Consider the following 64,407-nt stretch of genomic DNA (forward strand, 5'->3'; position numbering starts at 1 on the left):
ACGAGTGGCTTCATCAATGGTCGGTCCGTCGTCATCGGTGTCCTGTTCATCAGCCTCATCAACGCAAAGTAAATATTTGCATAATGTGCAGCTGTGTGTGCCACCGCCCCCTCCGTATCCAACAGTATGTGTGTAATTTGTGGGTGGCAATCGGGCGACAGCAGCACTTGGCATGTTTAATGTTTACTTTACAAAATGCAATAACAGAGGCAGCAGCAGCAGGAGCAGGAACGGTAACAACCCAAGCCGAACCCCACCACGAGGGGCAGGGCAGGGTCCAAGCCGGGCCAAGACCATGATAAACAAAACAGCATTTGGTTAGCCTCGAAAAACAAAACACCACAAAAAAGTGGTTGAGCTGAGGCGAGACACATTAATTGAAAAGTCTTTTCGGGCTCATTTGAGTGGATAACAATATGATCAATAATTACTCAGAACTGATCTTGAAAGCCCAGCCCAGCTCAGCCCAAAATTGAAACTCATCATCGAGAACACAACATGATGTCATGGAGGAGGTTAATCCTGTGGAGTGCCTTTCAGAATCTTCAGAGTGCGTCCAGCGGCGAGCGATGAATCATTCAGTGGATCAATAGAGCCGATGATTGAAAGACGAAATGATGGAATGCATCTGGAGGAGGGGATATTTTGTAACCACTTTTAAAAACATATTTACTTACAATGTACGATGTACACAGTGTAATGGGATATAAAATATGCTGGGTAGCAACCCATTTCGGTTGGAAAGTCCTTCAGATTATTACCATTTCCCACAGCTCTCTAATCGTCTATAACCAAAGACTATAGCCCAGTGAGTGGATATTATTTCCCAGTGGTACTCCCCTACTTTGGTCCGAGACCCATCTGTACTACTTTTCACATTTATCAATTGCAGACCGACCACACACTTGAGCAGCTGTCGCAGGATCTTCTCGGGTGATTGGAAAGCGAAAAGGACTCCGTCCGTCAATGGCAGTGACAAAACCATATCGAAGTGAGCTCTCAGCCGGGACACGCCCCCTTTTGGAGGACGTCGTTGGACTGGAAAAGTCACTCCAGAATTCGTCACGTCTGATTCGAACTTATGTAAATAGACGAAGACGATGAAGGGTGAGTGAAATTGATAGTTTGTGAATGCCATCGACACTCTGTTGCTAATTAAAATAGATGATCGATCGAGAGGGAAAAGGGGAGGATTCCATTAGGTAAAAAACCGCCCTTGAGAACCAGTTCCACCAAAGAGTGCCAAAAGTAAAGTCCGGCGGTTTCCCTAAGCCGGCTTACCAACACCTCACCTAGCTCCGAGTCTTATAGAGAAATTCATTAGATATTTTATTGAATATTTGGAGAGAGAGAGGAAGCGAATCACGCAAATATCCTGCGACAACATAAATAGAAACATGATTTAAGAGTTGCGGGATCAGCGTCAAAATTACAGCTGGGATTACAACTCGGCATCGGGCCGGGAAGCTGGGCATTTTCAAAGCGCCCCGGGTGGTTCTTCAGTTTTTTAGCATTCGGTTTTTTCCGAGGGTTGTTCCATGTTGATTAGCCTTCTGCGCACTGCGGAAATGGGTTGGCACAGTGTCCCATTTCTCTCTATATTCTTTTTTTTTTTAGAGCATACATCCCATAAATTATGGCCCAGAATTGGGTCTGTTCTTTTGTTGCGATCCATGTAATTTGGTTTGGCACGGACTCTGTCGGGGGTTCATAATCGGGGAATAACAAACTGCGCAGGATAATTGCAATCGAGAGTTTTATAAATTGTGTTTGCGTGGCAACAATGGCCAGAGGTTGATTTTTCCAGTGGGTGATCCCCCCGGCCTAAAATCTAAAGTATTCCATTTCCATGGCATATTGAAACTTTGGCGTTTATAATTTCATAAAATAAATGCACATTATCTCTTTGTGTTTCATATAAAAACAGCATGATTTTTGATCCTAGGAGATGAGTCTCAGGAACAGCTGCAAGTTTTAAAATAAAAGTTAAGATCTCCTTTGAAACTCTGGTAAAGTTTGTCGTCGGGGGAGGAGATCTATAAAATTAGCACGCATCGGGCGCCCAAAAACTAATTGCATTTATGTGTCAACATATAGCCGCGACTGACTGTTTGAATGTCTCTGGCTCACAAAGTGCTCGGGCGAGTGTTTGAATGAATCTGTGTGAGTGCTTATGAGTGTGCACGCCGCACTACTTAAGATTACACAACAACAAATTTCAAAAAGTACTTAAAGTTTTTATTTATTTTGCGTCGCTCTGCTCGACACGCAAACATAAAATCCCGAAAACGAAGAAAAATAATAAAATTGATGAAAGCAGCTCAAAGTGGGGGAGGGGCGCAGTCTGAAATTAATTCAGTTGCCACCCACTTGGTGCTTGGCACTGCACAGCGCATGTTTTCTTTTACATTTTTGAGGAAAACTTCTTTCGGTGGCTGTCTCGTTTCTATTTGCATTTGCCCAAAAAGTGAAAATTGTTTATACTTCTTTCCCTCGCATTTTATTTTATGATTTATGCCACATATCTGGGCAGGCCGATCGCCCTTTAGCGGCCATTAGCGGAGTTCCACGAGCCCCTTTGAAGTGCCTTCCTCACTTTACTTTTCCTGCCAGAAATTTTATGTTTTTCTCTCACTCAACGACGTGCTAATTTGGCAAAATAATAAACAACAATTAAACAGGCCTTGGAGTGTCAATTGCAATGCATTTTTCAGGGTTTTCTTTCGGATTCTCCTCACATATGGTTAGGTGCTGAAATACTTAATAGTATCTTAGGGATGCACTCTCATACACAATCAATCATTTAATATTTGGGAATGTTGGAATGTTTTTGAAAAAAACAAACAATAAATGCTTCTATCTGTTGTTAAAAAAAAAGTGTTTATTTATTTGTTTTTTGGCAGCTCTTTAAAGATTGAACTGTTCTGAACCCGCTATCGCTCGATTTGCCGAATTTTATGAAGTTGCCGCCAAGCCTTGATCTGTCAGATTATAAGCCCCGCCAGATCGATCCGAAAAGCCCACTGATTAGGCATCGGTATCTGTTGGTACTGGGACCTCCCAGCACTCCACGAACAATGCAAATGTGGGGCTGGAACTGGTCTCACCCACTCTCGCCCAGAGTGTCCAAAAATTTAATTTATGCGCCGGCAATTAAACATGCATCATTTACGTTCGCATCTGAACGCGAGCGACATCGACATGATTCGACGTTCAACATTCGCCGACGACAGCGGAGGCGGCAACATTGACACGAGTCCCCCATGCACTGGAAGATAATACTAATTCAAGCTAGTCCCCCTCCAAAATAAGGCTCTTACATTTTCTCTCAGTGTAATACCCGTTGCTCTGCAACATCGAAGAGCCATAGATATGTCAACACTTGGCGCAACGGAAACTGAAAAAGGGACTGGGACGCGACCGGAGGGCGGAGACTGGGGGCCACATGACATCTTGGCATTGTCCATTCGCCAACGCCCCATCATTTGTCAATATTAACTTTAATTAGCAAAATTTTGTTCTCTTCTCCTTCTCGATTAACTTGACATAGTTGGCGATTGCAGCGAATGCGCTACTTCTTGTTATTCTAATGAATCACAATTTGTTTTATTCGATTGGGCGGCATTAATTTCATTCCCGGAGATCGTTTATATTCATTGCCAGTGGTTGGTTTTTTAGGCAGACTCACAAATTAGCTTTAATTTAGGAGTGTATCAAGCCGATTGCACTGTACTTGGTATGTTAATATTTAATTACACCATTAAATAGACTATTTTGCAAATCAAGTAGATGCCCCATTCCATAAAAATTTAGTTCACATGTGGCACTCCGTTGATGAATTTTTAATAGATCCGGAATCACCTGAAAAGCCTTACTTGTTGAACAGTAAAGTGGTAACGGTCTTCTCTGATTTTATATATTGGGCTTGTTGTTTTTTTGGAGAAAGCACATCAAATGTGTAACTCACCAGACAACCAAAAGCTGGAGAAACGACGACAGCAGTCGTCGAAGAAGAACGTGCAAAATCCGAAATGAATTGGTAATTTATTATGCAATGTCATGGCTTTCATGTGGGCCAGAACGGAGGAGGAAGAAAGCTGGTGGGCTAATTAATGACCAAATGGATCTGGCCATGTCAGCGCTTATCGGCGACCGTCCGGTATCGACAACATTTGCCAAATTAATGCAAATCATGCAAACACCAGAAGATCCAACCGACGCCAATGATGATGATGATACTTTCGCACAATGACGATAATTCCAATCCCAACGATGCTGATGATGATGATGCAGTCGGCCTGGTATCAATACCCGCCTAATGAGTCAAGTGGCCGAAAAGGATTTTCGGTGGGTGCGGATGCGGTTTTGTATCTGTTCCCTGTCTGTCTGTCGGTCTCGCTGCCTGAGACTCCCCGGCTCAATGGCTAAGTCCCCCAAGCCAGATAAATTGTGTTTTGGTGGCATTACTGTGGCAAATGAATGAATCACATGTCTTGGCATCCTCACACACCAACAACTGCATCCACACCGTATCGACATCGACAATGTTGACAATAACTTGGGGTCAAGACAAGCCAGAGATAAGACGGAACCTGCTTTCCATACCGGAGATGAGTGGACCACCGCACAATAGCCAAACAAATACACAATTTCGCCATTTGCCTTTATCAATTCATCCATCATTCATTCATGCGGTCATTCATTAAGTCACGGCCAAAAAGGGCGTGGCCTCGGTCGCTGACAATGGCATATCACTCATACGCATTAATCAAGTGACGATTACGTAGTTACAAGAAATAAAATTCATTGTTTCATTAAAAACTTTTTCTTTGGTAGAAAGCTCAAAATATGTAAAGGAGAAGGCTAAGATGGAGATCCTAGAAGTTAGTATGGGGCGTATACTTAATATGTGTAAGCTGTGTCTTGATAAACGAAAAAAATGGTGAAAACTAGAAACCTTTAAACTAGAAGAGCTTTAACAAATCCGAGTCTTCAGAGATGACTATAACTTCCCCAATTCTCATCCGATTCTTAAGCGGAGTACCTTAAACCATTGCTAGATCGATTCCCCACCATTCTGCATCAAACCCCTGAAACAAAATATTTTTTAGATTTTTCGTCCATTTTCGTGATGGGATCCTTTGAAAATGGGGTTTTTCCCTAAAGGGTCCACAGTGATGACAATATCTTCCGCAATTCTCATTCGATTCTCAAGCGGAGTACCTTAAACCATTGCTAGATCGATTCCCCACCATTCTGCATCAAACCCCTGAAACAAAATGTTTTTTAGATTTTTCGTCCATTTTCGTGATGGGATCCCTTAAAAATGGGGTTTTCCCCTATAGGGTTTACAGTGATGACTGTATCTTCCCCTATTCTCATCTGATTCTCAAGCGGAGAACCTTAACCGATTGCTAGATTCATTCTCCACCTTTCTGCATCAAAATTTTGAGACAAAATATTTTTTAGATTTTTTTAGAGGGCCGAGAGAATGTCGATAGTGTATCGCAAAATGTTCCACCAACTTCACCTCCTAAGACACCTTACTTATAAAAATTAGTTGGAAAGTTTAACAGCAAAGTTCTTCGCACTTTTAAATAAAAGGAATGAATGTCAGATGATATTTTTCATCGGTGATCTTACCCCCAATTTATTTATAAATTATATCTCTGATTAACTTAACAATGCAAGAAACACTTCTTTTTGGGTCAAACATGAGGCTTTCAAGTGACCAAATTGCATCTTGTTCAACGTCTCAGATAAGAGACTGTACAAATATAGCCATCCCCAAATAAACTGCAACCGTAATATATATCGGGACCCTGTGATCCCGAAACAAAACAATACTCCTGGCCAAGACACTCCATTCATAAGACAACTGTGCTGCCAAAGAATGAAAAGGCAAGGCGAGAGAGGTGGCTGTAGGAATGGCCCTTTTGTGAAAGTGTGAAATATTTGCGTGAGATGGCCAATGAATTGTTGTATTACGGGTATTTTTGTTTTCTGCTGCATTTCTGGGGAAATGGCCTGACACTTGACGTGGCCGAACATGAGACAGCAGGCAGGAGGCGTTGCGATACGGGGATGGGGTTGGGGAAGTTGGAATCGTTGAGTTACGCGCATCCAATGGCCATAAATAAATGCGAAATGCATTAAATGGCCCCGCACACAACAACCAGACACAACGACAATCGGCAACAACTTCAGCTCGATTCCCGCATCGCACGTCTCAGTAATTAATTAAAGCATTAAGTGCTAATTTTACGACAACTCGATTTGTGCGTTGGCCCCCTTGCAATTTGCAATTTGCATGCAGCCATCTCACCAGCGCCCATCGCCCATAGCCCATCTCTCCACTCGACATCTCGCCATCGGAATTTGGCAGCCGCTGACAAAAAAAAAGGTAAAAATAAAATGCTGAGAAGGAAGCAAAAGTGTCGTCTACATATTTGTGGGAATGGGAGCGTGACTCACGCCAGAAATTGATTGGCACTTCGAAGGGGAAAAAAGGACAGGTAATTAAATGGTTAGCCAAGAATATGCTACTAAAGATTAAGTTAAGAAATACTATATTTTTTAATTATTCATCCAAGATAGTTTTCACGCTACCATCTCCAGGAAAACGTTGCACCTTGACTCCATCCCCTGAGGTTTCCTGGACAGTGTCGACTGTCAAACGTCAAACGTGGAGTCGCCTGTCAGCCAGACAGTCCTCAAATGAAGACGGAGACAGAGACGGGTCTGTGGCTGGAAACAAGTTGGTCCATGCTCCATGCCAATGATGGCGATCTTCTCCCCAAAAGCGACAATAACAACAAAAACACAACAACTGCCTCAACTGTCTCCAAGATTTTCATCTGACTTTTTGGTTTTTCCACACTTTTCGATTTTTCCTGCAGGCTCTAGCCTCTTGCATCTCGCATCTTGCATTCCCAAATCGCTTGCCGTTTGCAGTTCATATTTTCCGTGGCCTTTGTTTGCTTTGATGTTATTTTTAAAAGGGGCACGAGGATCGGGGGTGCCCCAGAGGCAGGGACAACATAAAAATGCTCATTTGTTGTTGCTGTCACAGGGAGAGACTCCCTTGTAATTAATCATATGCATTTGCTTTCATTAGCAAGTCAACAAGAGGAAAAGATACTCTTTGGTGTATCTTACAGATGCATGCCATGGTGTTGGATAAGAGGATGAGCCAACTCGAGATGTGGGAAATAGGTTAAGTAATAAGAATTATTCAAATAAAAATTAGTCTTTTCGAGGCTAAAACTAAGGCTTTTTAATCTTTTCTTTCAGATACTTTTCGAATAGACCTCATCCAGGGATATCTGCTGGAAAAGCATCGCCTTATTTTCGTTCTCCACTTAGCTGTCACAACAAATGTGAGCTCTCAGTCATCGTGCAACACAATGGATTAGGAATACGAGGAAATAATGAGGGGATATTTATCAGAGGACCCCAGAGCTTTATGCATTTATAGTTGGCCATTAAAGGATTACCAATGCTGAGCTTCAGTTTGGCCAAAGTTCTTCAATCCGTACAGGCCATTTAGATCATGGGGACTTGGAGTGGAAGTGGGATTTCCAGGAATAGGGAGGGTGAGAACGATCGAAATCATTTGAATGATCACTGAACCGGACAAAACCACAAAATCGGAAAAAGATTTCACAAAGGTGTCAGTCATAAATTTTGCATTTTGCATATGCAATTTGGTTTCTGCCATCCAGGTAGAAAAGCCATTAAATTTGTAGCACAATTGTTGGCAAAAATGTCTGTAATTACGTGCAATGACCACGGAAACTGTGGCAGGAACAGGGACAGGAGCATAACAGAGGCAGGGGGTTGAAGTCCTGCATTCTTGACTGCGTTTCCGATTGTTCAGGATGTGCAGGGACACGAGAGTGTTGGTAAATAATTGGTTATGGCTTCGAACATGGCTTCGGCAAAATGCAGGCGATGCCGGGAAAAATTCCCAAAAACAAATGAAATGAAATATCCTCGAGAGGGCTGGGAGTGCCAGGGAGTGGAGTGATTCGCTTTGATTTCTCAGTAGTTATCTACGCATTTCTCCTTTCTCCATTTTTCCATTCTGACGTCTGTCAGCCGCATTTTATGTACTCGATGTGTGCGTGAGAGTTTTGTTCAATTAGTGCTAGTAACTTTTGGCCAGAAGCCACATGGACACGGTCTTCGAAATTGAAACTACTGTGAATTATGAATTCAATAAATAATAAACGAAAAGCAAATACTGTTGAAAAATTGAGGTGCAATAAATAAATATATCAAGGTGGAGCAGGTTCCGAGGCTTCGAATAATTCAACTCCAAAATATGAATACGGAATAATAAAATGTGTATCCGTCATCAATACAATTAAAATTATTGGGTAAACATTCTTGTGACAACTTGCCTGATGGTTTAAATAATGAAAATGACTTAAGGAAATAAATTCCCAGCCCTTATAAAATCATCATCTGCATGCTTCCTTATTTTCAATTCGTCTCAATTGACGCATTCATCTCAGATATGCACTTCCTTATGCAAATGAATCTCAGTTTTGGGCTGATTTTCATCGCACATCATCAATATTAATTCCGCATATGCCACACAGCATCTTTGCCTGTATAATTAACCCCAAAATACCCTCAAAGCCATGCAGCACCACACAGTTCCCAGTGACATCGTCGAGCTACTTAGTCGGTTGAGTTCTACTTAAGCCTGTTTTGCGCAATAATGTGTTTAAGATGTTTTTGGCTGCAAAGGAATGTTAATGCCGCAAATGCAACAAAACATATTCCGAGTCATTAGGAGGAGTCCTCCCCCTTGACTTTTAAGGAGGGTTGGCAAACATGGCAGAAGGTGAACATCAATTTTTGAAACATTTTTCCCAACACACGCAGCAGCAGCAATCCAAATCGATGTCGATGGGCACGCCCCCACAGGGAAATGCACTGGGGGAAAACACAATAGCTACAAGAATGGAATTTATAGACAAAATTATTTTGAAGAGATCTTGATTAAACTATTGTACCTATATTTTTTCTCAGTGTCTCAATTCGAATCTATTCCACTCCAAGTCCGTGGCTGATTTGTAGGTGTTGTCGTCTTCATCTCCACAGTTTAGCCGGCCTTTCCGATTTACGCTGTGGCCACACAATTATGCTCATCAACATCCGTCAGCCGGAGCAGTCGGAGTCGTCGGCGTCCTCGTCGGTGGAAAAGTGTTAAGTAATGAGTTAATCTGCAACAAGACTCGCATGATTAAGTGCTCTGGCCTGTTCGCATTCAGAAGAAAAGGGGCGGTGGGTCGGGTTGGGGTCGAGGTGGAAATGGAAGTGGAACCAGAACCAGAACCGATGAGAGGTGGAGGCCGTTGAGAAGGTCTTTAAATAGATACATTCTGTCTAGGCTTCGAACTAACAATGGTATGGGACATTTTGGAATAAATAACCAAAAAAATTGAAATTCTAATAAGATACAAACAGGTACTGATCCACTACACACTCCACCCTTTACTCTTATTTATTTAATATAGTTTTATTGAAATTTTGTTATTTTTATACCACTGTGCCTTGGCTAAAACTGATAAATTATGATTGTTCTTGGGCAGACGATTTGCTTGAATGGCCGAGCTGCGCTTATTATTTATCACGCAAATTGAGTTAATGTGGCTGAGATTAAGGATCATAGGCGCCCATTGATCATTCCACCTCCAGACACCCTGGAGACGCTATCGCCCGGGCCCTTATCATTTTGATAAATTACGATATAGATATAATGGAAGTTCCAGTATCTATGTAGGTGAGAGTGGCCCATAAAAGTGGCCAACGAAAAAGCGCAGTAGCCCATAACTGTGATTGACATAATTGGGCGCACCATAAACACACTCTAGACACACACACGGTACACACTTTCCCAAATGGCTACAGTGGAACCCATAGTTTATGATCGCCACAGACAATGATCAATTACAATGAGCAATCTAAATCATAAATATTGTCAGTTTGACGGCAGCAGAAAAAGAAAAAAAATAATAATAAATAAATAAACAACAGCACCATGCGTCGAGGTTTTCTTTATGCCGAAACTCCAATTAAAATTATGATTATGATGAAGTACAGTAAAGACGGAGAAACATTCAAGCATCGAGAAGAAAATAAACTGAACTGCATCCAGGCTTAGTTGGAGCACTTTTGAAGAAGGTGAACACACAGCGAGCCATAAATTATAATTATCGACGAGATTAACTCTTTGCCGCGCCACTTAACTGCGATGACACACGCTCCCAAAGGCGTCTCCCAGGAGCGAGGGAGAGGGCCCGATGGGGGCCGAAAGAGACAGCCTAAGAGGTGGATCTGTCGGCCGGGCTCTGCTGAAAGAAAGCCACCGCAGATAAGCAACAAAGACGACACTAAATCGAATGCGATAGCAGCCAGTAAGCTGGTGTTTTAAAGTCTAGGGGTAGACCCAGAAATTCCCTATAATTATAGAAATAAATATAATAAATCTATCACACTTTCTTTTAATAAAAACAATATTAAATAATATAAAAAGTCCAAAGAGCAAGAAATATTTAAAGCTTAGGTATCTACTACAACTACCATTCATATAATCCAAGTATACCCCTCAATTTAATGCAATTTTCATTCCACAAGTCCAAAGCTAAGCTCTTGGGCTCAAATTGTCATACCTTTGGACCCAAATCGGATATAGCCCTCATCGATAATTCCTCTCTTACATGACACATACCAAAAAACAAGTCCCGAACTGCAATCAAAAAGGTTAAAAAATAAAATAAAAGATTGAACCAAAGAACAGACTTGTATCTGTGGAACATTCTTTATTTTTTTGGCGATAAGTTCGGTTGGCAGTCCGGCCGGCGGCTTCTTCAATTGATATCTCAGGCAAACAAAACGCAAGAAGCTCGAAAAATTTATGACCCCCTGCGGTTTTATCGACGCCTCTGCGACACAGCCCTTACCCGACAGGGCTGGGCTCCCCCTTCCGGCGATGACGACGACGACAGAAGTACGGATGAAAGACACGGGAATCCAAAGATGTCACAGCTAAACAAAAACTATACACTCGTAATATTCGGAACGACGAGGAAGAGCTGATTTTTTTTTATGTTGTGTATCTTTTAGCTAGAATTAGCCATGGCGATGAGTCGAGATCCCGGGGATTCTGTTCCCAGACCCATTTCATTCAGTACGCATTTCATTCATGGCTGCGATTTTAGATGCTCTGTGCACCCAGAGTACTTGTGTCTGTATCTGTATCTGTATCTGTGCATCAGTGTATCTCTATCTCGTTGCGTTGGTAATTTTCAATTTTTATAGTCGTCTTGGGTCGCCAGCACTCTTGACCTGCAACAGATAACGAGTCGGAGTCGGTACCTCGGACCCTTTGTCTTTGTCTCGCATCCTCCAGCCATGGATCGGTTCTCATCCCGATTTATGGCACACCACAGCGGCTAATGCTTAATTATGGCAAATTGCAAATCGAGGCACTAAAAAAATTAACACGAATTTCATTTGTGTGTGCATCCGAAAGCAAAGGGCTTGCCGTTGCAGGGCCCCGGCTAAATATTTTAATTAGCTTCGACGATCGTAAAACCGGGAGGACCGGCAAGGGGGACTCTGAACATTTTACGATCTGCTAGAAGCGGCAGCTCCACTCCAGCACCGGTAGTTGGGTGTTTTATTCCGTCGACCCAGACTTGGCACAATGGAACACACAACGCCCTAAAACGAAAACGCATAAAATTTTAATCATGAACTCGCTCGCCTAACTGGAACATAAACAGGGATCACGGATCAAGTTTGGTAATGAAACTCGAAACACATTCTTTCCGGCCACAAAGAGATTAGTCAACAAACTCTGGGGCTTTAGTACTTTATTGTGAAGTACTTGTGCCAGAAATGGCTTTGGGAGAAGTACACAGACTCTTCAGTACCATCTATGTTTTCTAACTTAAAATATTTGTTGCTTTATCCACATGTATTAGCCACCCTTTTGCGAAATCTGGCCCTGAAAGATCTTCCAAGAAAGCTTAGAGATCCTCATGGTCTTCAGTCCTAATGATTAGCGGAGCTTCCTGTCTGTGTTCAGGCTACTCAACTCGATCAATCGCCTCGGAACCCATAAGACGTCTGCATCATTCCCCATCATTTCTTTTTTTTATAAATTTTTAAATTATCAGTTTATGGTTGCTTTTAGTTTTATGAACCGATCACGTACTAACCATTTGGACCCGATCATTTGGCCAGCGCCCCTAAGAATGCCAAAGGCTCTTCAAGAATCTGTCCTTCTTATACATATAGACAGTAAAAAATGTTTAAAGTAAAAATATAAAAATATTATAGGTTTAAAAAAAAGAAAACTTTATAAACTAGAGATCACTGTATTTCTATTTCTGTGTTGTATCTTGAACCCCCGCGAGTCTCTTTTTTTATTTTTTTAGTGTCCATCTGCGTGCGAATCTTGTGCTGATCCCCCCATGACTGGGTCCCCCTCATGACAACGCCTCTGAACCGATCCGTTTGTGGGTTATTTTCCTCAGCAGTTTCGGTTCGTTTTTAGCGCATTTTTATCGACTGCACAACTAATTAAAAGTGAAAAAGAACGTCGAAAAACGACTAAGCCGCAGTTCCCGAGGGTCTTCCTCGCGCTTTTAGTTTGGGAAAAATTTAACAAATTATTTAATGATAGATGGCTGTTGAATTGACTGGCCGTCTGGGACGCTCTTAACTATTGGTTATTGGCGGGTATTAAGTGATTAAGGAGTGGGATCGAACGAATCGATCCAAGTGGCTTGTTATGGGATTAGCTTCGGCTAAAACACGATGAACTTTTCATTGTTAATTCAATGATACTTGAAAAAATCCATGAACATGAAAAGGGCACAGTGAGGGAAAAACAAATAAAAATCAACAAATGACAATTCGAACCATTTCGTAATCCCGAGTGTCGCACAATTGAAATATGTAATTAATTATGCCCATAGGCGGTGGTCGCCTGCTGTTTGTTTTCTGCTACCAGAAAACAACAAAAATCAAAAGCCAAAGCCCAATAAAAACAACAAACATTTTTTTCGATAGAAATCTACAAAACTATTTGCCACACACTGTCAGAGACGATGGTGGGGCTCTATGTCGGAGGGCTGGAGGGACGACCGCCAGCAGCTTGAAAAGCGTCGCTGGCTTTTGTTTTTGTTGGCGCTCATATTTCGGTTTTAATGAATCCACTCTATGATTATCTTGATTACGAAACAGTTCCCCCAAAAAAGCGCCACACACAAATAAACCATTCAAATGAACACTCACGCCCACTCACCCGCCAATGGCGACCAACAAACAAATGCACGACTGCATGCATGAGGAGTTATCGCTATCGCTATCGCTATCTCTGTCGGCTGTTGCCATCTCGCTTGGTGGTCTTTTCGGGCGGCAAGCTACTGAAAATATTAATTAAAAGCCATAAAAGCAACAAAATGTTAATAAGCAGTTATCATTGTGTGCATTTTCAATTCAAATTAAAGCAAATGTAAATTTTACATAATGTTTGCAAATGGCTGGGCTCTAAATGGCGAAAATAAAGGATAATTGTTGAATTTGAGATCCTTGATTAAAGCAAAAAAAAATAGCTTAAATAGTATCCTGTTACTTTGAATATTTATCAAAATTGTTTGTGATGGCAAATGTTTTTGTTGGAGACTTTCAAATGCCAAACTGAATTTGATATTTGGTCCTCAATTCATTAGATAATCCATTTTGTTTTCCGCCATTATAACTCCCTCTCCAGTGTTGCCATTGCCACAAATATTTATGTTTTTTACTCTTTGATTTATTTGGCCCCCGGTGGAAATAGTCAATGATTTTTATTGCCCGAGTTAGTTAAACTTTTATTGACTTTTAATTTCATTTGTTGAATTTAGTTTATGCTAATGGGATTACAATTTTATGGCAGAATTGTGGCTTTTCCATTTTGAGTGCCATCTGTGCATATTTTTAGTTCCGTCCGGATTAGTTCGACGACGGGGCGAGGATGTGATGGATGATGTGTGAACGGGATGGCCTTTCAGCTCGACACCTTTCGGAAAGGCTTCATGTTTTATAGAGAAAGGCAGGAAATATTTTTAATTACAAGCATAAGTCATTGTGGAATCATAGAACAGCACTCCTGCCCATAAATTTCACACTCGACTCATTTCCTGCTCATTATCATATCCATCCAGCAATTGTACAAAAAGACCCCAGACCCAGTCCCAATGCATTATGGGTTGGGTTTTCAAGATTTTGGGAGCCTCAATCCTTAGCTACAGTCAAAGAAATAAATCTATCTACAATTTTACTTCTTATTGGTTTCTGGAAGGGGAATTCGAATTCCTTCGAGTGTAGATTATGGGAATCGGGATGGCAGAAGCATCCACACTCGTGGCCTGTCCAAAAAACCCACTCAATTGGGGTTTGGCCCTGTGAGTGGGCGTCCAAAGTCTTCAGATACACATGCGTGTATATCTGTATCTGCACCGTCCGTATCTCTGCCTCGGCCGTATCGTCCCCCCTTTGTGTGAGATTTGTGGCCTGGGCGGGTCCCTGGAGATGTTGGGGAAGGTAATCATGCTGTCACAGTCGCTAATTTCAATTATCTTGAGTGTGCACGTATACGTAATTTGTTTACTTTTGAGCGCACAAATGTCCCAAGAAACGCCAGAAAAAAAAAACGCCAGCGCGCATCCTTCCAATAAACTTAAACACGTACATTAAAGTGCATTTGCGAGGTTCGTGATACCCTTGGTCCTCTCATCTTTTTCGGCTTTGGCTTGACAATCAAAATGTCATTTCATTTGGTTTGGGAAGCTCGCAAATCCGCAATTGAGACGCAACTTACATGTCATTAACAAGGCTTAAGCCGAACGACATGACAGTCAAACAGACAGACAGATAGTCAGTCACTGGGAGTGGGAAGAGAAGGGAGGAGGTATCAACAATGACAATGCCAACATTGGCTCCTAGATAGTGCAGTAGGAGCTGCAGTGTTGCCAAATTTCTTGAGGTCAGGGATACCAGTACTCAGGGGTAATAACTTAAATATTTCAAGACACTATTTGTGATCAGAATTAATCAAGTTCTTGGCTCGAATAAAAATGCCATTAGGCCCTGCACTGTTGCCCGTTTTCAGTGGAGTGTCATTGAAGCGTGGCAACTGGGCACGGATATCTCGCCTTTCAAGCAGAGCAACTCGCCCTGGCTGTAAATTGGCCAATTATCAGCATTTGAAATATGGTTTACCTGCCACAAATGCTCTCTGCCGCTCTACCTGCATTCATCAGCTATAAAAGGCAATGGGAATGGAGAGCCAGAGTCTTGAGAATCCAACAAACACTCGCACACACACACACACTCTGTATCCAGCGACAAACGCACTTTGACCTTTCTTTCTGGCAAAGACAATGCACATTGTGTGTGGAATAGAGAGGGAAACATTGATCGGGACCGGTGGATGGGGGGAGTCCACACCTGCCCGCTCCTAAATGCACGCACAATTCCTTTATGGCAAAAGATACACACCTTTATTTTACACTTACCAAATGTATCTGTATCTGGGCACCGTCACCGGCCCGGCACCGGTCTGGTATTAATGAACCGACTTCACACTACCTGAGAGAAAAGTTATTGATTATTTAACAAACGGCGGGGAAATTAGGCAGCGATTTATAGAGGAAAGCCCCCTTCGGATATATGCACTTTGATAAATTAATACAATATCGTCTAGGTTTGGTCATTCAATTGATTTTGAAATTCATTAGCGGGTCAGGCGACCGGCCGACCGGGCCAACAGAGCCGGTAACGGAGCAAAGGCGTCCTAAAAGACCCGAGAACGGGTCTCCACTTTGATTTTTGTATTCATCGCATTGTGAAATGCATCGCCGAGTTGTTATTCCCACTCTTATTTATTTTTTTCCCGATATTCGTCTAGAACTGTGTCTGGCTTTATTGCAGTTTGGAAATAGATGAGCTAACAGCTGGAGAGTGAGTGCGCCACTCGAGCAGATTAGATAGCAAATGGTCGCGCCTTTGAGGCATTTTTGAGTATCCAAGTGGGGAAGGGCTGTGCCATGGGAAGGGGGAGCTGGTTAGGAGACGCGGGGGCGAAGACAAAAGATCCAAGAGGGCAATCAAAGGCAACAAGTAGGGATTATCCAAGCTCGAAATGCTTTTGGATTTGGATAAAAGCTACAAAAGCTAAGCTCGGCACAAAGGTTGGCGATTTGTTGGCTTGACAACTTAAAAACGAGCTGAATAGTTGACGAATATGAACACGAAAGAGTGTTTGTTTATCACAAAAGAGAGCTTGTTAAAAAATCAATTTGAAGGCATAAAAGGTTGATGGATTTTCAATCGTTTTTCAACTCTATTACTAGTAATATTTTAATGGTTTCCAAAGAAGTCAAAACACGGATCAGTCTATAAAAATTATGATTATTATTAGCATGTAGGGGTCTTTAATGAACTCATAATTATAAGTCAGCAAAGGTGCAATTTTAATCCACGCCTTATCAACAATATGATGCATCATCCACTCGACCCATTGCCGCCGTTTCCGAATGTTGCTAAGGCCGAGAGAACCTAGGCCAAGTGGAACGGCCATAAATGGAACAAAACAAACCCAGACTGGAGGATGCAGTTGTAAACAACAGCTAGAATAGACTGTTAAGACTTAAATGGTACCTCTTACTTTAGAAGGTGACGTTATTTAGTCAAGGATTAGAGCTTAAATCGGACTATTTTCTTTGAAAGAAGTACTCCTCTTTGAATAAAACTTTTGCCTACTTTTCAGAGTAATCTTGACTATGATAGTGGCTTTGAATGTTTATAATAGTCATCCTTTAAAGTAAAATAAATCACTCTATTCAGACTAACTAAATACCCTTTTATTTGTAAGATTCTCAAAAAAAAGATACGTTCCACAGCATGCAACAAGCGGAACGCTGTGAAAACGAGATACGTTCTTCGTGCTCAAAAAGATACTTCGTGCGTGGGTCGCTTCGGCTGTCCTCTCCTCTCGCCGGTTACTCTCTCCTTTCACCCCAAAAGCAAACTGAAAGATACGAAACAGTACGAAGATACTCTGGTGGAACATGTTGGTGGAACGTGTGGAATCAACAGGTTCGGCTCTCGCCGCCCGAACCGGCCCGAATGTATCTGTATCTCGGGCTCGGGTCGGCGTTCGGATGTATCTCAGGCTGCACTGCCAGTTGTGGACGGCCCCGGCTTCTGTCGTCATTTGTTCGTCGAGCGGTTCGCATGTACTTCGCTTACGTCCGTTCGCGATCCGTTCCGTCGGTTTTCGGGCGCGTGTTTCCGGCTAACGGTCAACGGGACTGTGGGCGCCACAATGGACTCAGATTGTTGAGATTCAGATTCAGTGGAATAAACGATATCTAGCGGATTATACAGTGTGTGTCACAGAAATGAGTGCAAATCTATTTTAAATGGTGTGCAATTAAGAGAGGAAAACAAAGGCAAAAAAAGTAGAAGAGTCGAAACGAATACTTGACAAAATGCATTTGGGCAAGATGCGTGGCATGCCGCGGCGTCGGCTGCAGCCGCCTCAGCATTTATCTAACGAAAGCGAAATTATATTTAAAAATACCAACCGACGACACAGAAACAATCGAAATGTCAGCTCCCCAGGGCTAAAAATATTCAAACTCGATCGCAGGAGCCTCCCGTTGGTTTTCCCACTGCTGTTGCTCCTCGCGGGATTAAATGGATTAACTCAAGTTGATGCGCTCAAGGGTAAGTGTCAACAGATGCCCAGGCATCTACAAGTCAAAGTTGCAGTTGCAGTTGCATATAGTATGGTATTTGAAGGGCAATATGACAAACAGCTTCCTCCCAAAAAGCAAAAGCAAATCCTTTGTGGCTGCATATGACTTTCCGCTTTCCGCTCCTCCATACTGCATTGCCACGATGCACTCCCCATTTATTTATTAGCGTCATTTGTTTCCATTTACGTTTTTTTTCGTCTCCATCTTTTTGGCTATTTTTGGTTGCAACACACCAGCGGCAGCAGCAACAACAACCCAGTAAAATTAAGGCACTGCGGTTTATTTATGCCTGCAACGTTCGCTAATGGATTTTAAGGCCGCTTTATAGACAACGCGACATATACTCTGCTCATAGACCCATTATTCATGTTTCTATCTATATTTTCCGTTGTTGTTGGTCCTCTCTCTCTCATGGCGATGGGGCATTATCGGAAGCTATAGAATAGACTGGATATTAGGGCCTTACGGGGTGCTTGGGAATCGTTAGCATAAATCCAAAGATTTCATCGAGTTCGCTGCGGTTCAGGAAGGTTAAGTTATTCTGGGGCCTCAACTTTTATTCTAGATAAAGTTTAAATAATATTAGGGAACAAAATGGATTATTTACGAATCCAATTCTTATTCCTTATCTTCACTTTAGGCCCTAAAAAAATCATTAATTATTCTTAACCCAGTGAACCCATTTGGAAAAACTAAACACTCTGAATTTCCTCCGAACTAAACTCAGATCGAATTACACACCCAGGCCTAAACGAAAAAAATGCATTTGAGGAAACCCTGATGAGGGTTAGACCCAACGAGAGATATGAAAAAAGTGTATACCCTAAGGGAGGATCGTAGAAAAGATCATTCAGAAGAAGCCGAACTCTAGATAAATGAGTTTGCAGTTCGGAAGACTAAAGACTAATCAACCGGGTATAGTTTTCCCCAAAACCACCAACTTTTCAACTGATTACAAGAAAATCAAACAAAGAATGGAGCTTGTGGCTTTTGCGGTTTCCAGCTGAAAGTTCAAATAAAGAAACTAAAGCAAAATGGTCTGAGGTTTGGAGGTTAAGCAGTGTTTGAAATTAAGCCCCTTTGCCGATTTCATAGCTCAACAAATCCCCCGATAAAACATATATCTAAATGAGCTTAAGCCGTCACACCCCTTTGGCGGGGATTGCACTGAGAATGTTGTAATCTAATGCTTATTAAACGCTTTTTAATGCCACACCGTCGACCCCATACCGCCGATATCTTGGCCTGGACACACGCAATTCGGATTTTAGAATTCGGATTTTGGGTTTTAAGTAAACATTTAGCACGCAACCTCCGGCAAGAGAGAGGCTGTAGTATCTGTCGGGCGAGTATCTCTATCTGAGCTGCAACCCATCCCATGTGATGTGGCAAGTGTTGCACGCGACGCTTGCGACGACGCTCGTTTGATATAATAAATTGTATAAAATTATCTGCACCGGCACACGACAGCCTTTGCCTTCTCCGCTTGCCTCAGAACGTGGAGAAGGTGGTGGTGGGTGACCAGCACTGACGGGCGGTGGTGGGTCAATCGCAGTCGGCTTGAGAATCTGCAGGGGTCATAAAAATTATCGCCCTCGACAAAGTTTCAGGGTTGACACACCAACTGGTTAAGACCTCCTAATGCCACTCTGGGGAACGTTTTTCCAGCTAACCGGATTCACTGCACTTTTCGCAAGTGACTCCGGGGGTAGAATTTCATTCCTTTCTTTTTTTTTAGTTTTTTGTTACCTAGTTTAGGTTTGGGGGGTTTCGCCATTGTCTTGGCAATTTGTGCTAACATTTTTGCCTTTGCCTCTTGCCCCTTGGCTTGGCCAATTTTCTCATGTGCATTATGCGAAAATTGGGCTAAGTAGCGGTCTCTGGCTTACTTTCCTTTCTGCAACCAAGGCGAAAGAAATGGAGTCAAGTGCTGTGGCAGCTCCATTTCAAAGTCTCGCAGTCTCGTAGCCCCGTAGTATGTTATTTGTTCAATCACATGATTGCCCTACCAATCGCCTGGCACTCAACAAGATCTCCCATTCGCTCCCAGCTGCAGGCTGGATAATGAGGGGGCTGATCGATATGTTTGGCATAGAGTTTGGGGCAGGAATGTGATTGAAAGTCGGCCCAATGTGGGTGGAAGTGTTGCCCTTTGGCTGGGGAAAGGCATCGGATATAGAGTTGTGATTTTCGACTCCTTAAGTGCTTTATAGCTGAGAGATATGAACTTGATCCGCAGCCACCCAGCCCCCCTGGAAAAGTCTCTTCCTACTAATTGCAACCAGTGCCCATGCTTGTGGTTCTGGCCAAGCTATTTGCCAACTAAACAATAATTAATTATTTAAAACAACATCCCCGAACAGCAATAGCAATTGCAATAGCAACAACGGCGAGTCAAGAGGCTGAAAGGCGGCCCAATCGACTCGGACATGGTCAACATGGACGTGGTCTGAGCCAAGTTTTGCCTACGCAAAGATTTTTGCTATTTCTTGCTTCCTGGAGATCTGGGAGACCCAGCCTGACAGCCAGTCCAAATCGCAGTCGCTGCTGCCAGTGTGCATCTGTATTAGTGCTCGAAGTATCTGTGTGATATAGCCGTGGGTTTTTATGCGCATTTTGTTGCCGTTGCTTTGGCTGTGATATTAAAAATAAAGGAAAATTAAGCCTGGCAGCCGCGTAAAATGCAAACTTGCATCCGAAATGTTGCAGTTATGCCAGTTGGCGTTTAAAGCTGTTGTTACTGTTACCATTACTGTTGCAATTTTTTTCCCCCATTTTTTCTTTTTTTTTTGCCTTTGCCTGGGCTGGCTACATTTTTGCATGCAATGCGCCTGGAAAATGGTTATTTCTTTTTTGGAGAAGGCGTTACTGGATTTTTCCGAAAAAGTTTGCTCGCCGCCCGTTTATATTCGTTCGTGGTGGCTAGCTCGGAGCAAATCTCGGCGTTTGGTGAGAAAAAGGTTTGCAAATTGCATTGGAAATGCTATGTGTGAAGCAGGGGGGCGGGGGCATTGGGAGAAAGGAGCCACAGGAGGTGGTCGATGGGGTGTTGCAACATACAATTCTGGCGAGGTCAATCAACATGGAAATTTGATTCACAAGTTATGGGAAAAGCACTCGAAGGGGTTTTAAGTTTGGTTTGGTTAGAGTATACTATCATAGTGTATTCCCTCATCTCAACCTCAACTCTGCTTAATCCCTGGGAGCGCGGTTTACTGTTAACTTAACTAGTTTAAGTGGAAGACCAACAAGTCTCGTCGCTAATATGTATTTAATTACAAAAATCTGAAATTTCCGGCTGCCCCAAAAGAGGTTTGTCTTTGTCTTTGTCATTTATCCTCGAGCAAGTCGTCGGCAGGGATTTGCATATTTGCACTTGATGATGTTGAAGTTGAGCCGAGCTGCTGCTGCTGCCGTGGCTGCTGCAAGTTGCAAGTTGCCAGTTGCTGCTGCAGACATGGCCCAAAGCAATCGCCATTTGTGCTTTGGTTTGGGTTTCAGCTGCCTACGCGCAGCGCGAAAATTATGAAAAATTTTCAAAGAATCGCCTTGAGTCATCGTTTTCAGTCAGTTGCAGCCACAACGTTGGCGTTTGCATTTTTCTCTCTATCTCACCAGCCAGGTCTCTGTGGTTGTATTTTGTGGCATGAGTGGGGAGGCGAAAAAGTTTATAATTTGTTAACAAGCCCAAAGAGATCGGCGCCGCTGAGTCCCGGCAATTATGACAAGTTGACAAACGGCTTAATCTCAATCGGGTACTTGCTGTGCGATCCTCGAATCAGGAATCGAGAATCAGGAAAGATGCGCGGCATTTAAATCAATAAAGCAGCGAGTCCCCCCCACTCGATCTTGGATCGTTGATCGGCGCGACTCGGACGTTTATCGCATTCGGGATATCTAATATCGGACGGATACTGAGACTTGGAGCTGGGACAGGGGCTGGGATTGGGACTGGGGACTGGGAGTCCAAGTTGGAGTGCGACACATGCAAATTGGCCAATGTTGCTAAACAAGTTTCGAGGTTGTTGCTGTTGTGGCTTGTACTCACCTGCGTACGACGACGACAACAACAACAAAATGCAAAAATTGGATTGCTGACTCTGCGTGCAAATAAGGCAGCAACACCAACAACAACAACACTAGCAACAACAACAACATCATGTTGTTGGCTATAAAAAGGCGCTGCCGTTGCAGACAATCAGCCATAAATCTAAATGACTGTCAACCCAGGCGAAACCTACAATGGAGTCTTGTTCTTGCAGCAGCAACATGTTGCAAACTGGCAGCTAGGCAGCCTGCCTGGCTCCCCTCTCTCCTACCACACCATTCCGGGCCAAAACTCATTTGCTGGCATTGCCGACCGCTGATAAGACACTAAAATATGCTAAAAAGCTAAAATAAACTTGATATTGATATTGCAGTGGCATGGCCAGTGCCATAAAGCAAAAAAGGCATTTTGTTAGGGATCATAGAAGGAGTTCTCCTCTTTTGTAAGAAATGTGGAACTTATAAATTCAATAACTTTGAGCTGATTACGATTTACTACAAAACTATCACACTATAAATGAGCCCATTAAATTGGATTAAACAATATCAAATGGTGAACAACTCCATTTCACTCCACTTTGCATAAACCTCTCAAACAAATTACGCATAAATTTCCGGACGACTTCTCTCAGGTAACCAAAGACCTGCCACTAAAGTTAAGCACTTTTAATTCAGGTATCGCCGTATCGAATTATTTGTATAATTCCTTTTTTTTTCCTCAAACTGAGAGAGAATAAAATAAGAAATAAGTCGAGAGTGGGCCGGGCACCCAAGCCAGCCCACGTCTGTCTGAGGAATTGGTAGCTTTTGCCATTCAACGAGTTTGACATAAAATTAATTTGGTTTTTAGTTGGTCGGCTGCCTGGTAAGATGATGAAGATGGTCCGCCAGCCAGCCACCAACCAGCTAGCCACCAGCCAAGCAACCTGCTTTGTGGCTTAAGATTTTTACTGGTTTTTCCTTGTTGGTTTTTCAAGTCTTCTGCTTTTCTTTTTCCAAGCTAATTTATTGCACTTTTGCGACGACGGCAAATGGGGAAATGCGATATGCCAATCACTTGAGAGTGCGGCGACACTTTCTCCCCTCTCCCATCCCCGACTCGGTTTCTCCGTTTCTCCAGGCATTTCTCTGCGTGTGTCTGCTCTTCGGGGCATGCATTTAAGATAAGGCCTCACTTGTCGCCTTTTCGTATTTCAACTTCAAGTCGAACCGATTCTTCTGCTTTGTTTTTTAGCATTATTTACATTTTGAAGACTCTCGAAAGACATCAAGCGGCCTCCATTTATTCTTTTCTCCGACCCGGCCGTCTCCTGGGATCGTTTCGAATTACAGAACTCCATGCCATCCGGGCATTTGGTTCGGAATTGTTTACAGTTTGGGAAATGTCGGAGAACTTGGTAAACATTGCAATCAGAATTTAGAACTGGGTTAGATGGGCCTGGAGCATGGGCCATGTGTGTGGAACAAATATTTAATTAGCTGACGCACCTTGTGGGAAGTGATTTTGGTGTGGTTTTGGATTTCTTCGAAAGGCCTTCGGGAGAAGAACGAACACCCCAGGTTAGCTAGAACTGGCGTAGTAATTAGTGACCCCTGAAAGGATGGCAGGAATTTTCGCTTGAAACAACAAAGTAGAGGAAAAAAATTAATTAAAATTGCAGCGGCAATTAATCAACTAAAAGATGAAGAAAAAGAGAGACTGTAAAATAAAGAATTTGCATAGAAGGTTCGATCGGCGATCGCAAAGTGATCGCAAGATCGCCACATCGCCGGACAGCTGAGTGATCTTTCTTTATCTGAGATTGATGCGCATCGCGTGCAGGGATCCGCGGAGACTGTATCTCGATCTCTGGGCAGCCGCAGCATGATCATTAATAAACCGCTGTGAGCTGTCAATAGGCATCAACGTCCAGGGATCTGAGATCCGCGATCGGCGATCTCCAGACGGACGAGCAAAAAAACAAAAACCAGAAAAGAATTAAAAGATCTTGGAGCTCCGAGCTGGAAGGGAAATCAACACGAGAGGATCAGATCCCCGGATTGACTGACAGTGTTTGGCACTCGAGTTGGCTGTGATTCGGTTCCTGTGACAATTGCCAATTGGCTGCTGGCCGAGAGTGTGTGATAACTTCATTTGATGGATCATGGTTCTCGGCGGATATCGTTGCGGGAGCCCCTGCTCGGCCCCGACTTGGGGCACAAATATTATTGTAAACATTCTCAGGCTCCGCAAAGTCATAATGATTGCCCGACAGGCAGCCAGACACCCAAACATGTCGTTGTCTTATAAACAAAAATTCAATAATGCATAAATACGGCGGTTGCATCGAGCCCATCAGGCTGCAACAGAAAAAAAAAGGGAAAACAATTCACAAGAACATGGGAACAAAAGGTGGAAAGGAGCTGAGCCTTTGGGGTTGCTGCCTCCTGCCTCCTGCAACATAAAATAATGATGATGAAAATGTTGCACATGCCGGCGAGCCAGGATGAACCGGCTGACAATGATGAGGCATGATGACAGACCAACAAATCGAAGGCTTCCAAGGCCCAGGCTTCGGGCCAAAGTTGCCACTGTTGTTGGTGGTTGTTGTTGCCACTGCCACAGAGCCTGCCACTGCTCCTGCCACTGCCACTGTTCCTGCCATTCGACAGCAATCGTCATCGTTACCACAACACAGTGGAGCACATTGTAAAACATCCGCACAAAAGAGCAGCGCCCTGCAATTGCAACTAAGTGAGGATACTAAAAAACGATGTCAGGGCCATGATGATGGGAGCATTTGTGTTTTGTGGAATGTGTGATAATCATGTTTATGCCAGGCGGAGAAATCATGAAGAAAACTAATAACGAATAGCCCGCATTCTCATTTGTCTTGCCACCATAAAGTATCCGTCTTCAATTTAATATCATCCTTAATGGCAATCAAATTTTATCCCGAGGCTCAAAGCAAATCCTACGCATCTCCCACTTTATCCTTGTCCCATTCACTTTTATTAACCAATCCTTTATCGTCCAACGCATAAACCTCAATGCAATCCCCCTCGAACCGGCATCAATTTTCTGTCTGTCTGACGGCCGACCCCCGACCCCCTCACACGCAAAAAAGCGAAAATCTGCCGTCGGGCAGAAATTAATTTTTCATAATTTTTTTGCGCCCTTTTTTTGTTGGTGCTGCTGTTGCTGTTGTTATCGCAACTTGTCCGCTCGTCTGTGCCCCCAGCCACTCCTCCTGAGGTCGTGTTTTGTGAAAATATCCTGACTCCCCGGCCGGGTCAAGGTTGAGTGAGCTAAAGGGGGCAGCGTTTTTTTTTTTTTTGTGTTTTTATTAAAGTTGATTGTCAAATGCGGTCCTTAAGTGATTTTTATAGAGCTTTAATTGGGCAAGCGGAGGGCCGTCGGCTCGCAATGTTTGAAGCTGGCCCAAAGGGACCACGGAGTCTGGCAAAAGGCATGCGGCTTAATTACTCACAGTGGCCAGGAGGCAGAAAATATCTTTCCTTTCTTATTATTTTTTTTTTTAGTTTTTTACGGGGAATTGCCGAGGGAAGTATCTCTCTCAAGGTGCAAACTTGCGCGCGACATTTTCTGTTGCTGCTGTTGCTGATGTTGCTGCTGGGTGACTGTTGACAGCATGACGTGACAACATGCAATGCAAATCGTGTGACACGATGCCCCAAAGGGTTAATGTATAAATTAAATTTTGTACTCGCAAGGCCAGCCGGGCATATCTACGTATCTCTATTAGCTCTGTCAGATACACTTACAGACGCAACTACAAGTCGGGTCAAGACCAGGAATGCGTAGGGAGCCAAAAACAATACCATGAATTGCCAATAAAGAAGTTGCCTTAGCCGGGCTTATCGAAATTTTCACGCTCTCCCACACACACACCGGGGGAAAATCCAAGAAGGAAACCCCGGACTTGGAAAAGCAATAAGTAACAGAAACAAAGACCAGACATAAAAGTTGTATAATTTCGCATTGGCAGGTCTAATCCCACCAGGTAGAAACCCCCACTCACATACAGAAAACTCAAGTAATCCCCTCGGAAAATGGGTGTGGGGTCGAAAAGTATTTATGATTATATATTTCCACTTGGGTTTGTTGCGTCCTCCTTCGCCAAAACCATCTGCTTTTGATGTTTTTCGTTTTGAACAAATTAAATTTGGTCGGGAAAAAGTTTTGGCAATAAAATTTAACAATTCCCTGTTACAATTTTTATGATTATCTCTTTTTATTTTCCATGGGAGGGGGATGGGAGGAGGGTATGTACATAGACAGGCTACAGCAGTTTCCATTTACCATTCCGTTTAATGCGAGCGATCAAGAAGTTGCCTAATTGTGGCGGGAAAATCTATTTCAATGCTCGCTTGCCTGGAAAATGGACGCCTCAGCAAGGTCAAAGGCAATTCGAGCCGCTCTAAAGGAGTGGAAAATCTGTTTCGGTTTCTTTTTCAGTCTCTCTGGTGGCGGCTGTGTGTTTTTCTTTTCCGACTGCGTAGGTAGAAGAAAATTCCGATGGTGCAGCATCATCTCACAGCTCGAAGAAAAGAAAACCCAGCCGAGCCAAGTCAAACAATGGAAAAACAAGAAACGCATTCCCGACATAAGAGACCGGCCAGCAAGTCATAAATTTTCCCGAAAAAAAATATACGGGAAAACAATAAAAACGAACCCAACAAAAGGAGAACACGAATCGAAACAGCATTGAAAAGCAAATAGTCCGGGAACTACGAAATAAAAGAGCCTCAAAAGGTTCTGCATCGGAATCAGAAGACTAGGTAGGTAGGTAGGCGGCCAGGCTCCGCACCAGTCGATCCATAGATAACTCCAAACTGCACTCGTGGGCCGGCCAAGTATCTAAAGTATCTTAAGTAGGCTTCCACCTAGGTAGGTAGGTAGAGGCCCAAGCCATGCAGGTGTCATTTGGCCGCAGGGACAATCGGGGCACAGTGTTTACTCGGAGATTGGCTCGAAATGAAAGAGACCATATGCTGGTGAAAATTGGAAAGGAAACAGTTCCCGCTGACAAGGTTTTATGATCCTTTTGTTTGGAATATTTCTGCAGGAAGACCTGTAGTTACTGCCGAAATCCAGCCTGGGAAAATGGCAAAATAATTAAGAGGATCAAATGATTCGCATATAAATGTAGGGCCCACGCTGAAGCTCATTTAATGATCGACACGTACTTCCCTGTATCCAAGGCATAATTGCCAGATACATTTTGGATCTAAGCGATCGCTAAACGAACGCATTCGACCAGCCCCGGACCGTATTAATACCGAGAGCTCCAAAGCTCCAGACTCCAAGCTCCAAACGCCAGACTTGCAGACTGCAGACTCCACTTAGCCAAAGCGATCATTCAAATTTCAGTCTTTAGTCAAATTACAGACTCTTTGGGATTTGGAGCTGGGTTTAAAACGGCTAAACCGTTCGGTTCTCCTCTCCGGCCTGATATCCGTATCTCTGCAATTTTGAGATACAAATTTGGCGCCCACACACAAACACACAAATAGCCGAAAATGGCAGCTAATTGGAAGTAAATCGAGTTAAACTTTCTTTCGCCAAGCCACCAAAATAAGTTTAGACCAAAAAAAAAAAAATGCCGCGAATTGCACGCATGAGGCTCCAGGCATTTTGAGATACATGGTATCTTGTGTTGTGTATCTCATAGTTTGCATAGCTAATTAGCCAGCTTCAGCTTCAGCTACAGCTACAGCTACAGCTCCAGAGCCAGGCTGTTGTGGTTGTCGGTGTTTGATCATTGATCAGCACTGAGAGCCAAGGCTAACGAACCAAATGTATCTCGTGGAACGTTCTCACATTAGTCACGCGTTTAACATATTTTCGTTTCGTTTCGAGGTCCGTTTTAAATTTAATATATTTCGAACCTGCGGAAAAGGGGGCCCAGGGAGCACCGCTAACGTATGCAAATATTTTAAGCTGCAAATCCAACGTGCGTAACCAGGGAGAGATACACTGGCAGAAAATAGAGATTCCTGGTGGGTTCTTCAGGGTTTCTGAACATTACAGAGATCTGATGCTTCTTTCAGTGCCCAAGTGCAGGCCCGGACCCCAGAAGCATCTGCATATGCTAAACACAGGGTCCAGCATTGTCTCTACCAGCTACTTGCCCCTCTCCGCCCCGGCGAGCACTTTTCTTGTATCTGATTTGCGACAGTCAAGTCAAGTCGAGTTGCGCTATCTGCTGCCTGCTGAATATGGTAAAGAAGCTTTGGTAAAATGCTAGCGAATTAGGAACGCGGAATGCGATCGATACGTGCAACAGGGAGCAGGCAGCAACATGTTGCACATGCCGCAATGTTGCCGCTGCTGCTGCTGCTCTTGCTGGACTGCGTTTACCTGTGGTCAACCCGATTCGTTTCCCATATTGCTAATGCGGGGAGTCGACTCCAAACAAAATCGTGCTCTCGGCCAGGGGCAGCTGCCTTGGCATTGGCAACTTGCAACTCTTGGACTCTTCTGCCATGCCAAATGGAGTCTCCCAATGGCAATTAAGGATCCCAAAACGTTCTGTGTTCGAGTTGCTGCTCCTGCTGCCTGTCTGTTGGTGGGGCATGTCTTGTGTTGGCTGTGTTGCCATTGTTGCTGCTCGCAATTCTTAACGGTAATTATGTTGTTCGTTTTGGCAGGCCGCATTTTGCGTAGCCCTGCGATTGGATTGAAATTCCCTGCAGTCGCGAATCTTGTGTTAAATTGGATTAATTTGACAGTAAAATGCAAATGAGCCAAATGCCAAATGCGAGATACGAAATTAAACTTTCAGGCTGCCATCGCGGGCACAGGAACTCGGACATGTTGCTGGCAACAAATTATGTTGCCGCTGTGCCTTTTGCCTCCTCATCTCCTCGAAAAGGCCATTTTTCTTACAGTCGCTGCTGCTGCTGCTCCAGCCACTGCTGCTTTTAAAATAATCAACATGTTTTTGGGGGCCTGTTGGAGAGGAGGCTGTTGGAGAGGCACATGTTGCTGCCGTGCAACAAGCAAAGTGCAGCAATAATTTTTAAATTGAATTTCTTGTTCGCCCGCCGCCAAAGTAAGGCAAAAGCAAAAGCAAACAAATCTGCCCAAAGAGCAGACAAGTTTTCTGGCCCCTTCGAGAGACTAGTTGCCGGGGGGCAACTGCCAAGTCTTGGTTGCAGATGCTCCTGCCCTTTGGCAACATGCATCACCAAAGTCGGCGTCGTTTTTCATATTTCTGCACACATGAGTCGCTTTTTTACTGCCTGCCTTTTCTGTTTCCTTTTTTTTTTTGTAATTTTTAATTCCTTTTTTTTAGCGAGAGATTGCTTAATCGATTTGCCATGACTCGGGCGCCAGCAGCCACTGATAAATTGTCTTGCCATGTGTTTATTAATTATAGCGAAAATGGAATGTCAGAATGGGGAAAGGAGACAGAATCCAGGGGCTCTAAGAACTCTATCAGTGGCTCTTCCAGGTGGTCCGTGCTCAACCAAAAAAAATGAGGCAGGTATTCCACAAAAAAATAGAAGGAACTTCGAACAGAGAACCAGACAAGACCAAACATTCGTTTGTTGTTGCTCATTTTGGTCATTTACAAATGGAAATTGCATTGATTTCATGTTGCTGCCGGGGGTTGGTTGTACTGCATCTTTTTCCACAGATAGACCCTGGCTATTCCATCGCTGATGATCCGTCGAGCATCCACTTTGATGATATATTGCCGCCCAAGTAACATTCTTTTCTCTCCCCCTTCACTTCTGGCCATATTTGATGGCCAGTTACAAGTTACATGACGTGGCTCTGTCCGCAGCTCTGTTGTTCATGTCTCCGGCTTTAGCTCCAGCTCCAACTCCGATGTTGCTGTTGTCTTTGCTGATGTTGCTACTTTGTGTTTAGAGTTGCAGTTGCGATGGCCACAATTTTTTGTTTGCATTTATTAGCATTTTGCCCTTTTCTTTGCCTCATTGCTGTTCCTGTCGCTTGTCAGTTGGCTGATGCTGCTGCTGCTCCTGCTCCTGTGTGTGGCAACATTCTCAATTCAATTATATTTCATGTTCATGTTGCATCGATTTACATTATAATTTGTGTTTGTAGCGGAAGTCATTTGTGAGGCTTTCTGGGGGGAAAAACCAACAGACAAGAACTGGTCAAGTCTTAAGATCGAGCTGAATCTTTTCGTTATGGAATATAAATATGGAATCTCTCCAGATCAAAGTCATTATGACAGCCCACATCTTAATCAAGTCCCCATTCTTTCAATGGAAATTGTATAGTTTTCTGTAACAAATCGTGTCGTATTTTCCCGATTAGTCAGGCCATTTTCTCCCCGAAACACTTCCCAGCCAATCTTAAAGTGTCGCTTTCATTAAGCGCATCGAATTTCCCGCTCCCGATGACAGCTGCCGAATGAAAATATCCCAAGGAAAGCTAGAAATATTTCAGCAAGTCAAATAAATATTTCATCTGTTTATTTAAAAAACTTTCTTTGACACCTTCGACTTTGGCATATGGCCAGTCAATCACCCAACGCGCCCATCAATCAATCAATTAGAGCTTCTTATTTTTGGGGGAAAAACAAAGTTAAAGTGCATTAAAGTCCGGGTCCAGCTACGGCGGACTCTTAATGTTTATCGTAATAAGCAGGGCACACAGTTCCTGGCAAGACTAATGAGGGCCGAGGGCCGGGGACTGGTGTAGAGCCAAGGGGCCTGGGAGACCTTCATGATCTAATGTTATGACAGCTCATCAAGTGTCAGGGCAGAATGGCGCGAACGGAGCAGGAGAAGGCATCTCTCTAATGACATTTACTTTTAACGTTTATTAAATGTGTGTGTGCCAGGAGAAGCTTAAATCAGTTGGCCACGGCCAAAAGGCACTGAGCTGGACATTAGTTGAGGATAATAAGGGTTCGTTTTAATGGGTTTTGCGCCCCAAAAACACAGCTCAAGGGTAAACGAGGGTGAACTCAAAAGAGGTAGTAGACTTTTGGATTTTAGACCTTATAAGCTATCTAAAAAATAGAGAATTAATTTAAGGAGCACGATTACTATCAACTTCATAGTTTATGATGCCTAAACGATCTCAAGTCATAATTTGGACACCCCTCTACTTCGCCAGCCGATCTTCCATTAAAGTATCTCATTTCTTTTAAGATGTATCTCAGTACCTCGACACTCTGGCTGCCCTCGGCTTGGCATCTCCTTCCGCTGGCGGCTTAATAATAGCAATTTGAATCATCATCAAGTCTGCTCTTTTGACTCCAATAATAACGCTTAGAATTTGTTGATTTGCTTCTGCTTATTTCGGTTTTTTTCTTCGCTTTTTTGTGGTTGTATATATGGGATGGGGTCCCTCTTGTTTTCTCTTTCAATGCGATTTCATGGCTCTTGATTAACGTTGTTTCGGTTTCGTTTAAGCTGCTGGTACTCGAGGTTTCTTGGACAATGGACCAGTGCCAAAAAGCCTATTAGCTTTTTGATTTCCTCTTTGTCGTCGTCAGAGTTGGAGTCGGAGTCGAAGTCGACGGCCCGAGGGGCTCCGATGGAGGTTCACTGAACGTTTCTTGTACGCCTTATAATTATGCGCTTTTGGCAATTAAACGACAGTTGCCCCGCCCTCCCCCAGACCCTTGACATTTTTTTGCCGTCCTCAAAACTGGCTCCAAATATGGCTAGTGTCATAATTCTTGTCAAAAGCCAACCCCCAAGCGACCGAGCTCCGCAGACGACGACAGAAAGAGCGGCGAGTGAAAAAAGCTGCATAAACATTGCTGATTGAAATCAACTTTGGCATGAAATCAATCATCGCCAGAGACGGCAACCCTTCTTTCTTCTCCTCCAATCTATATATATATATATTTTTTTTTTTTTGGTTCAAGTATTGCTCTGTTGTCCTGCCTTTGCTTATCCGATTTGGAAATCTTGCCCAGGGCCGATGAGGCTGGATCGCTTAATGGATACCCTAAACAAAGGGTACATTCGATAACACGACTATTAACAGCATCTGTGTGATTAATAAATTCAATCAGTTTCAAGTCGAAAACATTACGAAATTAGTTTTGAAAAGTGCTTACTTATCCCTGAGATCTCTGAGCTGGAAATCAAAGTACACAAGCCATTAGGGCATTTCTTTTCGACTTGATTGTATTTATGTTTCCTGCCGCTTTTTTTAAGTATTCCTTCCCCTTGGTCAGTGTTGGGTTTCGCGCTTCGAGTGGCCCCGGATTTGTGGCTCGTCCGGCCGCAGGACATGCAACATGTGACATTGAGAGCCAGAGCTCGCTCGGATCTGAACTGGCACTGGCCCTCTATATTTATGATCATAGTCGAGGGCACTTTGTGCTGCTGCCGTTTTTCAGCTCATTTATTCATATTTACATTTAACATGCGTTTTTCTCTAACGAAGTCAGCGTAAATCGATATTCAATAAACGACATCTGTGAGCATTTTTTCTCGGCTCGGTCTCTGTTTTTGTTGCCCCAAGTCGACCCTTACCCTGCTCGATAATGATCTCTTTGTTGGGCTGGAAGGCAGGATAGGAAATCGAGGAGGAATGAGAGGCAGGCAGCTGGCTGGATAGCTTGCTGGCTGGCGGGCTGGATGTCCAGGGCCAGGGGTTAGAGATGCATATCTGTCAGGGATGTCAAAACGACAAAACATAATTTATGCTGCACATGCGACAGTCCGTCCCATAAACGAGGTTTATGTGCAATTGTTTATGGCTCCGGTTCGAGTCTGGTTTTTACTTTCGAGAGCTACTGTTTCTCCAGCTCGATAGGGTCGTATCTCGAAAGATTTCTCCGAAATCTGGCCCCGAAAATCCAGGGCTACCTCATTTTCCATGCACCACATGATTTACTAATAAATTTTATATTTTTTCTTTCTCATTCCAGGTAAGCAAAATGCCAGCAAAACTATTCGATCGGATCTGGCTGTGGATTTTCTGGGACTGAATTCCAAAACTTTCCGAGGCGTACTCTCCGAGATATGTGGAGCATTTTCGTTTTTATTTTTTAGAAACTGTGTCGCAGTCATAAATCAGACAAGCCATTGACACATTTTCGAGAGCTTTAAAGCATTTTTGTTGTCCGGGTTGTATTTTTAACAGTTCCAACATCTATCAAAAATAATTAATAGAAAACTTGTCGAAATGTCAATGGGCATGACAAATGCAATTAATTTTGAGCCACAAGAAAAATAGACAAATTATGAACTCTGGGGCTTTACATCATCGAAATTAATTTAATTCTGGTTTCGGGTTCGGTTTTTGGTTTCTGTGCAAACTGTGAAATTGTTCAAATCGGCTTATGAAATAAGCAAATTAAAATCTAAATAAAATACAATTAAGAGATTAGGCCCAATGATTAATTGAATTTGGTTTGAGCTTTTTTTCCTCCTTCCCCTGACGATTTTTTCATCTATTATTTAGTTGTCACAATGCATACTCTACTTACTATAAGTTATGGGTCGGGCATATTGGTTTCTGAACTTTTGGCAGGTGATAATGACAGAGTTGATGGGATTACTTTTCTGTTTGATCGAGGGTGGAATGATTCGGCAGTATTTCGGGGTTATTTCTGAGGGATATTTCTATTTGTGTTTTGTACAAATAATGAGGGATTGCCTATCGAAAAAATGTAAAAAGTTTCAAAACAGATGTCTAAATTAAATATTTTTAGATCTACTATGCTTCGTAGATATCTATCCATTATAGAGTAACTTGAACTCCATCTCCAGCACTTCTCACCTTCATTATGCAGAGTCTTCATCGTTTATCATCTTTATCACTTCATCTTTTGACAAACGATCTCACATTATGATGCAGATTTCGGATTAGCATAGCTCTTAGCCGACTTCATAAAAAACTACCAAAGCATGGGAATAGTATAGCATAAATGGAATATTTTGGGTAAAGCCATAAACCAGATACGGGCCATGTTGGTCAGATGCAATTCCTCAATAAACCACTCAGACCCTTTTGCATAAATGGAGCCAAAAAGCCAGAGGAGATGGAAAACAAAGATATAAACTATAAAAGAGTTGATAAAAAAGCTGTGTAAAAAATATGACAGTGATAGCCCCCGTTTCCCAGGCACATGTGTCCCTTTTTTGCGTGCACCTCTCTCGTATATTTATGATTCGGGAGCGGGGGCCTGGATTGGACTGGGGGAGACCCTTAAAAGGATTTCAGTGTTTTTCATTTATGAAATTATTGATAAGAGCCGAGGCAAGCTGGCGACGTTTTTGTGGCGGATTCTTTTCAGCTTGAATGCATATTTTTGCTGATAAGCGAGTGAGAGAAGAGGAGCAACTTGAATCCGCAATTCCCTTTGGCGGAAAGTGGTTTTCCCTCCTGCCACACATGGGAGTTGAATGTCGAATTTAATTAACAGCGCAAAAGTCGCACAAAAATGGAGCAGAGCCAGAGGAAACAAAAACAAGAACCCCTTTTCTAGACAATGGAAAAGTTGTTGGATAATGGCAGAGGGGGCGGCAGCGTGGTCTGGGTGGTCTGGGAATTTCGTACCCTGTGGCGCCAAATTAACAATATGCGTACAATGTGCGAAAAAAAATCGCAGAGCCAAGACCAAAACCAAGTCTGAAAGTCTCAGTCTGAGCATTTTCCCTGGCACCTTCGGGCGATTTGGCTCATTAGCGACTCTGCCAGACTGGGGACGAGCCGGCGTGCTCTGGCATAAATTTGACATTGAAAACGCTAAAGGAAAATGCTCCAGACTAGACGAATGGATCGGAGAGCCACAGTGGCTTAGGGCCCGATAGAAAATACTCTCCAATAGGCCTTGTAAAGGGAACACTTGATTTCCAACCCACTGTGCCCTCTTCGAGTGGTGCTCAGCAGGGGAGGCGCCTGCGGTTTCAGTTTCCTTGTCCTGCCTAATCAAATCCTTGGCCCAACGGGACCAACTCAAGACCCAAGAGTTCTTGAGGGTTCGCCGTCTGGGTTCAGGAATGGGCCATATGTTTCTATTCTATTAATATGCGTGTACATCCCAAACAACATTTTGAATAATTTATTTGATTTTTTGATTTCTTTTGCATTTTTTTTTTGCTCTCCCCGTAATAATAAAAACAATAAAAGTCAAAGTCATCGAAAGGAGAAGAATTCCGAGGAGGGAGGGGTGCAAGGGATAAAAACGAAATCGTATGAGTTTCCCGGAGCTTGTTGAAAGTCCTGACATTATGGTCCATAATCCCTGTTGGTTTATTGCGGTTTTTATTGCTGCCCTCGGGTTCGTTTTCGGGAAAATATTTTGGCTGCTCTCCTGCCCGTCGGTACTGGCTTTCCTTAGCCTCGTACCCTCCATTTCCTTGGCCCGTTGTGCATATTACATAAATGTGATAATGATTTATGCTGCCAGATCCTGTCCGCTTGCAAGGCGGCGCTCGGTCGCCTCGCCGTCTCTGTTGGCCCACATCCGCCGTGTTGGTAGGTAAATACCAGCATTTAAATAATTGGCAACCAGGCAGCTTCCGCTTCAGGATGTTGTTCTTCTTAGGGCCCTTTGTATTTCTCCCCTGCCCACTCCCTGTTTCCCACCCAATCGTCTAAGCAAACAAACAAGAACTGTAAGCAGGAGAGTCTCTGAAGATTCAGGACAAACCCAAGGCGCGCAAATACAAAAGTAAACAAATAAAAAAAAAAACACAAAAACAATACTTGAGGAGTTTTGTAAAACAATATCTGACAACAGTAAGACACTCAGAAAACTCTCTTCTATATTTTATTAATTTAAACTTTAGATATTCAACATGTAACTAAAAAGTAACGAACATGTTTCAAGCCATTTTAAGTCTTTTCGAAATCGGATTCAACACCTCCTGATTTTTCACTTTCCCCTTCGTCACTCGAGTGGTAAATTATAAGCGCCTTCTCTGCAAAAAATCAGCAATCCCCAATCTACAATACAGAGAACACCCCATCAGGAGACATGCAAACACCCACTCTCAGTATTTCCATTTACTTGTTCAGGAGCTTAAGTGGCAAAAGTTGTGCAAAAGGCTTACGAACTCCTCAAGCTTTTAGACGGACCACGCCCCCGCCGCCCCCCAGTTGGGCGGGCTGTCGGCCGAGTTGCATGCCCATTAAAAATTAAACATTTCAGCATAAATAAATAAATGGTAGCAGAAAGTTGAAACAGCAACAACAGCTCAACCTCCATCAGCTGGCGGCAAATCAAAAACTTTGCTCCTGTTCCTGGTCCTCGGTATGTTGTAGTTGCTGTTGCCCGAGAAGTCGCGCTGCACTAAAAGCTTATAAATTATTGTTGAGTTTTGTTGTTGAGCCAGTGCAATAACAAGAGCAACAATGGCGGCAAAAGGATGAAGGACACAGGACGCAGGAGTCGGGAATAGAAAGGAACAACGAACCAAAATCAAAATGGCACTAGAACAGGACAAGCTCGAGCTCTGTTAATTTTTTAACAGACCCTTCTCTCGCCTGACGTCACAGTTCACATCAAGGACTTTCCAACCTGTCGCTTTCCCCCATTTTTTATTTTTCTATATTCCGGAGCAGAAATGGGGGGCCCCCACACAAAAATGGAAGCAGCACTCGAGCTGCCACAGTTTGACATTTTTTGTGATTTGTGAAGGCTCGAAGCCAAGTAGCAACTTTTACTTTCTAACGAGGCATAAATAGAAAATTTTCGGAAGCATTTAAATGGGATTAAGCCAATGGATGGTTTAATGGATTTTTAAGCAACGAATGCATATTTATGACGAAGCCAAAACTAATAATGCAAAAGTCGTAAACACGTCCATTTACAAGTAAACTCCAACAAATTCGGAGGACAATAAACATGCACCATAATGTGTAGCATGGAGGCAGATCTTCAATTACCCAAACACATGTAGCATACATGATGGCTTTCCAGCAGGCTGCTCCCAACAGCCGCACCTGCCCCCCCAAATTGCGGCCATTCGACGTTGTTTGATTACAAGTCTGTCTTGTGGGTGCGATAACATGGCGAGTGGGGGATAGGGGACTACAGGTGGCATGGACAACTATCCAAGCTATTTGCATATGCATTCTGAGCAGCTGCTCGGCTACACGTTTAATGTTGCCGTCAGTTGGGAAAGTTGTGATTTTTGTTGTCGCCGTGTGTGCTCGTCTGCTGTTGACATGCTAATAATGATGCATATTGGCATAAGATGCTTGAGAGCCGCATGGAGATCCGAGTCCCTCTTAGCACCTACTGGCCCAAAGTCAAACAACAGGCCAACAGCAAATTAGCAGAAATATAGGGAAAGGGGCATATACATTAAAGTCTTTGGCAAAAACTTTACCCCTATCATTCAACCTACTTAAATAGTATCTTCAGGTCTTTTTGGGGGAGAGTCCTATGTAGGTAGAAGTATAGTACATATTGCTCCTGGGCTACACAGTTTCTTTTGTGCTTATGTTGGACAAACAGACAAAAGCGGCAGCAAACAAAAACAAAACCCAAACAACAAAAACACCAACTAAGATAACAGACAGCAGCCCAGCGATTTCTTAACAGCAACTACGAAATGCATTTCCTGTTATTGTTGCTGCTGTTGTTGCCCGCAAAACTCAACCCAACACGTTAGTGGCGCATTATGAGTTCTGTCCCCTCTCCCCCCCTCTCTGGTGGCACCATCCAGCCCCAAAGTGTAGCCCCCACATGTGTGGGGAGTACGTATACGCGTTGTTTGCTTAGGTGCATGCTTGCATGATTTCATCGCCGGCAGCACTCCTGCCTCATGCCTCATGGTTCATGCCTCCTGCCTCTGCTACCGTGCTGCTGTTTATTTACTCAAAACTTCTTTTACATTTCTCTCTGCTGCTCTTTGCTTACCGGGTATGCATGCATAAATTTCCAAGCCCAGCCCAGCCCGTCCGCCTCCCCATTCGCCACCAAAACTGAAACAAATGAAGAGCACACACACACACACACTTGCCTCCATATTTGCCAAATGAGCGTAATTAAGTGCCGAAGAGAAATGGCGGATGTGCTGCGTGTGTGTGTGTGTGTGTGAGGTACTAAGTCGGGAATTATCAACTATTTGGTTCAAATTGGGGATAAAATAAATCGAAACATACAGTTTAGTACCTACTTACGATAGAGAATTCATCTACAAACATTTTAAGGTATTCTGCTTAAGAATCGAGTAAAAATTGACAAAGATATAGGAATGGCATTGGGTCTTATATAAATAAACACGATTTGGCAAGGGGTTTTCATTAGAAAATTTGGAAAACTATTGACAACAAATTTTGTTATTAAAAATTAAAGCAGTTTTATTAAGAAATACAAATTGGTTTTAAAGATACACTAAAGGCCCCGTATTTCCCACATGATCTCCTGCATTGTTGTTACTTCCCACGACTGACAAAGTGGTAGTCTCCCAGTTTTCTCCGGTTTTCCTTTCTGCATTTTAGCATTTTATTATGAAAAACTGAAACTCTCACTCCCTTCTTGTTTGCGAGTGCGTGTGGAAAATTCTTGTCGGAAAGTTTACTTATTTTACCTGAATTTTTCGCAACTAGCTAGCTTATCAACAACATTTGCCTTCGTTTGCTTTTGCTTTTCTGTGTGGTTTCGTCTGCTGCTGGAAAGTGCAGAAAAAATGCAGAAATATTCATACAGTAACAGCAGATTTTGCTTAATTAAATATTTTCTTTGTGGGTAAAGATTTCTCGGTTGCAGTTGGTTTTTTGAAAATATGCAGACTCTGGGGCTGCCCCAAGCTGGTGGTCCGTTTTAATAAACAGTGCGTTGGCATGACACACAACTATTGAGGCATTGTCTATTTCATCATTTAAATTAGCACACAAGAGTGTGCAGCCATGACGACACAGAAAGGAGACAAAAGGGCTGGCACCATGCCATTGGACATGGCCGAAATCAGACAATGCCTCAAAGCTCACTCCCCCGTATCCCCTTTCTTTTCGACCTGCAACAAAAGCCTGCTGTCAGGGTGGCAGTCACAAGAGTAGCAACAACAACTAGCAACAGCCAACAGGCAACAGCAACATCAAAAGCCAAGCACAACAGCAATTGACAAATGTCCAAGGTGCAGTCTACAATGTGCTGCCTTCTCTTTCCTGGTTTTTTTTGTCCTAAAACACATTTGACAAATGTCATCGTTCATCTGCTACTGGGCTGAAATAGAAATCACTGGATGCTGCTGATTCAGTGATTTCACATAGTGATAAGGACGTCACGATGCGATTTAATTTGCATATTGCCATTGTCAAGGGTTCAAAGGTCACGCCTGGGGTGTCGAATTGCGAGCAGATCTGGTTGGTGTTTAAGAGCCATGCTTAAATTAGTAGATACAATAGCAAGGTGGAGCTTAAACTAATAGCTCTTTAACTAAAAAGTTCACTTTGGATTGGTATTGTAGGTGGTATGGAGTTTCCCACGAAAAACCCTTTGAATCACTCACTTTTCCGTGATTGATGGCCCCACCATTTAAATAGTGACTCGGAACCATCTCCATCGTTGTCTGGCCGGGCTCTGGCAGACCTTCCTGCCCAGCCAGCTCTCATTACTATCCGCTTTCAATAAATCTGGAAAACTTAATTTCCGGCTGAATGATGTTACTAACCAAAGGCATCCCACCTCGGCTCTGTCCAGTGATTTCCATCGCTCTGTTCCAGCTTTGTTCCCTCTGCGTTCGGCAAACACACACATTTTTCACCTTTAAGCGCTTTTTGTAATTACATTTCAGCTGTTTCCCAACTGGATTCGTTTTTGGCTCCAACTGCTATTCCTTCTCCAGCTCCAGCTCCCGCTGCTGGTGCTGCGTTGCCTCGCTGCTGCTTTTAATAAAGTTTATCTAGCGTTGTCCTTTGTTTCATCCTTATCGACATGCAGAAATTTATGTTTAGTCCTTGGCCCTCCTCCTGCCACTATCCTGCTCCTATTCCGCTTTGTCTATCCCGTGGGCGGGCAAATATTTTCATGAAGTTAATTGAATTTGAGAGGAGAAGCCGCCTCAAGTGAAATTTCGTTGCTGTTTAACGAAATTTATGCTTGGATTTCAGCACCGGGGGGGTCTATTCCAGACTACTTAATGGCCTCTTAATTGCCGCTGCATTAAGTGACAAACCTTGTTGGGCCGTCAAAGATGAAGTTCGTTTTAGGGATATCCCATGAGATGATCTCCTAGACACACACACACATGTGGCTAAGGGTCTGAGGATCCTTTTCCTCCTTTCGAGATGAAATACAACACGCCCTCAAGTGGCTGTCTCAGTGTAGGGTTACTTTTAAATATACATGCATCGCCTGCATAAAGAATAAAAGAAATAATAATAAAAAACGTTTCCTTCCCCTTTTTATTTCCAGGTGAAAATCCACGCATCATCGAGCATCCCATGGACACGACGGTGCCAAAAAATGATCCATTTACTTTTAATTGTAAAGCCGAAGGCAATCCAACACCATCCATCCAATGGTTTAAGGACGGCCGCGAACTGAAGACGGATTCGGGTTCGCATCGCATAATGCTGCCCGCCGGTGGTTTATTCTTTCTCAAGGTACACATCATAACCAATCAACTCATTTCGATTCGACTCTATCATTACGGTTTACAGCTGTCGATGAAGAAGGAGGCGTAGGATTCCCAGGCCAGCGTCTCCTTCTCCGTCTCCATCTCGGGTTCTTCATGTGAAACGCAACATTTGTGCATAAACAATTCTGGCTTATTTCGTTTTTTTTTTTCGGCATGGCCATATTATTTTATGGGCTTCCGTCTGGTTGCATTTCAGTTGATAGGGAAAACAACCTGATGAACAAACAAAAGATGTTTTCCCGGGGGTTAGAGCTCCAAGCCACCCCTATATCATTTCGTGCGTGCACATTTCGCAATTTTAGCTAACGAGGAGACTCCTCGAAGTCCCCAAACTCTGAACAAAGAAAGGGTGTTGTCTGCCTTCGACCTCGCGCCATCAGACATTGCAGTCTCCCCGGTCTCTGTTTATATTAAATTCCTACTCGTTTCTTTCCTTCTTAGTTCTCCCTGCTATTTTCATTAAATGCTATTGCAACAAATTCGAATTTTTGTGTTCTTTTTTTGTTCACAAATTATTAATGGCTGGCCGAGTCGTGAATTTGTGTTAAGTTTAAATTCAAATATTAAAAAAATAAATACATAATAGAGCCCTGGGGGTCAGACGCACTTAAATCACTCCACAAACATTTTTCAAGTCGAGCCCCGGAGGCTGAAGCTTCAGAATTTACTTTTATTAGAGTCCATAACAATTTCTTCTTCAATTTGTATTTTATATATTTTTTTCTGTTTTTGGGGCCTTCCGGGGTGGGGTTCAACCCCATCCAAAAGTGAGAGTGAGTGGTCTGTTGCCAATTAAAATTGAAGAGGCCAAGTGATTAAGGCTCGGCGAGCGACGACTCATGGGGAGGATGCTGCCCTCTTCGGCTCGAGTGTATTTTTTAATTAAATTAAATTGCGTATACGCAGACTGGACAAGAGGGACAATGGGCTGTGGCACGTTTCGCTTTTATTTGATTTCGGATGAGCAATTTTGAGACTTTTTGATCCGACACGTGACCCGGACTAAGCCAGCCCCAAAAACTACTTAAATCTTTTAATTCGTGTATCTAATAATCCTCCTTTCCCCCCACTTTCCACTTTCCAGGTTATCCACTCACGTAGAGAGAGCGATGCGGGCACTTATTGGTGTCAGGCCAAGAACGAGTTCGGCGTGGCCCGATCCAGGAATGCGACGCTGCAAGTGGCATGTAAGTACATAATCAGATATATTTTATTTCAATTTGGAGTAAATATAGCATCAGGGAATCCCCTCCCTATTTTTCATAAATTTTTTTATAAATATCCTGCATTATTGTAATGTGATACTTGATTGTTAAGGTAGTCAGAAAAGGCAAATATTCGTAGGTTCTTTAGCAAAAACGACATTGATGGATTGGATGAGAAGCAGATGAAAAAATTGTTCCTAATTGGAGGGTTGCGTTTCATGAAATTAAAACCAAATCAAACAGCTGCATTTTATATATTTTTTTTGGCCTCTCTAATTAATAAAATAAAAGCATAAATCCCTGGCTGCTTTGGCATCGATAGCTAGCCTAGATTTCGTTTCTGGCATTAATTAATCTGGTAGCCTGAGCAAGGATCAACATGGAAGGGAGCTTAAAGCCATAAATACTTGACCATCCGACCAGTTAGCCATCCGACATACTTACTCCGACAGCTGTATAGCCGGACTGGCAAAGGGAAGTCAGTCAGTCGTCTGTGTGTTTTTATTTCGGTGCCTTTGGCGTTCATTGGAGCGCATTATGCGTTTATTGGAGTGCATTTTTGCATTTCGCATTTACATTCTGTACAATCCGGCTCTCCAGGTCCGAGCATTTTGCATTTCGCTCAATAAAAAGCAAAGGTAGATGATGCGAATGCGAATAAATGAAAATAAGCATTGCAAATGCCAAAGCTTATTAATATTTCCGTTGGCTGTTTGCGAGCCAGAGCGAGTTGTCCGTTCAAAGCCTTAAACCAGGACATCATTACCGTGCCTTTATTGCCACGTCGAGGAGACATGGCATTCAGGATGGGAGGTCGGGTCTGGCTTATAAAATATGGAGGACTGTAGCTGAAGCCCCACAAAGTGGACGTCGCCCGTACACCTGACAGTTATTAATATTGAATCAATCAAAGCTCTTACTCCAGGGCATACTCTACCACCACCCACCGACCACCACTCACATCCCATTCTCACTGGTATTCTCTGTCTTTTCGCCTCCGGTCTCTAGTTCTACGCGACGAATTCCGCTTGGAGCCCGTTAATACCCGAGTGGCACAGGGCGAGGTGGCCCTGATGGAATGCGGTGCCCCGCGAGGATCCCCGGAGCCACAGATATCCTGGCGGAAAAACGGCCAGACACTGAATCTCGCCGGCAACAAGCGGATTCGGATTGTCGATGGCGGCAATCTGGCCATCCAGGATGCCCGCCAATCCGACGATGGCCGGTATCAGTGTGTGGTCAAGAATGTGGTGGGCACCCGGGAGTCGACCACGGCTTTTCTAAAAGTGCACAGTAAGTAAATCTTTCACATTTGTGAAAATTTCTTTAATTTCTAATCTTGAATTGTATTTTTCTTCTCCAGTTCGTCCCTTCCTCATCCGTGGACCGCAGAACCAAACGGCTGTCGTGGGCAGCTCAGTGGTCTTCCAGTGTCGCATCGGCGGTGATCCCCTCCCGGACGTCCTGTGGCGACGCACTGCCTCCGGCGGCAATATGCCTTTGCGTAAGTTTCCTTGGCTTTCCATTCGGCTTCAATTAACCGGAAACCCTCTAGCAGCCATATTGGCCTTACTGGGCCAGTTAGTCGCACATACCCAGGCCGCAATTTCAAATGAAATTAAAGCTTTTTGTTTACCCATGGCTCAAGTAGAGTCGAGGGTTCGTAACACACTCCCCAGCCCTCTCCTGGCCAGCAGGAGCAAAAAATACTAAAATACTCGTAAAAAAACAAAACAAAAAGTTAGTTTATGCGGTTACTTTGGCCTGTGGCTTTTCGTTTTGCCAATTGCCAGTATTTACGAATAGCACTGGAAAAATGTCATTTTTGATAAATATCTATTCAAAAAATTAATTTTTAAAGCATTTATACAAAACTGTATTTAATTTAATTTAAGAAATATGTTGTTCAATTTTAAAAAGCCACTTTAAAGTATTTTTTTCCAGTGCTTCAAACACCTCCACAGCAATAGTAACCCCTGTCCGATTCGCTTGCTTGTTGTTGTTAGTTTTGGCTCACGGTTTGGGTTGTGCGGTTGTGCGGCCCGAGGTAGCCCACCCCGCCCGGCCAGGACAACCCCCAGCCACGCCCCCTTTTCGCCCTAGCTGGGCAAACACAACTGTAACTTTTAATTCCGTTAATTGCCAATCTCTGTTGGCAGCAATCAACAATTTTGCTTGCACAACACTCGACTGTTGCAATGTTGTCCTTCAGACAGAAAGTCTGTCAGTTGGCAACCCGAAGGGAGTGCAACTAACCCCTCGTCTCGAGGGGGCCCCTCCCCCCTTCTGATGACCGGCCCACTCCGAGTCGTTTCAGCCAGCTAGTTTACGCTTCTTTAAAGACCTCAAAGAAAATAGTAGCATAAAAGATTCCCCCAGAGCTGGATGGGGGAAGATCGGCCGGCCTGCTGCCTCCTGGTTGTTGTCCTAAACTTTTGTTAAGCAAACAATTGGCACAGTCGTGGCCAGGGGAACAGGGATAAGGTGGACCACTGGCAGCACCCACATTTAAAACCTATTTCGCAGTCAACCAACCAAAAAGAAAGCAGAGTCAGCTCGGCTCGGCTCCACCTTTGTCCTTTCTTTCTGTTTATTGTAAGGAAAAACCACAAAAGGTGCTCCTCTCGGGATGGAGGCAATGGCAGTTGTCTACGTCTATGTCGTATCTTGTCTTGGCTTACTTTGCTGCGGTTATTTGGCTCTCCGACTACGGCTTGGCCATTTTTACGCCACTTGAACTACTAACGAAGTAGAAGCCGGCCCAGACAGACGGAGAACGACAGCCAGAAAGTTTGTTTTTCTTTCGAATGGTGGTGGTGGAGTCTGGAATGAGTTCCCGCCCCCCATAGATACAGCCACACATGGGCTCCATTCACCCGCACTCATTTCCCGTATTTTACCCAATTCTTTCCTTTTCACAGGTCGTGTGCACGTCCTCGAGGACCGCAGTCTGAAGCTGGACGACGTCACGCTGGAGGACATGGGCGAGTACAGTTGCGAGGCGGACAATGCGGTGGGCGGCATCACGGCCACGGGCATCCTCACCGTTCACGGTAAGTTAATTGCCAGAAAGCAGAGCCAACTGCTCAAGAAGGCCACTTTAAAAAATTATTGCTATTTTGAAAGTTACGAAATAAAAATAATAACCATTTTTAGGCGTTTTAGTTTATGAAAAAATAATTAAAAGTTCAATATATTTGTTGATAAGCTTGTCAATATATCAACGAGATGTCAAATTAATAAGAAGTGGAATTAAGTCCTATTTTCTTCGAGTGTTAAAAACCCCATTCTCCCATTTCAGCACCACCCAAGTTTGTGATACGCCCCAAAAATCAACTGGTCGAGATCGGTGATGAAGTGCTGTTCGAGTGCCAGGCAAATGGACATCCCAGACCCACCCTTTACTGGTCGGTGGAGGGCAATAGCTCCTTGCTGCTGCCCGGCTACCGAGATGGCCGCATGGAAGTGACCCTCACGCCCGAGGGCCGCTCAGTGCTTTCGATAGCCCGCTTTGCTCGCGAGGATTCCGGCAAGGTGGTAACCTGCAATGCCCTGAACGCTGTGGGCAGTGTCAGCAGCAGGACGGTGGTCAGTGTGGATACGCAGTTCGAACTGCCGCCCCCGATTATTGAACAGGGTCCGGTAAACCAAACCCTGCCGGTCAAATCCATCGTGGTGCTGCCTTGCCGAACCCTGGGCACTCCTGTGCCCCAGGTGTCCTGGTACCTGGATGGCATTCCGATCGATGTGCAGGAGCACGAGCGGCGGAATCTGTCGGAGACGGGAGCCCTGACCATTTCCGATCTTCAGCGGCACGAGGACGAGGGCCTCTACACCTGTGTGGCCAGCAACCGCAACGGCAAGTCCTCCTGGAGCGGATACCTTCGCCTGGATACACCCACGAATCCCAATATTAAGTTCTTCAGGGCCCCGGAACTGTCCACTTATCCGGGTCCGCCTGGCAAGCCGCAAATGGTCGAGAAGGGCGAGAGCTCCGTGACTCTCAGCTGGACGAGGAGCAACAAAGTGGGCGGCTCCAGCCTGGTGGGCTACGTGATTGAGATGTTCGGCAAGAACGAGACCGATGGCTGGGTGGCTGTGGGCACGAGGGTGCAAAACACAACGTTTACCCAAGCGGGTCTGCTGCCCGGAGTGAATTACTTTTTTCTGATTCGGGCAGAGAACTCGCATGGCCTGTCACTGCCCAGCCCCATGTCGGAGCCCATTACAGTGGGAACGGTAAGTCTCGATAGCTATTACTAGCCTAACTTGGAAGCTTATATCATTTCTGAAAATTATGCATTGCAGCGCTACTTCAACAGTGGCTTGGACCTGAGCGAGGCTCGAGCCAGTCTCCTGTCCGGAGATGTGGTTGAGCTGAGCAACGCCAGCGTTGTGGACTCCACCAGCATGAAACTCACCTGGCAGGTAAGTGAAATCCACCCTTTCGGGCTGAAGCCGCCCTCCGCCACATTCCATGCTCATCGTCACCTCATTCGCTTGGCTTATTCATGCAGATCATCAATGGCAAATACGTCGAGGGCTTCTATGTCTACGCCAGACAGTTGCCAAATCCAATAGTCAACAATCCGGCTCCCGTTACACCCAATTCCAATCCGTTGCTGGGCTCAGCATCCGCCTCGGCATCCGCATTGATTTCGACAAAACCAAATATTGCCGCTGCCGGCAAACGTGATGGGGAAACGCATCAGAACGGAGGTACAGGAACATCCGCCCTGAGCACCAAGTATCGAATGCTGACGATTCTGAACGGAGGTGGAGCCTCGTCCTGCACCATCGGCGGCCTCGTCCAGTACACGCTCTATGAATTTTTCATCGTGCCATTTTACAAATCCGTGGAGGGCAAGCCGTCGAACTCGCGCATAGCCCGCACCCTGGAAGATGGTGAGTGAGAATACCTTCGGGGGGGGGACACTATAAGGGTTCATCGAAATACTGTTAGTCACTTTGATGTAAGATATATGAATAAGTAATCGCAGACAGTGCCATATTCGTTACAAAAGCTATAGTTCGATTGCTATCTTGGCAAGTTAGATTTGGAAAATTTCATATTCTGGCTTAGTCCGATTATTTTTCCATACTGTCAGTCAGGATTTAAAGCCAATTGTCGGCACTGTGTGGGCCTGGAACTCTCTCCCGCCGGCTCTAATGAAGCATGTGCATCAAATCCTTCGCAATCCAACAAACCGAACAAATACCTCTACAAGAAACTACCCCCGAATCGTTCAACCCCCAACCCCCAATCGGAGACCTCATGTGACAAATGCAGAAGGCGGGTTACGGGGCACTTTTGGCATTGCAACAATAACCCAAATTCAATAGAAGGATACGAGCGGTGAAAGGAAAACGACTGAAAATAATGGGAGGGAGGGAGCCGTTATCCTTGGAGGACATCAGCTGCGCTGAAATGCGGGTCGCATAATCGCAAATTATTTTTTCCTGGGTCGCATAAGCAGAAAAAAAGGGGCGTAGGCAGTATTGTTTTTTTTTTTGGTTACTTTTTTTGCCATGGGGTTATGTTATAGGGCAAATAATGGAAAGTATGTCAATCATTGAACACCGACAAAAAGCGAATCATGCGTACGTTAATGCCGAACAATGTCAGGACACGGGACTGTGACACACGGAAGGTACGGATGTCAGATTCACGTGTAAAACAATTGGCTCATGGCTGGGGGGAAACGGCATTTCCAGTTGGGAAATCAAAAAGAGACTCAAATCAAATGCGGTTTGTGTGCTGAATACCTGATGCCGGCGATTTACATGTCTTATAGCCTTTTTGGTTGCTGGGGCCATCGCCAGGCTTAAAGGATTGTCTGGAGCCGAAGCCGGAGGATTTGGCGACCAAAAATATCATTGACAGCCGGGGGAATATGTTAGATAAGATTGTTTTAAACGGAAAAACTTGGCTGGCCGGGAAAAATGCAAACTCGACGGGAAAAAGGAAACTTTCCAGACAGGTTTATCACTTCATTCCATCACCAGGGAAGCAGTCTGGATATAAAAACTTCCGAAAGTGCAACGAGAAGTGAACAATTCTCAATGAGCCAAGGACCCCGATATGCACAGTGAGGGATAGGAGAAAAATTAAAAAGAAAATAATTAAAAAACAAAAGCTCAGCGTGAGTGAGAAATATCCACAAAGGAGCAAACAGAGGGCGACACAGCGAGTCCTCTCACAGCGCCGCAAATAAGTCAACAAACGGCAAGGACTCCTCGTCCTCGGAGCAACCGCAGCAATATAAAATGCACAAACGTTGCACCCCAAAAACCGGAATCTCCCCTCCGGTCCAGAGCCACCTGGTACCTACTTACCGCCACCATCCTCCCTGCCTGTCATCAAATCAAAACTCATTTCGTATGCATCACATTTTCACTTGAGTGTCGTCTGACTTTTGCTGAAAACAGAAAAGCATTGCAGAAGTAGCTCAAAGAAATTGCCAACGCAATTGTGTAAAGATAAACAACAATTATTGCTTCTCTATGGAGCTGGAGCACTGAGTACACCCAGACCAGATCCTTCGGCCCGCACAGTGAGCCACAAAAATGTGCACACTGCACTGCTGGCAATGCAAATTTGATGCGCGTTTGCTTAAGGAGGGTAGGGCGGCGGTTGGGGCGAGTTTCCCGCGACAGGAAACATTTTTAACCACGTCGGAAGTTGGCAAATAAAGGTGTGCTCCACTGGGGTAATGTTAGAGGGTAGCTAGCAGGGATTAGCCGACTAAACCATGCCCTAGAAAAGGCTAAAAAAAAAATTATTAAGCTTAAAAAAAATATTAACAAACAATCTAAAAAGTGGCAATAAATCTTAAAAGTCAGCTGGAAAATTTTCATGAAACATACTACCCTGTCCAAGGTCCTTTGTCCTTTTGCGCTTGAGATATAATGATTTCCATTTCATATGTTATATGAGACTTGCCGAAAAAGGAGTGGTCACCTTTCCTGCCCGTCACATGCAATCCTGAGTCACATTTGCACTTCGGAACTAACCCCCGCCGCAGAGTGACTCATGCCAGAGACTATCAAATGAAAACCACGGTTTCCACATTTAGATAAGCTGCTGCTGCCACCGAAGTGATCAGAAGCGCCAATTTGGAGTTTTTCAATTGCCTGGCAGTGTCTGAGACAATTCCTGATGCTCGGACGCCCGGGGGTCATTTATGGAGCACAATGGCAGCTACGTGTTAAGCATCGCGGTGCCTCATCAGCGGAAGAAAAGGCGGCAGGCGAGAGGAGCCAGCACTGAAGGCGGAGAAAGCACCAGGAAGAAAGCAAAGGGGTATCGCATGGCCCGCATAGACAATAGCACGACAAGCACTTTAGCATGTCGCAATGTCCCGAGGGAAGGGGCAAAAATCCACGGAGATGTACATATATATAAAAAAAAAAAACAAAGGCAAACAAAACAGAAGAAACTGCACTTCTCCGGTAGACGTTGCCTATTTAGAGATTTCACTCTTTCTCCGGCTTTGTTTTCTCCCGGTCCCCCACCGTAGTCTCGTCGAGAATTTTGCACGTGTGTGTTTATTTAAAGAAATTGCTTCACTCAGCCGCACACACAAAAAGATACAAGAATAGAGAGGAGTAGAGTACACAGGGGATGCTAGATGCACTCGACAAAAATCAAGGATTCTAGGGTTACCGAAAAGATTTCCTCTTTAAGTTTAGCTATTTATTTCTTGCTGTGTAGCCACTTGTAAAAAGCGACAGCCGGAAACAAATAAACAAATGAAGATGAGCTATCTGTGTTTGTGTGAAGTGAACTGCAAACGCAGAGTGGGGAAAGGATCCTTTTTTCCTTTCAACTGTTTCCTTTTTTGTTTTCTACGCACTCAATGTGCTGGCAGGCAGGCAGGATGTGTCTGCGTAGTGCAATGGTCGGGAAACCCTTGAAGCCGGCACCCGGAACTAGTTGCAAGAGTTTAGAGACCCCCCATGCCCCACACACTCACACTGAATGCTAATTAATTACGGCCACCAAATCTCATTAGGGAGGACGTCAGCTGGGTGACACCGGGATCCACAATCAAAAAGCCATTTAACTTTGCTCCTCAATCTCCAGTCAAGCCCAAATCCAATCTAACCAACCCAAAATTTCGTCTCCTTGCAGTGCCCAACGAAGCGCCATATGGAATGGAGGCATTGCTGCTTAACTCCTCGGCGGTGTTCCTCAAATGGAAAGCTCCAGATCTCAAGGATCGTCATGGTAAGCTAGAGAAGTCCTTTTTAAAAATTAGATTCTTAAAATAATCTTCGTTTGCAGGCATTCTCCTAAACTATCATGTCATAGTTCGTGGCATCGACACGGCCCACAACTTCTCGCGCATTTTGACCAACGTCACCATAGATGCCGCCTCGCCCACCTTGGTTCTGGCCAATCTCACCGAAGGCGTCATGTACACTGTGGCCGTGGCTGCCGGAAATAATGCCGGAATCGGTCCATACTGTGTGCCAGCCACTTTGCGCCTGGATCCAATCACCAAGCGGCTCGATCCGTTCATCAATCAGCGGTAAGTGGGAGGACCTTTTATGGCCCGTCTATTTCTGGAGCTGTATATTGGGGGATAATTTCTATTTATAATTTATACGTTTTGTCTTTTAGCTATCCCATCAATCAGGACCATGTTAACGATGTGCTGACACAGCCCTGGTTCATAATACTCCTGGGCGCCATTCTGGCCGTTCTAATGTTGTCCTTCGGCGCGATGGTATTTGTGAAGCGCAAGCATATGATGATGAAGCAGTCGGCTTTGAGTACAATGCGTGGTAAGTGCACTGAAAAAAAATCATGACAAAATAATTTCTATAAGACTTTAAGTATAGGGCTTGCCTCATTATAGTTTTTCTTTCAGTTTTTTTTTATCTTATATAATTTTTAGTAATTTTTTAGAACAGAACTTTAATTTTTTTCGCTACTCTCTGCATATGTATGTGTTTTAGAAATAGTGGACTATGGAATTTCCGCCTTTTGGCCCTCGAGCTTTGCATCCGTTGCGAGCTGCAAGTTTCGTTTCCTTCCTTGCCAGACGCGCCACATATACTCTACACACTCCACACACGCCACACACACATTTGCATATATAAATAACGCTAATTTCCCATTGTTGGACACAATAAAAGCAACAACTGCAGCTGGGGGAAAATAAAAAATAAACCAAAATAGGTGCGAATAAATATTTTAGCAGGCCGGGCTTAGAGGAGCCCCAGAAGCATAGCAGCAGGCACACATCGCCATGCCACACATAATAGAAATTAACATTTTGCACGTGACGCCCAACTTCCCCTGGTTTAGTGCCAGCCCCATCCCCTGGGATGTCCTGGAGTTGGCCAACCCAGGCCCCCGATGGCTGCCATTGCAATTATGCATTTAGTTTTGTGTGCATTATTAACCAACAAGTTGTGTGTGCCGGTCAGCTACCCGACAGGCGGGACAGGAAGGAGCGAGATACACGTATATGGGATCCAGGAATAGGGGCGAGTCGGGGCTGGAACAGCTCTTGTGGTCTAATTGAAATTAGCAGCATTACGAGGGGAGCGGAAACAGGAGGACGGCTGGCCTGCCGACTGGGGAATTGGGCATTTTGGCTTAGAGGGTTGCCCTAAACGGTTGTCAAGTGGCCTAGCAAGTGGTCTACATTTTTGGCTTTTGGGGAGAACCAGAAAAATGGGCTAAAATGGAAAGTAAATCCAAGATTTATGGATAGCAGAAATTATGCAGAAAAATTTCCTGCTAAACCGATTACTACTTTAATCTTTAAAAGCATTCAACGCATTTGGCTGCCAAAAGTCAGGACCAACAATAGAGTAGAAAGTATCCAAAAAACGTTGCATATTCATGGGGGCCATTTACCATAAACTAGGCGGCGCGGTATTCCAGAGGAAGAGATCAGAATATTCACCTGCAACTGGAAAAAATAAAAAAAATAGGAAATCGTAGACAGGAGGTGGCGGGCCATAAAACATTCGCTTGATGCTGCAGTTATAACCCGGGGACAGTTTAATTGGTTGCATTTTTTATTCAGCCAGCCAGGCTACCATCCAGCCATCCTGCCAGCCAGTTGTTGCTTTTCTGTTTTGTGAGCAGGCAATGCAAGTGGAAAATTGACAATAATTTATTTGATTTTGTCACTCGGAGTCTGAGTGAGTGAAATTGTTCAGACGCGACTATTTTGGAATGGGATAATATGCTTTTAATACGTTCAATTTATAGCCATTCTGAAATGCATGGTCTTGAAGCGGAAAAATAGTAGCTTTTCACACTCCCATTTTTAGTTTAAAGAATCAAACATATTGTTTTTTGTTAATCAATAAAATCGCCCCCGATTAACCCTAACGAAATCCTCGACAGGAACACACAATCGTCTAGGCATTTTCAGCCCAGACTCCCAGCTTTTTTGTGTGTGTTTTTGTTTAATTTCCGGACTGCAATTTATTCGGCTCACAATTTGTTGCACCACATTTAATTGCTCTGACTGACTGTCTCCTTCCCCAACTCCTCTCACCTGCAGGCAATCACACGAGCGACGTGCTCAAAATGCCGAGTCTATCGAATCGCAATGGCAACGGCTACTGGCTGGACTCCTCCACCGGTGGAATGGTGTGGCGTCCCTCGCCCGGCGGCGACTCGCTGGAGATGCAAAAGGATCACATAGCCGACTATGCGCCGGTGTGCGGTGCCCCTGGTTCTCCGCCCAGCGGCGGTGGTGGCGGTTCCGGTGGCAACGGTGGTGCAGGCAGCGGCGTTAGCGGCGTCGATGACATTCATGGGGGACACGGCAGCGAACGCAATCAGCAGCGGTAAGTTTTAACCCAGTCCAACGGGTTAAAAAAAACGGGGGGGGATAGATGAACTTTACTTGGCTTGAAATCATACCAAAGGTTAAATACTCTACCATAAATAGCTTAATTGAAGCCAGATCTTATAGAAAACAAAGCCAAGTTTTAAAACTAGAATGGAGATTTTTTAATATTTTAGTTTCTATAAAAATGGCTTATATACTGCCCAATCATTTAGCCAAACTACTTAAAAATAGAGTATAGTATTCCAACAACCTGAAAGCTCAAAGCGACGACAATAAAAACTCACCAAACTGTGAAATTGCATTTTTCTGCCGCGGAGACTACTACCAAAAAAAAAACAACGAGAACCGAAAAAAAAATCATGGAAAAACTGAAAAAAGCTCACTTTTCGGGAGAGTTTTTCTTTCATCCAGCCAGGGCCGTGGGGAAAATCAAGTTAGGAATAGAAATGTTGGCCACGGTATTTATGTTGATTTTTCGGCCAATGCCCAGTCGAGTTTTCGCCCAAAAACGGAGCAATGTAATTATCCTTGCCCCGGGGGAGAAACTTTAACGCGACTTAAAGTCCCTTTGGAGAGAAAACGTGTTCCAGGACTAGAATAAAATATGCTATGCATAATTTGGCCACACATTTGCAATTAGTTTTTGCGGCAACATGGACGGCAAATCAAAGTTGAATCCATTTAGCAGGCGGTCGGGCCTAGGGCGATCTAATTTATTGGTCTGGCCAGTGGCAAGTGCAGGGATATTTGCGAATCGGACAGTAAAAATATTGTTGCGACTCGAAATTGTTTTGGCGCAATGTTTCTGGCATTGAATTGTAATTGTTATTTATTTGTGGCTAATTTTGGACTGGCCGCAAATTATGCAAAAATTTGTTGCAGTGGCAGCGAGGGAGGAGCCTTGGCTTTAAAGCCGAGGCCATCTCGGCATATAAGCGCTTAACAATGCCGGAAATTAAACAAATAAAAACATTATGAAATGTACTTAATGAAAAAAGTATATATTTGTTTTCCTCCGGCCCAGCTGCTGTCCAACAAAAGGCAATTAAATGCCAATCAGGCATCAAAAGCCAACCAGTCATACCAAAAGTGAAATGTGAAAAAGCCGGAAAAGCAGTCTAAAAATTGCTTAATTTAAAAACGCGTCCGTCTGCTCAAATATTAAACGAAAATGTTTTTCCAAGCGACTACTGTAAATAAATACGCCGCCCAGATAATTATAATTATTTTTGCACACTTAATTAGCCATTAAAACGCAAATTGAAAACGAGTCGCACCTTCCCAGAGACCCCTCGCAGCAGTCCCCGATATATTATTAATAATTGCAACAAAATAATAACCATAACAATAAAAGTAATCACACAATAATGAGCATCATATGTGGAGGGAAATTGGACAGAGTACACTGAAGCAAAAAAGGGTAGAACTTTTTCAAGCACTTTTTGTTAAACGATGATCTCTTGTGAAGTAGATTTGCGATTATTAATTCGTTTAATAAGTTTTAGTGTGATTTCAACCCGTAGAGCCAGACATTTGACAAGCTCATTACTATTCCATTCAGAGGGAAAACTTCCACGCCACGGCGCCACTCATTAAGGGCATTAAGAGCCTTCTATGTGGAGTGCCGTGGCTTTATCCCTCCGCCATGGCAACTCCATCAATGCGGCGTATATTTTTACAAGCTTTTCAGAGTTTTAAAATCGTTCCAGGAGTTTTTTCCTCGTTTTTGGCCAGGACGGGCTCGCAATGGCCTCGCCAGGTTAATCCGCTTTCAGTATTTAAATACGAAAATAATGCTAAAAATGTGAAAACCAAAGGGGGCCATCCCCCTCGCAGCGGAGGCAGGCTTCTGGTGAATTTCTCTCTTGAGTTGAGCGAGTCGGGCATTTGCACCTTGTGTTTTAAGCTGGTAATTTATTTAATGGATGTAAGGATATCCTGCGCTAGTACTACTATTTTCTCACCTGATCTTCTGGTATGTGTGCCCGGCAGCATATACAGAGGAAATCCCAACTAAATTCACATTTTTCCGCTCCGAAACACACGCAGCCTGGACCGAAAAATGCAAATTTCCGCCGCGCCATAAATTCCACAAATTTATAACCATAGTGGGAGTAAAGTTTGGGCAGTGAGGGTCAGGAATATTGTAATAAACAAGCCAAGTAATAACCGAATGGTTTTTTGTCGTTTTGCCTGTATTTCGTACTGAATTCGGTTTGTTTTTATCTGTTCATTTGCAGGTACGTGGGCGAGTACTCCAACATTCCCACCGACTATGCGGAAGTGTCCAGTTTCGGCAAAGCACCCAGCGAATATGGACGGCATGGCAACACCTCCCCGGCCCCGTATGCCACCTCCTCGATCCTGAATCCCCACCAGCAGCAGCAGCAACAGCAGCAGCAGCGTTATCAACAGCGCCCAGTTCCCGGTGGTTATAACCTGCAACGCCCCATGCATCCCCACTACCAACAGCAACAGCAACACCAGCAGCAGCCACAGACCTTGCAACAACACCAACAACTGCCCCCCGGTAACATCTATCAGCAGATGTCCACCACCAGCGAGATCTATCCCAGCGGAAACGGGCCACCGCGGTCGGTTTATTCGGAACAGTATTATTACCCGAAGGACAAACAGCGTCAAATCCACATAACCGAGAATAAATTGAGCAACTGCCACACTTATGAGGCAGCTCCCGGCGCCAAGCAGTCCTCGCCGATGTCCACGCAGTTTGCCAGTGTGCGGCGCCAGCAGTTGCCTCCCAACTGCAGCATCGGCAGGGACAGTGCCCGCTTCAAGGTGCTCAACACGGAGCAGGGAAAGGGTCAGCAGCAGAACCTGCTGGACTTGGACGGCTCTTCCATGTGCTACAACGGCCTGGCCGACTCCGGCTGTGGCGGCTCCCCCTCCCCCATGGCCATGCTGATGTCACACGAGGACGAGCAGGCTCTCTACCACACGGCCGATGGTGATCTGGACGACATGGAGCGTCTCTATGTGAAGGTGGACGAGCAACAGCCGCCGTTGCAGCAGCAACAGTTGCTTCCCCTGGTGCCGCAACATCCCGCCGATCCGCACCTGCAGTCCTGGCGTGGCCAGAGCACTCGGAGCAGTCGCAAGAACGCCCAGGAGTCGAGCAAGGAGCCCAACGAGCTGATCTACGCGCCGGGAAGTGTGGCCAGCGAGCGGAGTCTGTTGAGCAACTCGGGCAGCGGCAGCAGCCAGCCGGCGTGCCACAACGTCTGACCCTTGCCCGGTGGTTCCATGTTGGGCCAATCTCAATCGAAATGCCAATCCCAGAGCGAGCTGCAGTCCCAGGAGCAACTCTACGCCAAGGAGGTGCGGGAGCTGCTGGCCTGGTGCGAACGCTTCAACAATGGCGGAGTAGAGAACTTTGAGTAGGAGGTGAAAGTGAAAGGAAAGGGCTTGAAGGATAGGGATTCAGATTGGGGTTGCAAGGAGCGCAGTGGAAACGAGTGAAGTTGGGTGCTTTCACCCTCGCTGGTTTCCTCCCACGCATTTGTCACGAAAATGTGACCAAGACTGAGACTGACAGAGTGCGAGAACCGTGTGAAGTTTATTTATAATTTCTTTAGTATTAGGAGTTTTCTTTTCGATATAAATGAGTAACAGCCGAGGGTGGCCTCGGTTCTATGCTAGTGATAGACATATTATCCTGTTTCTTCGACTCTCACGCTCAATCTATCTCCAGCTCGCGCTAAATCTCCGACTATGAACTGCTTTCGTTTTAGCTTAAGACTAGCTGTAGCAAGATCACTGTACATGTTAAAAAATAAAGTATGATAAGTTCCTCCTTGCATGCAGACGCCGATAACCAGGACTCTGCATTAGCTGTAGGCTATAGAAACCGAATTAGATAGACCGATGGGACAGGAGCAGCTTGTTTGTTACTTAAGGGTTCGTATTAGGCCTAGGATACAGACAGATTTCGATTCACTAACCACTAAGTGTACATATTGTATCGCACTAGCTGTAGTTAATAATAAGTACGCGTATATCTCTTTATAAATATCAAATGAATTATTCAATCTAATTATGCAAATGTGAACACAAACGAGTAGGCATAAAAAGTAATATTTAAACATTAAACAACATAAACATAAACATATATAGTTACAGTTACGGACAAGTGAATAAATTGTGCATATAGTAATTTAAATTGTAATAATTATAGCCTAGCCCCAGCCCATCAATTAGTTGTTGTTCAAATACCCAAATACATACACATATGCACGGAAATATTAGTCCGTAATAGCCATAGGATCTGCATTTAAAAACCACCTTCAAGGCATATATGACAAAATCCTTCAATTTCGGGCCAGGATGGCGGGAAGGGCGGGAAGCACTCTTGCTCCTCCGCTTCTGGCCCGCACTAATGAACTGTATTAAAGGCAGACAATTAAATATAGTAACATTGTATATCCAATGACTTGTGCCGAAATCTCGGTCGAGCACACACCTAGCATGTTGTTTATCGCACCCACAGCCCAGATCGATGGAAATTAAATGCATTTGTATGTGTGTCTATGCGTAATGTAATTATTGATATTGAATACGTATTTACAATGTAGCAATTACAAAGCAAAAATAAAAAGCGCCATAATTATGAAATTAAAACTTGAGCGAAAGCTATTGTTTAGTTTGCGGTGTTTGCGTTTTTCAGATACTGGCCGGAAGCGGGGAATAAATCATTGCACATCGACCCTGGAAAGTATGCTACGAAAGTTGAAAATCTAAAATTCACATTATCCCCTCGGTGGCTAATTGAAAAGTCACAACTTACCACCTGCGACTTCACCCCCATCACCTATTCCCCAAATGCCTCTTCCCCCGTAACGTTGCAAGTTTAGCGACTAATTTCAACTGGCGACGCGCTTTTAATTAGCTGCAAACTCCCAAATTATGCATGACTCTCCTGGCTGTGTGTGCTTTTGTGGGCGGATACGTGCCTGCCGCGCCCATTTTAACTACAAAATAATTACGTGCTAGGCAATTAATGGCCCCAAGGGGTTAGAGTTACAAAAAGCACCGCAATTTTTTTCCACTCAGCTTCCACGGGCAGCATGTGGCAACATCCGGAGGCCATTTGTTGCAAATCGACAACCATTTCCGGTGCATAAAATTCACCGAAGAGGGAGGCCCGCCTGTAAGGAGTTAGGTGAGCGGAACCACATTTGCGAGCTGCGGTTTTTAATCGGAAAAAAGAAAGCATCACAATGCCAAATGATAATTTAATTAGCTGGATAGCAGGGGGAAATTAAATTAAAGAATAAAAGAAGGCCTTTAATTTAAATAATCATTTTCCGACTCACATTTAACAACTCTTGATGGCTATAACTAAATGTGATTATTATTTGATGGGCAATATATTGGCAGCCACAAAAGTCATTGTTTATCTTCCACTCGAAGCAAATCAGCCAGTCAAACCGCATCCTCTTTAAGGACACTCCACATGGCACTCGATGGCCGGGCAGATGGGACTTTGTTGGCTGTAACAGATGTGTTCGGCTTCAACTTGTCACCTAACGTTTAACGATAAATTTGCTGACAGCGACAACGGATAATTAGTTTCACTAACGAGAAAACTTCCACTGGCTCGTTCGGCGCACACAGACTTACACACACGAGGCCCATGATTGGATACGCCATGCAACATGTGAGACCAAGTGGAAGGAGCCAGGACCAAGGACAACAGGGGACTGCGAGCAGAATATAGCAACAGGATGAACCATCAGGCGTAACGATTCCCATGCTTCAGTGCATCCTTCTCCTCGAGCTGATAAAATGATTATGTGTTATTTTTATGTTCACAACAAGCGAGGACGAGCCAGGACATTCTGCTGCTGCTCCTGCCAGCAATTGCCCATGATTGTTTACATATTAATCGCAACTTTTAATGGGCAGTGAAGTCGTTTTTGTGTGGGCGCTTACATAATTATCCTCCGGAGAATAAACATTAATTGAATTGTTAGGAAAATAGTGTAGCATTCAGTTGAATGGTTATTTATTTTAAAATCCCCAAGATTAATTAAACGATTTCCAATTCAATCAACTTCAATGAGCTCTTTCTCAAAACTTTAGCTTGATGAGCAACTGAGGACCTGTTTAAGTAAATTAACAATTCCTGGCATGAAAACTTTTCAAGTTTTGTCCCCCATTGAATTGGAATTTTTTATTGTAAGGTGAATGGCAGACAAACAAACAAACAAACAAACAAACAACAGACAGTCAGACGGAGGACAACAATAACGGAAGCTGGCAAACAAGCGGAAGGCTCTTCTGGCACTCAACTAATGGCAACATAATGCGTTTATTGTGGGTGGCACAATGGCGGAGGCTGGGAAGAAGAAGGAGCTCCAGCACCAGCAACAGCCGGGGAATCCCCCAAAGAAGTGATAACCCAGCGCAAATGTCAACGCAAAAGTCAATCAATGCATTGATGTTGAGCAGATCTGAGGGGGCTGGACGCCATCCCCAGAGGGTAGCAGGGAAAGGAGGCGTGGCAGCGTACCAAAATTGGGGAGTATGCACTGGGGGAAATCCGTAATTGAAAGAAATGATACATAAATAGGGGAAAAAATAAGAGAAAAACATGGAATTAAAATGTCTTTTATTTTAGGAAAATATTATAAAAGTGATATATTTTTTTAGTATTTTTTTCAGTGTAACTGGTGGGTGTGTTTGCTTATAGTACGCACTTTTCAATGGACCAAGCACAGACACCAGTCAGACGGCGCTCATTCAAAATCAATTCAATTGAAAAACATTTTCTCCTTCTGCTCTTTTGACTTTTTGCTTTTCTTTTACGTTTTTTTATGCCGAGGGTTGACTTTTCACTCAGGGCTTTGTGTTTTTTGGCTCTTATTTTCGGGGGTAGCCTGCGATGACATCGCTGGTCGCTTTTTGTTGACTGAAAAATCACTTGGAAAGTTTACAGAGTTCAACAAAATTGTGTTCATTTTCGTTTTCGGGAGGAAATGAATGATTTCCGCGTTGCATTCAAAACGTTAATGAGACGTAATGTGATGGCCATGACGGGCATGACTCTCGGTTCTCATGGACCCCCTTGGCCACTCGTGGAGCGGTGCTGTCTCATCAGGCTGGACGATTAATTGCCATTGCCGCCCTCGTCGACAATCGTTTGTCAAAAACTTTGTTGCATACTTAGTGGCAGCCAGATACAAGTCCCTCGGATTGCCGCATCATCATGCAAATGCGTCAACAGTTCCCAGATACTTATAGCTCATTAAACAGGGCCCTCTGGCATCGGGCCTAAAATATCTGCCCAGTCACGCCACGCCCACATAATGGCCGATCCGCGCTGGTGCCAATGATGGCTGACTGACAAATTTTCACAGCTCAACGCTTATTAAGCTCTGTTCGAGATGTTTGATTTGCTTGACGGATAGGAGGTTTTAAAGAAATGAAAGTGAAATTTTAAGTAAAATGTAATTTAACTTGAATCCGATTAAAACCCCTCTCTTAACCAATTCCACCCTCTTTGTCGCACAACTCCATTCGACTTCAAAGAAGTTTGGTCCACGAAACTATCTGCAAAGAGTTCAATTAATTACCCACACCCCCCGCCGACTCAGACGGAATGTTTTGTCAGAATTTGGAAAATCTTTTCTGGACAGGCAGCAGCAGGACATTTGTCACACGCTCGCTTTCACCAGCTCCATCATCATCTTGATTCGGATGGCCATTCAGTCGGTCACTCATTCATCCGTTCGCTACCCTTATCCAGATCCTTATGCTGATGCTGGTCCTGCTTCTGCTCCTGCTCCTGGTTTTGGTTCTGGGATCCCCGAGCTTTTTAATATTAATTGCAGCGCTTCGGAGGGCAAACGAAGACGGATAAGATGGCGACGGGTCAGGTCTGGGGGTCAGGTCAAGTCGAAACCAGCACAAAGGACCCGCTGACCGACCCGTGTCCTTTGCTTGGCGTTTGACTTTTGATGAATGGACAAGAATTCGGCATGACATGAATGAGCATTTTAAATAAATTAGTTGTATTCGAGACGCATTTTCTTTGGCCTGATTGAGTCTTTTGATTAGCTGGCTATAAATCAGAAGAAATCAGGAGAAACACTCGAAGAAAAGACTTTAAATCCCTGGCGAAGATAAAATGTTTCTAAAACACGTATTAAGTCTAAGCCCAGCCAAGATTTATGGCTGTTATTAATTAAGACGATAAGGATGCATAAAAATTGTTATAAGTTAATTAAGCCAAATGAAAAGCTCTTAAGCAGGGTTCTCCGATGTATAAAAATGCCAGAGATACTACCAAAGTATCCCGACTGAGACGAGAGAAAGACAAATGTCTGGCAATTTGGCTAAATGGCAAACTTGGCCAAGTAAAACATGCACGGGAGCATAATCAAGACAATAATTATTATTGTCATGTGTGTATTTTGGGGCCGAGAAAACTTCTGGCCAAAGTTTCGTTTATCCTTTGGTTTTGCCTCTGTCTGGGACTCGTCTCCACCACCCTCCTATCACTCCACATCAGGGCTCTCTTTCGCTCCCGACCAGACTGACAACGTGTGTTAATTATGGCCATCTGCTGGAGGAGACTCCAGTCGAGCCGAGTTGAGTTTCGTTTCGTTCTGGCCCGAAATCGCATTAGGAAAATTACCCTGAACGGCGAATACCTGGGCAGACATAAATAGTTCTGTTGTTTCGGCCATTGTCTGTCTGGGAGCCGCTTAAAGGCTTTCCAGCTTATTTCCAGAGCCCGATACTTGGTCTTAGGTCTTGGGCAATTAGGCACTGGAACTGGCATTGTCTTGTTGCAGGAATCACTGGCGAAAAGACTTTAAGGAATTCATAACCGAATTACGTACACTTGGCCTGAAATATTGCTCTTGATTAGCAGGATAATTGGCTGAATGCTTATTAAATGGTACAGTTATGGTCTTACTTTAAGACTGATGTGGCCTACTTTGCTTTTGGTTTGTGTAAATATGTTACCAATCTTGGCATTAAAGACCCAAATCGAAGCCATAAAGCCAGTTGAGGAGCTATAATTAAATTGATGTACGCACGGTCACGCCTCCGGCGTAATTGACTTGTCTTGACCCCAGAATCCAGACCAAACATCCACAAAACCAAAGCCCGGCACTTTGGCCGAGCCCGCCCCCCCACTAATTGCTATTGACAGTTATGGCTTGGCCATGGCCCGGATGATTAAAAATTTAATGAGTCTAAGTGAGGGCCACGTGGAAGGGGTGTATCCTGAGGCTAACCACAATCCATCAGTCTCTACTCTCAGTCTCGGTTCCTCGAAAAATCAAAGATCTTAGCCACAACGGAAAATTGGCCCGAAGGCAGACTCTTTTGACCCTCGTCGTGGGCTGTTTGATTTCCCATCATTCGGGCAACTATGGAAATTTGTTGTTCAACTTGTTGCCAAATACACAAATCTAATTTGATTACAAACTTCCTGGAACAGCCTCAGAAGCTGTATTTGCCGTAAAACTTGCCAAATTGTAAAATATCTGAAGGTGTTTGGTAAGTGCAGCCGCAGGCCATCCAAAATCTCCGGCCGACAGCTGCTCGAGTACTCTTTGCAGCTTAATGAAAAGTGAAATGATATTTTTGGTCCTGCAGAGGGAGGCAGGACACTTCCTAAAAGCCAAATATTTTCCCATTGTCGGTGTAAAATATTTCTCATTTTCTAAGCTCAATGCTGCTTGAAATAAGATTTGTGATACTCTTAAAAGGGGCATACATATTTTCAAATGGAATTTGTGGTAACTCTAATAAATTTTATGAAATGTACCATGTCTTCTCGAAAGAGTATTCTTGGTCTGTATTTTTCTTTCTCCTCTTGAATCCATTGCTGATGTTTGTAATTCGGGCTTAGTGTAATGGAATTTTTAAGCGAATGTCACAGAAATGCACAAAGTACAATGAGACAATAAGCTGCTCAAATATGCAAAGACTTTTGCCCTCAAAACCCACGCAGACACCCGCAGACACACACAGGACACCTTGCAGCTTATTACGTTCGCCCCCTCAAGGACTCCCCGCATGACTCCTTGCAACATGGGGAGAACACGGGGAGCTTGGAGAAAAAAAATGTAACTTATTTTCGTAGACAAGAGCGAATCTTGTGTTTATTTGCGCTTATATGCACATCATCTATCATCTATCATCAGGTTCGTGTACGAGTATGTGGCACAGGAAGGGAAAACTCCCAGCTCTCGACTGTCGACTTCCTTTCTGAGACTTTCGCTCACAGCTTTCGCAGCATCAATTTTCCCGTTGCCATTATTATGATTGTTATTAACTTAAATAGAAAATACTTGACTGTTTCATAAATCTCACCCACTCGAGTGGCCCGCTGGGAGGAAGAAGGGTCCAGAGTTGGGGCCACGCTGCGTCAAGTAGATTTATGTGGCTGCTGCTATTTTGTCGTGCGGTGATGAGTTCCCTTTTTGATTTATTTTTGCCAAGAAAACTCACACAAAGGCAGTGGAGTTAACCCACGCAGGGCAGAAATGGAACATCTGTGCAGATAATATTTAAATCATGTAAGAAATTGGCCAAAACACCAAACTATAATATTTCCACACAATAAGTTTACAAGGGCTCTGCCTCAACCGTCAACCTTCACCGCAGAATTCAATTAAAGCGTTTTGCGTTTCACCTCAGGAATTAGGCTAACTAATTGGCCGCAGTCTGGGCCAGAAACCGAACGGGACGGGACGGAAAATAGCCGAGTAAAGGCAGCCTTTTTCAGTTAGACAAAGAGTGTGTCTGAAGGCGCTGAAAACTTTTAATAAATCCGCAAATTACTTTATAAGCAACTCGTTTTCGGGATGCTGCTTATTTTGTTTGCTTGGCCGGGTGGGGTCGGCCGAGCCGACTTGGCCAAGTTGGTTGGATGACAATAAGCGCGATAAGAACTTGGCATAAACAAGTCCAAAGCCGTAAAGTAGCATCAGCATCAGCACCAGCAGAGGGAGCGGGAAGGACACAAAATTAAGGCAGATGGCTGGCGGATGAAAGGAAAAATGCGTCCAGCCAGGATAACCCACACACAGCCCTGCCGCGTTGGCAATTTTTATTTAGCTTTTGTAAGTTAATTTGTGCACTATTGTCCTGCAGGACCCGCTAAATGAAACGTTTGCCTTTTGCACTTTCCTCCTCGTGGCTTTTCTCTTTTATTTATTTTTTCTTTTTAATGTAATTCAATTTCAATGAAATTTAATCGTCCGTACATGGCAGTGACCATCGCCCCTGCTCCTACTCCCTGCTCCTGCGTCCTTTTAACATTATTTGCGTCATTTTGTGGTGGTTAATTTCAGTGCAACGCTTTTACTATTCAATTATGTTGCCGCTTGTCGCCTCGTTCGCGGCATTTTTTATGCACTCTTGTTTATGATGAGAGCTGTTCCCTTCGAACTTCCTGCTCTATTGTCCTGCTAATGCCGGCCTCGTCCCGTTTGTCATCCTGTGTGTCCTGTCCTGTCCTGCCCCGAGCTGCTGTTGTTCTTTCCTTCTTTTTTCATTGTTATGAAAAATTAAATGGGCATAAATCATGCTAATGGCGCATTCAAAATTTATTATGCTTTAAAGCCCCGGCCGGCAACACAGAATCCACCAATCCGCCATCAACTTATTTATGTATTTGCAATTATTTCTGCACGAGGGTGGAATCAGTTCTACTATTGAATGGCTTTTTTAGTTTGTCCGCTGCGAGTTAGTACGGTTGATCTCATCTCGATTTCAATTAGATGATTGTTGGGATGTGAGGATATTTTAATGGGCTTCCCCCTCGAAAAGCTAGAAAAGCTGATGATGTCAGCGATGTCTTTTTTGTTTTGGGGGGAACAGTTTCTACTTGCAATGGAAAGTAATAGAGAAATAATTGAATTGGATCGGTTTTCCTGAAATTTAATGTTGAACTTTTCGTAGTGG

General features: G+C 43.9%; 2 protein-coding genes across 2 annotated transcripts; one reads left to right on the plus strand and one right to left on the minus strand.

The window, feature by feature from the left end:
- Positions 1–8,684: 8,684 nt before the first annotated feature.
- LOC108132958 (uncharacterized) lies at positions 8,685–8,862 on the minus strand. The gene is given in 3 exon segments (XM_017252575.3): positions 8,685–8,728; positions 8,731–8,815; positions 8,818–8,862. Coding segments are annotated over 3 exon segments (174 nt in total).
- An 8,392-nt stretch (positions 8,863–17,254) lies between these two features.
- robo2 (roundabout 2) lies at positions 17,255–57,096 on the plus strand. Its single transcript, XM_017252589.3, has 14 exons — positions 17,255–17,799; positions 40,202–40,392; positions 41,512–41,614; positions 42,641–42,925; positions 42,996–43,136; positions 44,554–44,685; positions 44,934–45,871; positions 45,941–46,060; positions 46,150–46,537; positions 49,767–49,862; positions 49,920–50,166; positions 50,259–50,422; positions 52,165–52,453; positions 54,699–57,096. Exons 1-14 carry the CDS (start codon positions 17,562–17,564, stop codon positions 55,702–55,704), a joined length of 4,338 nt encoding a protein of 1,445 aa, XP_017108078.2. The 5' UTR covers positions 17,255–17,561; the 3' UTR covers positions 55,705–57,096.
- Positions 57,097–64,407: the final 7,311 nt, after the last annotated feature.

The sequence above is a fragment of the Drosophila bipectinata genome, chromosome 2L, assembly GCF_030179905.1.
Source record: "Drosophila bipectinata strain 14024-0381.07 chromosome 2L, DbipHiC1v2, whole genome shotgun sequence".
Classification (NCBI taxonomy): Eukaryota; Metazoa; Arthropoda; class Insecta; order Diptera; family Drosophilidae; genus Drosophila; species Drosophila bipectinata.

Coding starts and splice junctions, on each gene's coding strand:
- robo2 (XM_017252589.3), top strand. CDS start 17,562: ATGCATTTGGGCAAGATGCGTGGCATGCCGCGGCGTCGGCTGCAGCCG. Junction 40,393..41,511: donor GTGGTTTATTCTTTCTCAAG/GTACACATCATA, acceptor TCCACTTTCCAG/GTTATCCACTCACGTAGAGA. Junction 50,167..50,258: donor GATCCGTTCATCAATCAGCG/GTAAGTGGGAGG, acceptor TTTGTCTTTTAG/CTATCCCATCAATCAGGACC.